General features: G+C 43.0%; 1 protein-coding gene across 1 annotated transcript; it reads left to right on the forward strand.

Annotated features, from left to right (window-relative positions):
• The first annotated feature begins 1,448 nt into the window (after positions 1 to 1,448).
• Positions 1,449 to 59,665, forward strand: LOC140196444 (S-arrestin-like). Its single transcript, XM_072255674.1, has 14 exons — positions 1,449 to 1,514; positions 9,142 to 9,202; positions 9,622 to 9,666; positions 11,577 to 11,773; positions 13,065 to 13,124; positions 17,698 to 17,765; positions 20,762 to 20,897; positions 21,170 to 21,254; positions 22,306 to 22,378; positions 23,172 to 23,309; positions 35,684 to 35,761; positions 42,169 to 42,192; positions 45,473 to 45,519; positions 58,666 to 59,665. The coding sequence occupies exons 1-14, from the start codon at positions 1,449 to 1,451 to the stop codon at positions 58,806 to 58,808; spliced, it is 1,221 nt and encodes a 406-aa protein (XP_072111775.1). The 3' UTR covers positions 58,809 to 59,665.
• The last annotated feature ends 1,283 nt before the right edge of the window (positions 59,666 to 60,948 follow it).

Below are 60,948 nucleotides of genomic sequence, written 5' to 3' on the forward strand. Positions count from 1 at the left end.
TGCCAAACTGGGTAATCAGGTTTGTGTGGATGCTGTGTGATGTACCCCACCACGCCAAATAACAGACAATGCTCCATATGTGATTAAATAATTACACCTTATAGATCTTACTGGAACTATGTAATTAATAGAGAGAAAATATAAAAGGAAAAGTAAAAGGCGCCAAACTTATCAAAGTTCAACCACTTCGTGCACAACAGTTGGAGCTCAATTAACGGAGTCTTCTTTCCACCATTTGATACCCTCCGACCTGCCGCCTGGGACCAACCACGGTGGTCGACCAGATGCTCCACACAAGTCTGTCTTCGTCTCCTCTCCTTGCTGAAGACCCTGGGCCTCGGACTCCCGCTTGGGGTCCGTTCCGTCGGCCAGCTTACAGCATCGTGTCTCCTCTCCCTGTCCCCATCGCGCCTTCTGCCCCAAAGCTCGCAAAAACAATAGCTTGCAGACACACAAGAAAGAATAACGTCTATCCCAATTGGTTAGCAAATGAATACAATTCTCTTAACAGTAATTATAACCCAAACAAGCTGCGAGAGAGAAGCACTTTCTCAGCAGTTAACATAGCAAAGAAGCCATTTTATTAGCCTTAGCAGTAACATAAAAGAAGAAACCCCTTACAGAAGTAAGAAAGAATATAAAATAAGTTATCTATAACAGTCTAACAGGAGGGGATCATGACTTCCCTGGCTATAGATTGACCCATAATAGAACCTAATGGCTGAGAGGTAGACTGACTTCATATAGCTCTCTTAGAGTAGCACAGTTGTCTTAGTCTATTACTAAAAGTGCTCCTCTGTTCAGCCAAGGTCACATGCAGAGGGTGAGAAACATTGTCCAGAATTGCCAGGGTTTTCTGGAGGGTCCTTTGTTCTACCACAGCCTGTAGTGTGTCCAGTTTGACTCCTGTAACAGAGACAGCCTTTCTAATCAGTTTATTGAGCCTGTTGGCATCACCCGTGTTGATGCCATTGCCTCAGCACACCACCGCATAGTAGATTGTACTGGTGACAACAGACTGGTAGAAAATGTGAAGGTTGATGTAGCTGGACCAGTATTGATATGGATTGTGCGTGGCCCATTGTATCCCTCTGTCCTGGAATGTGCAAGAAAATGTATGATCCACTATCCCACTATACCATCCATCTGTGTGTGACAGGATTGTTTGCTATTTTATATCATAGTGCCACAAAATGCCAAGATCGAGCTGCATGTTAACTATGTAACATAATTGCCTGCAAGCAGCATACCCGGATAGCTGGATTTATTAGTCTCTGAAATAATCTTTTTTTTGAATATAATCATTATCTGCTCTGCATTTCCTTTTAAGTTCATTGTTTCATTACTAAATTATTCAGGGAATATTCTTTGGTGCAGTCAATCAAAAACCTCCCTATTTTCTCTTCTCAGCAACCCAGATCCTGCAGTGACCACCCATTGTAGAAAGAATGAGTGCGGATGGAAAGACTTCCAAAAAAAGCATTGTTTACAAGAAAGTGTCTCGTGACAAATCGGTTTGTACTTTATTTTTTTTTCCTTTTTATTGTCCTTCTGTCCTTTTCCAGAAAAAAATAAATGTGCCTGTAATTCCATGATCTACCTAGAGAATGTCCTAAACTTTTCAGGTGCAGTCTGAAATAGAAACGTACAATAGAATGTGGGAAGTATTTGCTCATTAAGCTGATACCTCAGGTGGATAAAGAAGCAGTTGACTTGTTTTTAGTTGATGACAATCAGAACTGTTTAAATTAGAAAAGAAGCAAGTTTTGTGAGAGGGGTTTGGAAAGAGAAAACAAAAGAGAAGATGTCGTAGTTTCATATGGTACCTAACTGGGTCTTCAGTGCACTGTGTCCTCACCAGCCATCAGTCACCCTTCACACTAATCCTACAACAATCTCTTTCTTATCCTTCCCGTGGTATCATCGATGCCCACCCTGATTCAATTGCTCACTCACTCACACACTAGGGTCATATTAACCCAGCGTATCCTTAGCAAGTAGCAGCAAACAGGAGAACATGCAAACTCCACACACCAGCAGTCAGAACTGAACCTGTATCTCTGGCACTGCAAGACAGCAGCTCTACCAGGTGTGCCATTGTTCAGCAGCTCTACCAGGTGTGCCACTGTTCAGCAGCTCTACCAGGTGTGCCACTGTTCAGCAGCTCTACCAGGTGTGCCACTATTCAGCAGCTCTACCAGGTGTGCCATTGTGCTAGCCAGCTGCGCCACTGGACTGCTCTATGGTAGACCTGAGACCATGAGGGATCAAATGATATTATTAGTGCTGGTGGGACCCAGCTGTCTGAAAATGTAATGGGAGAAGAGTGCAGGGATGTGAATGATATCTAATATATGGAATAGGAGAGGAAAATGAATGCTGGAATTGTGAGTTTCAAGACAAGATTAGCTTGTGATCTGTAATGTTTAAATTTATGTCTTACGAAGGAGGGGTTGAGCGAGCTAAAGCTTTTCTCTTTGAGTCGAAGTGGGATGAGATGTGACTTGATAGAGGTGTATAAAATGATGATGTATAGATAAACTGGACAAGCAGCGACTTTCTCCAGGGCAGAAATGGCTAATGCAATAGGGCATAATTGTAAAGTGATTGAAGGGAAGTATTGAAGGGGTGTCAAAGGTAGGTTTTTGTTACATGGAGCACTGTGGATGCATGGACTGTGCTGTCAGGAGTGGTGGTACAGGTGGGTATGTGGAACACAGAACACTACAATACAGTACAGGCCCTTTGGCCCACCATGTTGTGCTAACCTTTTAACCTACTGGTTGGGTTGAGTTGTTCTCCAATCTTGGTAATTCATTTACAAACTTTACATCAGCATAAGAGGAGATATAATCAGTGCACTGCTAATTTGTGGTGTGTCCTCCCAATGCCTGACCTTTATATACTTGTCAATCAACTGATTGGTCGCCATAATGGAAACTCAATTGTGATGTAGTGAGGGCTGAATGGTTGTGTGGCAAACGCTGTGCGATGTGGTCTGGAATTTTGCACACAGTGGCTTATAAATGGGATTGAGGTCCACATGTCCATTTACAGAACTGTACATGGAAAACTATACGTCTAGGAATTCTCTTGCCTGCCGTATATTTGCTTGCAGCATGACTCTCATTGATGCCCAGTTGAATAGGTGCCCCTCTTGATCATCACAAGAGTTGCTCATGTCGGTTAACCTGCTCTGCGATTAATCTAACCCTTCCCTCCTGCATAGCCCTCTATTTTCTATCATCCATGCGCCTATCTAAGAGTTTTTTTACACGTCCCTAAAGTATCTGCCTGTTCCACCATCCCTGGCAGGGTATTCCACTGACTCACTACTCTCTATGTTTAAAAAAAAAGTTCCACTGATATCCCTCCTTCACTTTCCTCCAATCACCTTAAAATTATGCTCCCTCATAGTAACTATTTCTGCCCTGGAAATGTACATTATGAGTCCAAAGATGAAGCGCTTGTCTTTCAACTTGCATTGAGCTTCATAGAAACCAAGTAGGATCCAAGATTTATTTCTAAGATGATGTCAGTGAACTATGGTGACATTCTGCTGTCTACATGCAATACTTCTAAATATACTTCTTTTGAATTACTCTCACTGCAATCTGCAGCATGTAATTTCCCTTTAAACAATGTACTTTTAAATCAACTTAATCATCTACAGATTTCACATTCTTCTGAGGGGCTCAGCAGACCAAGCAGGGACGGCACCTTCAAGTGGATGGAGGTTCATCGCCACAGCCGGAAGCGAGGCAGGAGGGGGGAATATCCAAGCCAGGCTGAAATGCTGAGGGATGAGGCCCCCTCTACCCAGCATCTTGTTAGCAAATGTGCTGTTGTTGGAGGACAACATTGAGGACCAGAGGGCAAGATTGCTGCAACGGAGGGAAATGAGAGATTGTTGCATCCTATGTTTGAATGAGATGTGGCTTTCTCCCAGCATAGCAGATACAGAGATCAGTCCCAATTCACAGAATGGACCGAGCTGCTGATTCAGAAAATGCAAAATGTGGAGGTGTGTGTTTCATGATAAACTCTCGGTGGTGCTCCGATGTGGTGGTTTTGTCAAACTCGTGTTACCTCAACCTTGAACACCTAACAGTCAAATGCCATCCATTTTATTTACCCAGGGAGCTCTCCTCCATAATCCTGACCACAGTTTACATTCCACCAGCAGCCGACTGTAATCAAACGCTTGAGATACTGCATGATGCCATCTCCAAACAAGAAACAGGCCATCCCGACACATTTCAAATCATAGTCGAGGACTTTAACCAGGTTTGTTTGAAGAAAACCCAGCCCTATTACGATCAGCATACAACTTATAGCACCAGGGTTCCCAACACACTAGATGACTGTTATGCTAAGGTAAGGAATGCCTACCATTCCATGCCCAGACCGCATTTCAGTAAATCTGATCATTTGGCTGTCTTTCCTGCATACAGAGGCTAAAGAGCAAAGGTCCCGAGATTAGGACAACAAAGAGGTGGACACGGGAGGCTGAGGAGTGGCTATGGGATTACTTTGAGACAGTGGATTGGGCCGTGTTCGAGGACCTGTCTGTGGACCTGAATGAATAACCACGGTTGTCATGGACTGGATGAGTGTGCCCCACAAAATAATTCAGAGTCTTCCCCAACCAGAAACCCTAGAGGAACCATGAGTTCTGCAATGTGCTGAGAGCCAGATCAGAGACATTCAAGTCTGGTGACCAAGGAAGTTACAAGAGGTCCAGGTACGATCTCCTGAAAGCCATCTCGTGTGAAGTGGCAATTCCGGACTTGAATCAACAAAAGATGCTCGACAGTTGTGGCAGGGCTTGAACACTATCACCTCTTATAAAGTTAAATCTGGCAACATAGACGACAACAGGTTTTCCCTTCCAGATGAGCTCAATGCCTTCTATGCTCATTTTGACTGTGAAAGTGTGGAAGAACCATCACAAACTCCCACAGCCTCTGATGATCCTAGATTTCAGTCTCTGAGGCCAACGTGCGAGCAGCCTTCAGGAGGGTGAACCCACAAAAAGTACCTAGCCAAGTATTAAAGGCCTGTGCTGATCCCCTGGCCGGAGTGTTCACTGAGATCTTTAACCTCTCACTTCAGCAGTCCGAGGTACCCACCAGCTTCGAGCAGGCTTTACGTATACTGGGGCCTAAGAAGTTTGTGGTAACCTGCCTCAATGATTATTGTCCAGTAGCACTTACATGCTCTGTGTTGAAGAGGATGGTTGTGAAACATATCAACTCCTGCCTGAGAAACAACTTGGATCTGCTCCAATTTGCCTACCAGTGCAACAGGTCCATAGCAGACTTCATCTCACTGGCTCTTCACTCAACCCTGGAACTTCTGGACAGCAAAGCCACATCAATCATGATGCTCTTATTTGACTATAGCTCAGCATTCAATACTATCATCCTCTCAAAACTAATCAATAAGCTTCAAGACCTTGGCCTCAATACCTCCTGGAGTAATTGGATCCTAGATTTCCTCACTTTCGGACCCAAGTCAGTTCAGATTGGCAACAACATCTCCTCCATGATCTCCATCAGCACATGTGCACCCACAAGACTGTGTGCTTAGCCCCTTTCTCTACTTCCTTTACATTTGTGACTGAGTGGCTAAGCACAGCTGCAAGGCCATATTCGAGTTTGCTGATGACACCACTGTCCTTGGCCAAATCAAAGGTGGTGATGGATCAGCATATAGGAGGGAGATAGAAAATCTGGCTAAGTGTTGCCATAACAAAAGCCTCTCACTCAATGTCAACAAGTCCAAGGAGCTGATTATTAATTTCAGGAGGAGGAAATCAGAGGTCCATAAGCCAACCCTCAGGGTGGGGAGGGTCAGCAACTTTAAATTCCTCAGTGCTATTATTTCAGAGGACTTGTCCTGGGTCCAGCAGGTAAGTGCAATTATGAAGAAAGCACAGCAATGCTTCCACTTCCTTCAGAGTTTGCAAAGCTTCAGGATGATATCTAAAACTTCGACAAACTTCTATAGATGCGTAGTGCAGAGTGTATCGATTGGCTGCATCACAGTCTAGTATGGAAACACCGATGCCTTTGAACAGAAAATATTACAAAAAGCGGGTAAAGCCATCCCCACCAGTGACGTCTACATGAAGCATTGTCACAGGAAAGCAGCTTCCATCAGCAGGGACACCAACCACCCGGGACATACGTTCTTCTCGCTGCTGCCATCAGGAAGAAGGTACATGAGTCTTAGGACTCACATCACCAGGTTCAGGGAACGATTACTACCCCCTATCATTGAAATATTTCCACAACCTATGGACTCACTTTCAAGGACTCTTCATCTCATGTTCTCAATTTTTATTGTTTATTTATTTATATATTATTTCTCTCTTTTTGTATCTGCACAGTTTTTTTGTCTTTTACACACTGGTTGAACACCCTTGTTGGTGTGATCTTTCATTGATTCTATTATGGTAATCTATTTTGGATTTATTCAGTATGCCCACAAGAAAATGAATCTCAGAGTTGTATATGGTGAGATATATATTCTTTGATGATAAATTTACTGTGAAATTTGAACTTTGAGGTGAAGGCCAGAGGTCAAAAGGGACTGTGCTGGATTAAAGATATGTCAATCATGTTGGGATGCTACCTGCCTACCACAATGAAGCTACTGTAACATGGAGTCTACGTCCTCCATTTCAGATACAGCCATCCCTATCATTGAGAAATGTCTCCATCATTTCTATCTGTCAATAACCCATATAGTGGAAGAGTTGTAATAGGTTTCATCATATTAATTATTTTCATCAGTAATTCATTATGTATGGACACTGAACAGAAAATGCAGCTTTGTATTTGGAAACTCAATATAAGCATTAGCTAGAAATCATGATCAATACCTGCCCAATACCTTCACTGAGTTTCGGCCTGAATGTGGCCCATGTTTCTGCTGATTAATATTTAGTAATCCCCTTTATGTCATGTTGAAGCCACCATACATTTTCTATTTATTAGTGAATTGTAACTTTGATAAAGATGCGAGAAATTGCAGACGCTGGAATCTGGAGCATAAAATCCATCTGCTGGAGGAACTCGATGGTTGAGCAGCATGTGTAGGGGGAAAAGGAATTGTCAATGTCTTGGATTGAAAGCCTACTCCAGCACTGAGAGCAGAGACGGGAGTTGAATCAGTATATAGAGGAGAAGAGGAGCGGTGAGACAGGGGTCTGAAGTGATTGGTGGGACTGGGAGGTGAAAAATAATGGGAAAGTCAAGGCCATGAGGAGAAAGGGAAGGTGGAGCTTGGTGATGGAGGTAAGTGGATGACAGATGGAGGCAGACAAAAATAGAGGGGTGTATAGTGCGAGGTGGTGGAAATGGAGACAGCTGCAGGAGAATGATAAGCAGGAACACAAGCTCTACCAATGCTGGGATCTGGTCATTAAGCTGATAATGGGAATTGTGGAACTTCACCAGACCCGGATTTCCCAATTATGATGATTACGTTCACTCTTGGTGCTGTATTCTCTATTTCACTGCTGTTTTCACCCTTTGATGGTCCTGTCCCTACACCCTAATCAGTAACTTCTAGTTCAATACTCAATAATTTCAGACTCTGTACCCATAGTGCTTCTTTAACCATTTCAGTTTAAAATCAATGCTGACCATTTATATAACTTAACCCATTTTAACCCGACAAACTTCTTATTTGTTGATCAGTTTATACTGTATATTCCTTTCTCTATAACCTGATCAGTTTAAGCATAATATACCTGCCTTGTGGTTTCAATCAGTTCTATATGTTCCTACCTCCAGATGCCAATAAGGTTGTCACCTACCTCTCTCTGTACCCAATTAATCTTAATCTCCAGTTAAGACTGAGATAAGTAAAGATTTCTTTACTTTGGAGTTCTCCATCCCAAGTAACAGATGTTCTGTTAACGAATATACTTAATTCATGATTGATTTTTGTACACAAAGGGTATTACTCCTGTCTCTGAACTCTGCACCACCTCCATGAACACATTCTGATCAGCTTAGCTCCAAGTTGTCTTATTACTGCATTATAAACTCTACATTTTTCCAACCTTTGTATGATGCCTAATTTAAACATTATGCTGGCCCCATCTCCTTGCCCCAATCATCTTCACATCATCCTGGTCTCTATACTATGATCCACACAGTTCTCCAAGTATTCTTCTTGGACTAATCCCTGTTTCACTTCAGCTTTTACATCCAAGTCATTGGAATCATCGTCAAGTACATCAGTATATCTTTCAGATCCTCTTCATTAACCTCTTTTGGATTAACTTCTCTTCTTTATATTACTCCCTGTTTATCATCTGTTTTTTCATACTGTGAATTAAATTGGTTTATTATTGTCACATGTATAGTGAAAAACGTCTTGTGTACTGTTCGTACAGATGAGTTTGTTATATAGTGCGTTCAGGTAACACAACAATAGAAAACAGAATAAAATGCAACAGCTGCAGAGGCTGTTAATGTATTGCAGATGGACAATAAGATGTAAGATCATATGAGCTTCTTAAAATCCATATAAACCTTTCCTCTATAACCTAGTACATTTAAACTCTTAAATAATTATGTATAATTCTTTTAACATGCTTTCCTTTGTTATTTTCAAAACATACTTTCTTTACAATCGGTTACTTGTTGAATTAAATTGGATATAGTATAATCAGGATGGCAAGATGGAGATGTGTCTCTACTAAAGGAGATATAAGATGCTCCTTCTTCCCCCCCCCCCCCCCCACCTGCTAGTCTGCAAGTCACCCTTGGGCAAGGTGCAGCACCTGCTTAACCCCCTGATCAGGGCCACATGAAGCCAGGGGAGCAGGTGGCGGATGATCGTAAGAGCACTGGTGGATATCACAGGTCCTGGTTATGTGACCTCTGACGCCAGGCAGACAATCTCTGAAGTGTATTGATAATGGCTGGGGTCACCCATCTTCTAAAGACTCTGTCCGGAAGAAAGCAATGGCAGACCAGTTCTGCAGAAAAACTCGTCAAGAACAATCTATGGTCTTTCTACGACCATGATCGCCTACGCCGTATGACACAGCACATAACAAACAAATAGTATAATCATTACCCTCTGCTGCCTATGACTTGTGTTTTTGATCTTAAATAGATTGCTGCTTACTTGAGCAGAAGAGATTTTGTGGATCATGGTACCCATATTGACCCTGTGGGTAAGTGAATCATTTGGAATTAACTGCTCGCCCAGTAAATACTACAAAGTGTTGTATGTTGCCCCCTCGCTTCCTGGAATTGTAGAACAAGACCGAGAGGTCGAACCCTTGCTGATGCTTTGTTGAAATTTCATTACCATTTAGCACATTTCTCTGTATCCATGGATATTCCATTGATGACATTTGTAGAATGCCCTCCTCCTTCCTACAGTGCTGTTTTTCTGATGCATATGGATCTTCTTAACTTCCTTCTGTTCAACTTTACTACACAACTTGCAGTGAGCTACTGAGAGTTATGAGCACGAATTGTGTCAGTTAAGACTGATTAGTTCCAAGTGTTTGAGCCTTTCAGTTGCTGTTACGGGATGTGCGGTTTGTATTTAAAGTCCAAGTGATCAATATTTTGCTTCCTTCTGTAGATGGTGTGCTTCTGGTGGACGCTGGTTTTGTAAGGGACCAAAAAGGTGAGCTGGTGAGCCTGCAATATGAAACTATATTGCATTATCAATTATACAACTTCTTAAAGCTTGCTTGAGATTAAATTTTTGATGCAATAATATTTGGCAAATCTACAACAGTGGATTGAATGGGTATGAACATTCTTCCTCAACATTTGAGAATGAGATGGGCAAGATCTGCACCTGATGTTAGGAGGCAAAATTACTCATTCATGCATCTTCCTTTCATTCCTGGTTTCATGGAGGTTAGCTTTACGTTGAAACATACAGTGAAATGTGCAATTTCCATCAAATCAAATCTGCGAGGATTGTCCTGGGGGCAGCCCGTAAGAGTCACTCTGCTTCCAGTACCAACCTAGCATGTCCACAACTTACTAACCCTAACCCTAACCATTTGTCTTTAGAATGTGGGATGAAACAGGAGCACCTGTAAGAAACCCACACGATCATGGGGGCAATGTGTAAACACCATAAAAACAGGGGCTGGAATTGGCAATCGCTGGTGCTGTAAAGCAATTGCTCTGACTGCTACGCTCCTGTGCTATTCTCTCACTCCCCCCACTATATTTAAATTAATTTTATGTCCCTCTCAACATGAAATCTCAGCTTTTATCACTGATCCCTGGTTGCCCTGAAAATCTGGTCCAGCTTGAAAGAGATCGGTGCATTGTACATTATAAATCAAATTAGCCCTTGTGCATTTAATATTTCAATAATATTTGAGTTATCTAGTATAAATATTGTTTGCCTAAGCATTCTAGATCGTTCAAATAATTCATTACGGGTTATATGTATAAATATGTGAATTGTATACATCATTATGCCAAGTGATACATACACTCTTCGCTTAAAGTAAAGACAAAGTTACACCTGAATTGCTGATCGCCACGTGTTCCTTTGAATTAGTTGAATGATTTGAAGTTACAAAACATAACGTTAGCTATGCAGAGATTTTTCTCAATGTTCATTCAATGTTCATTCAAGCATTGCTAGTATTACCTCATGTGAATAATAACAGGCTTGAGTTTATTATATTTGTGGCTTTCATTCACTTGAGCTACAAAACAAATTCTAAGTCCTCACACTTGGTGAGAATTTGGATTTTCCATTGTTATGTAGGTTTTGGCTCAATGCCAGTGAGTTTGTAACTAGGTTATGCCCAGCGTTTGGACTCTACATTTAATTAGGATTTTTTTTACTTTTTAAAAATTTATTAGCTCTTTTGAAAGTTGCTCTTGAATCAAATTCCACCACAGCATCAGGCAAAGCATCATTATCCATAGTGCTGACTACACAGAAACCTCACTTTCCCACCGTTCTTCGAGTTTAAATTTTAAACCTGCTTCTGATAACCAACTTTTCTGGCAGTGGGAATGAAAGATGGTGTTTACATCAAGAAGGAAAGAAGTAGCCACTGACATCTGAAGGTTCATATGAAAAGAGAGTTAATGAATTTGATTATTGAGAATAACTTTAATGTTTATCTCCATGATAATAATAATGCACGGAGAAAGAACACGAATTCAGGAAAATTGTGCTGTCTGCCTAAAATAATTTAAAGAAAATAGGCTGTGCTTGTTTCACAGAAAAGAAAATTGAGCAAAGTTCCACAGCAAAGACAAAGGAGATTCAGGATAAATTATCGAGTAGGCTACATGGTCGGCACAACATTGTGGGCCGAAGGGCCTGTAATGTGCTGTAGATTTCTATGTTCTATGTAAATCCTGAGTAGCATATCAGAACTCTTTAGAAGAATTATGTTGAATCTATAGATTCCTCTGATCAGACCCCTTTATATAAAAGGGCCAGAAAAATGTTGCCACTTTCATTCCTTGTGGAACCAATCAAATTACTGTGCATTTCCAACACCTCACTCATTCGTATCTCTCTAATCTTCGGCTCTTCCGTTTCCTCAGTTTATTGCAGACTGAAATGCACTTTCCACTATGGACCTGAGGACATTGAAATGATTGGACAGGCTTTCCAAAGGGACCTGTATGTATCCACAATCCAAGTCTTCCCTCAAACAGGCGAGGAATCAAAATCGCTGACTAAAATGCAAGAGCACCTGATGAAAAAGATTGGAGACAAAGCTTTGCCTTTCACCTTTCAGGTACATGTTGCTACAAACTGTGATGGTAGAAAATACTGACTGACTGAATATTACTAGTCTGAGGGATGAGATGAGTTTCTGGGGAAAATGAGGAAGGTGCAGGATGGATGTATTCCAAAAATGAAGACATACTCAGATGGCAAAACAGTACAGCCACGGCTGACAAGGGAAGTCAAAGCTAATGTAAAAGCAAAAGAGAGGGCATACAACAAAACAAAAATTAGCAGGAAGATAGAGGATTGGGAAGCTTTTAAAAACCTACCGAAAACAGCTAAAATAATCATTAGGAGGGAAAAGTTGAAATATGAAAGCAAGCCAACAAACAATATCAAAGTGGATAGTAAAGGCTCTCTCAAGTATGTAAAACATAAAAGAGAGATGAGCGTGGATATAGGACTGCTAGAAAATGAGGCCAGAGTGATAATAACAGGGGAAAGGAGATGGCAGATGAACTAAATGAGTATTTTGCATCAGTCTTCACTGTGGAAGACACTAGCAGTGTGCCAGATGTTGAAGGGTGTGAGGGAAGAGAAGTGAGTGCAGTTACTATTACAAGGGAGAAGGTGCTCAAAAAGCTGAAAGACCTAAGGGTACATAAGTCACCTGGACCAGATGAACTGCACCCTAGATGCAGTAGAGCATCCTGGAATCTATTTCTGATCTAGTTCGTCTTCACAGCACGTTGGTTCAGGAGGGCTAACAGTATGGTAAAATATGCCTGCCGTCCGGGGTATTCCTTTATCCTTCTTGTAATTTCCGGGAGAAGATACAGGAGCTTGAAAGCCTGGATATCCAGTCCTAAGAACAGCTTCGTTCCCAGTGCTATCATACTCCTAAACCGATCCCCTCTCTCACTTCCCCTTCCCAGTGGTGCTGCCATGCTTTTGTGCTTTTAATGCTCCGTCACTCAGTTACTCTGCTATTGTTACTTTGGTATTAGTTTTGCACTACTTCAGATTGCACTGCAGTCTTTGCACCTTTTTGCTGTTTTGCACTTGTATCTATTATTGCCATGTATACAGTTTATGCTGTGAGCTTCTTGCGAACAAAATATTTCATTGCACCATAATATATGACAATGATCTAATCTAATCAATGGAGACGTGATCGTTCTACCTGTGGTTAGAGGAACTTATCTATAAGTGTGATGACTGGAGATAATGCAGCAAATACGAGAAATAAAAAGAAATTACTGTATGAAGAATATAGTGGAGCAGAAAACAGACATGCTTTCTGCTTTTTGTTATTTATGATCTGTTCTAATCAACATTTCTGTCCTTTCACTTAATAGTTCCCAAACTATCTCCCATGCTCTGTTTGTCTTCAGCCTGGTGCCAATGACCCAGACAAGGTAAGATCTTCAACACCAATCGTGATACAGGAACGTAAAACTCTGGCTGAAAGATCTACAGTAGTTTTAAACTACTCCTTTTTAATAATATTGAAATTACTTCAAATAAAGTACACAAAATGAAGTTGAAGCTGGTCGAAATTCTAGTACTTATTTTAAACATGGTTTAATCTTAATGATAGTTGACATTTTGTTTTGTGGTTGTTGGTTGTGCAGAATAGATTGAATTTAGCTTGTTAGCATGTAGAATAAGTTACAAACCAGCATCCCAACTGATGTACTGTAATTTTGATAATTAATATACTGAACAATGGAGAGCGAGACTGGGGGGGGGGATCCAAGGCCCAGTCAGATCATGCACTCAGTTAAGGAAGTAAGTGAAGCTACACTTTGCCATTTGCATATTTTGTTCCTTTTAAAGCAATGAATGTTTGATGTTTTCTTTGAATGAGTTCCATGGTGTCTGGGAAGACAAATCTCAGGGTTGTATACTGCATACATATGATAATAAATGTACTTTGACTTTGAATCTTTCTAGCTCGCAATAGAGAAGATGTACTAAGAAAATGGTCATGTTGAAGTTCAATACATCACTGAGGCTGAGCAAAATAAAGATAGAACTAGTAGAATTATCAGACATAATCTTCCTACATTCAATGATTACAGGATTATGCTGGAAGGCAGGAATACTATTATTGTTATACTATTAATAAGTCTGAAGTGTTTTAGTTTGAGAAGGATAATGTTGGAATGCTCTATGGCAGGGGTTCCCTAGCTTTTCTATGCAATGGACCCCTACCATTAACCAAGCGGTTCTTGGACCCCAGTCAGGGAATCCTTGCTTTATGGTATAGAAACATAGAAAATAGGTGCAGGAGTAGGCCATTCGGCCCTTCGAGCCTGCACCGCCATTTATTATGATCATGGCTGATCATCCAACTCAGAACCCCGCCCCAGCCTTCCCTCCATACCCCCTGACCCCCGTAGCCACAAGGGCCATATCTAACTCCCTCTTAAATATAGCCAATGAACTGGCCTCAACTGTTTCCTGTGGCAGAGAATTCCACAGATTCACCACTCTCTGTGTGAAGAAGTTTTTCCTAATCTCGGTCCTAAAAGGCTTCCCCTCTATCTTCAAACCGTGACCCCTCGTTCTGGACTTCCCCAACATCGGGAACAATCTTCCTGCATCTAGCCTGTCCAATCCCTTTAGGATCTTATACGTTTCAATCAGATCCCCCCTCAATCTTCTAAATTCCAACGAGTACAAGCCCAGTTCATCCAGTCTTTCTTCATATGAAAGTCCTGCCATCCCAGGCATCAATCTGGTGAACCTTCTCTGTACTCCCTCTATGGCAAGGATGTCTTTCCTCAGATTAGGGGACCAAAACTGCACACAATACTCCAGGTGTGGTCTCACCAAGGCCTTGTACAACTGCAGTAGTACCTCCCTGCTCCTGTACTCAAATCCTCTCGCTATAAATGCCAGCATACCATTCGCCTTTTTCACCGCCTGCTGTACCTGCATGCCCACTTTCAATGACTGGTGTATAATGACACCCAGGTCTCGTTGCACCTCCCCTTTTCCTAATCGGCCACCATTCAGATAATAATCTGTTTTCCTATTTTTGCCACCAAAGTGGATAACTCCACATTTATCCACATTAAATTGCATCTGCCATGAATTTGCCCACTCACCCAACCTATCCAAGTCACCCTGCATCCTCTTAGCATCCTCCTCACAGCTAACACTGCCACCCAGCTTCGTGTCATCTGCAAACTTGGAGATGCTGCATTTAATTCCCTCATCCAAGTCATTAATATATATTGTAAACAACTGGGGTCCCAGCACTGAGCCTTGTGGTACCCCACTAGTCACCGCCTGCCATTCTGAAAAGGTCCCGTTTATTCCCACTCTTTGCTTCCTGTCTGCTAACCAACTCTCCACCCACACCAATACCTTACCCCCAATACCGTGTGCTTTAAGTTTGCACACTAATCTCCTGTGTGGGACCTTGTCAAAAGCCTTCTGAAAATCCAAATATACCACATCCACTGGTTCTCCCCTATCCACTCTACTAGTTACATCCTCAAAAAATTCTATGAGATTCGTCAGACATGATTTTCCTTTCACAAATCCATGCTGACTTTGTCCGATCATTTCACCGCTTTCCAAATGTGCTGTTATCACATCCTTGATAACTGACTCCAGCAGTTTCCCCACCACCGACGTTAGGCTAACCGGTCTATAATTCCCCGGTTTCTCTCTCCCTCCTTTTTTAAAAAGTGGAGTTACATTAGCCACCCTCCAATCCTCAGGAACTAGTCCAGAATCTAACCAGTTTTGAAAAATTATCACTAATGCATCCACTATTTCTTGGGCTACTTCCTTAAGCACCCTGGGATGCAGACCATCTGGCCCTGGGGATTTATCTGCCTTCAATCCCTTCAATTTACCTAACACCACTTCCCTACTAACATGTATTTCGCTCAGTTCCTCCATCTCACTGGACCCTCTGTCCCCTACTATTTCTGGAAGATTATTTATGTCCTCCTTAGTGAAGACAGAACCAAAGTAATTATTCAATTGGACTGCCATGTCCTTGCTCCCCATAATCAATTCACCTGTTTCTCTCTGCAGGGGACCTACATTTGTCTTTACCAGTCTTTTCCTTTTTACATATCTGTAAAAGCTCATACAGTCCGTTTTGATGTTGCCTGCCAGTTTTCTCTCATAATCTTTTTTCCCCTTCCTAATTAAGCCCTTTGTCCTCCTCTGCTGAACTCTGAATTTCTCCCAGTCCTCAGGTGAGCCACTTTCTCTGGCTAATTTGTATGCTTCTTCTTTGGAATTGATACTATCCCTAATTTCTCTTGTCAGCCACGGGTGCACTACCTTCCTTGATTTATTTTTTTGCCAAACTGGGATGAACATTTGTTGCAGTTCATCCATGCAACCTTTAAATGCTTGCCATTGCATATCCACCGTCAATCCTTTAAGTGTCATTTGCCAGTCTATCTTAGCTAATTCACGTCTCATACCTTCAAAGTTACCCCTCTTTAAGTTCAGAACCTTTGTTTCTGAATTAACTATGTCACTCTCCATCTTAATGAAGAATTCCACAATATTATGGTCACTCTTACCCAAAGGGCCTCTCACGACAAGATTGCTAATTAACCCTTCCTCATTGCTCAAAACCCAGTCCAGAATAGCCTGCTCTCTAGTCGGTTCCTCGGCATGTTGGTTTAAAAAACCATCCCGCATACGTTCCAAGAAATCCTCTTCCTCAGCACCTTTACCAATTTGGTTCACCCAATCTACATGTAGATTGAAGTCACCCATTATAACTGCTGTTCCTTTATTGCACACATTTCTAATTTCCTGTTTAATACCATCTCTGACCTCACTACTACTGTTAGGTGGCCTGTACACAACTCCCACCAGTGTCTTCTGCCCCTTAGTGTTACGCAGCTCTACCCATATCGATTCATAATAATCAATATAAATGCCACCTTTTTGCAAAGTGTAGATAAGCAAAGAACTTGGTGTCCATTCACAGAAATTCTTCAACATGGCAGAGCAGGGTGGTGATTAGATAAGAAACATGGGTTGCTTGCATTTATGGAGGCATAGAATATTAAGCTTAAGGAATCAGTTTAAAAGAAGCTGAGTGTTTAGTTGAAATATTGTAGTTATTCTTGGGACAACGTGTCAAGAAACACGCTGCAAAAAAAAAAAAATAGAGGGGAAATTTGCCAGGAGTGAAGGACTTCAGTTACACAATGAGGTTAGCATTAGGATTGTTCTCCTTTGAACAGAGAAGGTCTGGGAGTGACTTAATAGAGTGTACAAATTAGGAGCAGGAGTTGAGCACTTGACCTTTGGAGCCTGCTCTGCCCTATAATAAGATCATAGCTGATCTGAATGCAAATTCAAGCTTGTGTTTCCATATACCTGTGGTAACTTATAACCTGCTAATCATGAATACAGCCAACCCTATCTTAAAAATAATCAGAGATGCTCTTTCTCAAAGACATGAAAATAAAGTTGCAAAGGTTAGCTGCCACCTGAGAGAAAACAAAATGCCTTTCCTCTGTCTTACATGAATGATATTTTTAAATGGTAGTTTTAAATGAAAGTTGCAGATTCAGTATCATTGGCAAAAGATCTAAGTGAAAGGTGAACAATTCATTGAACACTATGGTGTTGGAATCTGGCATTATTCCACTGACCTGGTAGAAGCTGATTCCATAAGTGATTCTGAAAGACAGTGAACAAGTACCTGCAAATGAGGAATTGTTGCATGACTTTATAATCTAGTAATTCATGATGAATCATGGACCTGTAACCTAGAGTGGGTCAGCTTCTTGGACTATGTGATCTAGAAATTGTCAGTGCCCCATCAACTACCAATCACAATGAAATTTCCTCTGTTTACTTGTAATCTGGGATGTGTCAGTGCCCATGAACCCACATCCAAGAACGGGTCAACGTCCATAGACCCTGAACCTTTTGCTGCTTCCCTTCCCTGCTGGATAATTGCAACTTCTGATATTTCTGATTTCTCCTCAGTTCTGTTCTGTTGGCTTTGAAGTAATAGCCTTCTGCGTGAGCAGTCCAGAGGAAAAGATCCATAAAAGGTAAAAATGAAGAGATGCAAAGAATTGTGAATTGTCGATGGGCCTTTAGTGAATTATAAGCACAAACTACTTGCTACCATCAGTAAAGCTCTGACCTAAAGGTATTGTCTACATTAAAAAACTGGGGGAACCTGGAGCGTCAATAAGGTGAATGGTCACAGTTTTTTTTCCCCAGGAAAGGGAAGTCTAAAACTAGAGGCTTGGGGTTTAAGTTGAGAGGGGAATAATTTAAAGTGGACTTGAGGGGCAAACTTTTCACACAAAGGATGATGAGTATTTGGATTGGTCTACCAGGCAAAAGTGGCAGAGGCAGTACAATTACACCATTTTGACATGTACACAAATAGGAAAAGTTTAGAGAGATATGCAGACATCCCACCTCTCCCGGAAGATCCGGGAGTCTCCTGCATATCGATAGTGGCTCCCTGACATCCGGAAATTATATACAATATCCCGAAAATAGATTTTTTTGAGAGGAAGAGCGAGCATCCTGATTGGTCTCTCTTTGTGCTAAGAGGGGCCCCCAAGCACCGGGCCGTGAGGAAACAACATGATATGGCGATATGAAATGATATGAGTCATTTGCACCTTTCCAAATTCCCTGTCACGCACTGTTGAGCTTGAACACACGCGAGGTCATTACCCGCGCATCATCCATGTCAGCGCGGGAAGAAGATCAACTCCTCGAGCTTGCAAATGACGGCAGGCTGAAAAGTATGTTTGACATAACATCTCTGCCAGCATTCTGGATCAAAGTCAAGGCTAAGTATCCTGAGGTAGCCAGGAAAGCACTGAAAACGTTGCTTCCATTTCCAACATCATATCGCTACGAAGCGGAGTTTTCTGCAATGAATGCAACGAAAACTAAATTGCGGAATAGACTGGACATAAGGAACCCCCTTCGAGTATCGCTGTCTCCCCTCACCCCTCGATGGGACCGTCTTGTTGCAGGAAAACAAGCCCAGGGCTCCCACTGATTCAGTGATATTGGTGTGTTGCAATGATTTTATATGTTCATATGGGGAAAATATGTGCTGTGTGTTTAATATCCAAACGTTACTTAAAATGTTATGATGCTATTGACTTATCACCTATATTTCGGTCGTGATTAACACCCCACCCCCCCCCCCCCCCCGCCGGTCGGCCTGTCCGCAAGAACATTGTCAATATTAAACTGGTCTGTGGTGCAAAAAAGGTTGGGGACCCCTGCTAAGCAGATCTATCAGTTTTCTCTGTGGGCGGGCTTTACAGTCGACCTCAAAAATAATGACAGTGTTGCTCGTTTGCAACAGTGACTTTTCTATTGCCCATGGTGGGTTAAAATGTAAAAGACATGTTGAGGTGAGTTTAACAGGTGTCATTACAGCATAGCTAACGTTATTTAAACTAGCTGGCTAGCCACTAAGTAGCTACGCGATTGATGTCCCACATGATGAGACCAAACTTCCTGTAGACTTGCTTAAAGTTGTAATAGAGTATACATAATAATATAATATAAGTACATATTTTAATGTCACATTTGCTGCATATACCCAATTTGGTTTACAGATTAGACAAAATCACTAAACAAAGTATTACATACATTCTTAGAGGTGGGGGGGGCGGTGGATATGGTGTTTTGGGGGGGGGGGGGAGGTGCTACCTCCCTGAAATGGTGGTGATACCTCCCTGAAATGAGTTTTTGCAGGGTGGAATGTCTGGATATGGGCCAAAAGCAGATAAATGGGATTAGTTCAGGTAATCACCTTAGTCATGGATGAGTTAGGCCAAAGGCCCTTTTTCTGTGCTGTATAATTTTCTGATTTTTTGGAGTCATATGTCAGACACAGATTCTTCCCTGTGCAAGATGTAACCTTTCCTCAGGAGAGATAGATTAACTCGGGTTGGGGAAGTTTTTTAGTTAATGAAAAAAATGATAATTACAACATGAGAACTGTCAGAAGTCCCTTCTCCCTGTCACTCTCATACATCTCCCATTGCTCAGCCTTTGCAACAGACCATATTTGGTTCTTGGTGAGTCCAGTAAACACCTCTAAGGTGGCCTGATATACTTATTACTTTTAACTTCTTTCCCTGTTTTTGCTTATAATTAGAGGTCAATTTGAAGGCATTGGGAACCCTCATCAAATCAGTCATTAATTCACTTACCTCCATCAACCCATTCATTTATTGAATCGAAGACAGACAGCAAGTGCTCCATCCCAAAACATTTTCAATCCCTTCAGGTGCCTGATTTATTTCCAGGACACAGGTAGTTGAAAGAGTGCTCCTAGAATCTTCTCAGGTTATTTCTGGTCTGCCCCATTTATTAAAGCATGGACTCTTTGAGACAATGTTCCAGGCCAGAGTGCATTCAGTTACACATCTTCCTTCAGCTATGAAGTGGGGAATCTTAGTGTTCAACTCCATTACAACTTGAGCATGGCATGTGTGCAGATGCTTCAATACTGCCCAGACTATCTGACCAAAGCATCCAATGTTCCTGTCCACCTCACCACCTCCCCTTCGAGAACCAAGAATGGAGGCTGAGTCTGGGTCTTGAGGCTCCTGTAACAACCCCCCCACCCCACCCCCAATGGTAGTAAGATGAAGAGGGCATATCCTGTGTAGTGAGGGTCTTTAATAACGTCTTCAGAGGTTAGACTTGGGATGGAGATGAGGAAGAACTTGTTTACCTAAAGAATGGTGAATTTGTGGAATTCACTGTCCAGGGATGCAATAGCAGCTACTTTATTAAATATAGTTAAGATGCATTTAAATTTTTGCAGAGCGGTGGAATTAAATGTGAATCAGTCATTGTTTCCATTTAGGAAAATGGAAAATCCTTTTAGGCAGCTAAGATTCGACCAGAATTATTTGTCTGACAATATAAAAGGGTGAAAGTTCCTTTTTTGCTGAACTTTTAAAGACAACTGAACAATTTTAAAAGTTTTGTTTTGTAATCTTACTTCAACTTGTTCCTGTTGAGAAATTGCCTTGCTCGTTTCCTTCTTTAGGAGTTCGGTACGCCTGGCCATCCGCAAAATACAGTATGCTCCCGATCGAGCTGGACCAAATCCAACTGCTCAAATGAGCAAACATTTTCTCATGTCAGACCAACCACTTCATCTGCAGGCATCCCTGAATAAAGAGGTGAGGGGGGGGGGTGGTTGTGCATGATAGGAGGTTCACTAAATAATACTTTGCTACTTGAATGGTGAACAGCAATTTACCAAGTAATGTGTTTGAACAATGGGCAATACGCAGATCCTGAACCCTAGCATTCCTCGGTCATCCCATACATACTCAGTATGGTAGTTGAATGGATGACTAGAAGGGCAAGCCTAGAAAGCGTGAATGGGTTTCATTAGAGACTCGAAGAACTCAGTAGAGACTTCAAGTTGCTCATTATGTTCATTCCTCAGATATATTATCATGAGGAACCTATCAACGTCAGCGTTCAAGTGACAAATAACTCTAGCAAGCATGTGAAGAGTATCAAACTAGCAGGTATGACTAGATCGTTTCTGTGATTGTCTGTTATTAACCTGGAGTTTGCAATTTCACTATGAAATTTTAATTTGTGGCCTTGCACCTGAAGAATCTTCATGAAAGCTGTCAAATTTTCATGATGCCACAATGAGTTCATGAAAGGAATTGAACTTACCAAGTGTACCTGGTGTAGCCAAGATATGGCTTCAACTCTCCATGAAATAGCCTAGCATTGAGTTCTTATATTCATTCAAGAAGGAGGCTTAATGTCACCTCAAAATGGCAACAAGTGGACTTTAATTTCATTATTGTCCATGTCCCATAAATATAACAAAATTATCACAAACCTCTTGAGTTTTCCTAGTGGTATAACCTCCCTTGCTAAGTGAGTCTTACTTGTACTTTCATCTAACACTGCATCCTTTCTGTAAGCTGGAAATGGGAACTTTCATTGAATCGTATTTGTTGTCAAACCTAGTAAAGCATGAAGATGGTGAAAATACTCAGGCCAGGTAGCAGCCCTGGAGAAAGAGACAGAGCCTATTTGTCATGCTGTTGCTCTTCCATCAGTTTTAATTAAATGATGAGACATAATCAAGTTATTCCATTTTGCATGGAATGTAATGACATTTTCATCATTTTCTATTTCCTCCCCCAAGTTTCCAACATCTTCAGTATTTTGAACTTGTAGAATGCTTTATATCTGATTTTTGATATAGATTCCTGTTCTTTGTAAATTCTCTCCCCCCATCACCTCTTTTTAAACCATGTTGATACTGCCAGTAATTTTTGTGCCTTGAAACTCTGATCTGCACTGTGCCATCTGAAGAGGCATATGACCTCAAAATATGCCATCTAATCTCCTCTACACCGAGACTACTTCTGTGTTACTTGTCCATTCTGAAAGAATTTTTCCCCCCTAAATCATCTTAGTTCTCCATGGTGTTAACTATATCTCCTGATTTTTTGTCATGGAAACATTGACGACCTTATCTCAGAAAGCCAAAGATTCTTTCCTTTCTAAGTGCCAAGTGGTCAGCAGATCTAAATCCTTTTTCTTTGTTCTCAGTTGAACAAACAACCAATGTGGTGCTGTACTCAAATGATAAGTACACAGAGGAGGTCGCTGTGGAGGAAGCAAAGTAAGTACAATGTTTTATAACTTCAAGAACCTCAAGGACTATAAAATCCTTGCAAAATTAACAGAGCTCTCTATGACAGCCATAGGCCATTTAGGAGCCCTGTACAACCCCAAGTTGTATTGGTCCACTGTTATTTTTGTTTCTCACTAGCATTCTCATCTCTTTGCTTTTTAACTAATAGGTAGAGATATATAACATGGAACCAGGCCTTTGGCCAAATATGTCAATACCGACTATCCAACATTCACTTTTACTAATTCTCCCCACATTCCTATCTGCTTATATCTTGGAATTGTATCCTGTAGTTTCAGCTTGGTATAATCGGGTTCAAAGCTAATGAGTTAGGAAAGAAACAAACAAGTTCCCATGCTCTGGTGACAATTCAGAAGATCTCAGTTGAATCTTGGCGGCTGGTTTATGGTGAGGCTTAGCACCCAGCCTCTCATTTAAATGCACATATACGGGATGTTTGAGCTTGCCCATTGAGGTCCTATTAAATTCTCATTGGCGTTTGGTTGGATAAGTTTGTGTCATTCAGCTGCGGTTACTGTGCAGGTACCTGTAGGTGTCAATCCTGAGACTTGCAGAATTGGTCAGAAATTAGTTGTATAAGGGACACAATTCATTTATTACATCCCATGTTGGAACAGCACTAGTGTCAGGATATTATTTTGAGTCAGATAGTATCCAGGAAGGTGCTAAATAAATGTGTTGTAATGTGAGCACGAACCGTGCTTCCATCAAATAATGTCACGTTTCTATTTATTAACTTTGTTTTTTTTTAAATATACAGTGACCAGATTGGCCCAGGCTCCACTTTCTCAAAAACCTATGTGCTCTTGCCCTCAATGGCCAGCAACAGAGGCAAGCATGGCATTGCGCTGGATGGAAAAATCAAACAGGAAGGCACAAACCTGGCTTCTTCCACCATGTAAGGGATTTGGACTTGATTAAGTCATGGTGGCCTTAGGGGAACAGTGAGGAATAAATTGATCAAGGATGGATGAGGAGCGAGATTTAGCAAAGAGATGGAGGAGGGTTTGGAGGGAGAGGGGATGTGAGAATGTGAAAATGAGGGAAACAGCCTGCCAGGAGAGGGTAAGATAGGGGTTACTATAAGGAGGAATATGATTTGAGAAGCCTTTGTTACCCAGTTATCAAACTAGGATTCCATCGAATAGCTTGGAGTCGAATTGGTCTGAAAGCTCTGTATGTTTGATGGAGGGATACCTGTAGATTGTATACAGTGCTTCATTTTGAAGGTTCAGTGAATGAAAGCATTGTCTGCTGTTGTGTGAGCTACATAGAACAGGAACATCCCAAGTTCTGTTCTCGGTCTGTGTTCGGTTAATTGTCCTCTCATAGTCACAGGGTGTTAGAATCAGGCAATATGCAAAGTGGATCTTTGAACCTCTAAATCCATGCCAGTGGTCAGACAGTCATTTACACCCATTGGTTTCAAACTGTTACGTACCCCGTAACTGGGTTGCCAAACCAGCAGAAATGGACCACTTAGTTGGAGTCTGGATTACTGGAACTAAAAAAGTTTTACTAAAGAAATAAGTAACACAGTACTCTAAACGTAAGGATATAAATGCAATGTGTTAGCAATGATAAAACACACAGGTACACAGAACTAGGATAATAGGATCAATCAAGCTCTATCGCAGTCTAGGGGTAAAATGATCAGTCTCAAGTGATACAGAGTTCAGTTCAGTTTAGTTCAGTTCGCAGTAATCGCTGTTGTGCCATTGGGGGAAAAGAGAGAGCGAATGATGATATTCAAATCGGATTCAACAGACCTTTGATACTCCTTGCAGTTAGCTTTTGGGCGAGCCCTTTGTAATGTCTTCTGAGGTCACCGACTGTGACCCCTCCGTTCCGGATACGATCGTTCTTCTGCAGTGAACCCGGCACCCAGGCAAGGGCGGACACACACACCAGGTTCCCGCCGATCGTACCTTTTCACCCTATGCGTCTTGGTCCAAACCTCCCACCAACTTGTGGGGGCACACCACACTTCCAGGGTCTCGTTATTTCGTGGTGTCGTGGTGTGTCTTGCCTTAGCGAACCTGTTCCTTTTATCCCCCTGCTGGGGTATCGCCTGTCCATCAAATTTCAAACAGTTCAGGTTCAAAGCAACCCCTCTGACAATACTTGGAACTGTGTCTCCTTTTGTTAATCTCTCTCGTCTCCCATTAACATTTCTGAATGTTCTCCCATTGTCTTTCTTATCGGCCTCAATCTTCTGATAACTTGGTATTTTGTCACATACCCCTATCCTTCAAAGGATTTTTACCGGGGTAAAAATTATAGGCTATTATTATTAGATACACACAAATGTACATGTTCATCAGCTATTTGGCTAATACAGAGAACTTTAAGTTGCCAACACCTTGACAGACAGTCAGCAATCACATTTTGTCTTCCTTTTATATGTGTTATTTTAATAATCCTCTAAATCCAGGCTCCGACTTAACAAACTTCATAGTGGCCAAAAACACTAATGAGTTGTGATCAGTGTAACTTCTCAGTGGTTTTCGTCCCGGACCAAGATAACAAGGGTCATCCCATACCAACTTAGCATTCTTTGGCAAGAGCTTAGTAAGAGGGTGGGTAATATCCGCAAAGTTCTTGCAAAACTTCCTATAGTACCCCACCATCTCCAAAAACCTTCTCAGGGCTCTCTTGTCTGTCGGGGTTGGGACGTCAGAGATAGCCCGCACCTTAACTTGCATCGGTGCCAGCTGCCCCTGTCTTACCACAAATCCCAGATAAGTGATTTTCGCGTGGCCGAATTCACTTTTTGCGAGGTTCACTGTCAGGCTGGCTTCAGACAGCCGTTTAAACAGTGCCACAATGTGTTCCTCCCACGTGTCACTCCAGACCACTACATCGCCAATATACACTTCTGTGTTCTTTAGCCCTTTAGTCACTGAATTAATCATCCTATAGGGGTGTTGCTCACTAGGCTGACCTGATGTGACAACAACACCATGTCCCGGCTCTTTGCATCGCCTCGGGACATTCAGACATACGTGTGCGTGCCGTTTAATTAGCTCTCTTAACGGGTCGCTTTGTTCAGGGATTAAGGGAGAGACCTTATCAGCAAAACTGGCCAAAACAATAGATATCTCCCATCTGGTCGGCACCATACTTATCTTTTCTAAATGGGTTTTCCCCTTATCACGTGGCACCCTAGCCTCATTAATTTGCGCGATAACACCAACTAAGTTTGTTCGCCTATCGTGGCAAGCTGTTAGCATATCAAAAGCCTGTAACTGTGTCAGCTCACGTCTGCAGTAGTCAATATTATCCTTCCTCCTGTGCAGCCAGTAAAACTCTTTCATGATTCTGCCGACTGTTTTCCTCCCCCGAAAATGTCCACCGAGGTGTATCTTGTGGGCCAGGTTAAGAATTTCATCCCCATAAATTTTTGGCACCACCCCCCATTCCTCATCTGCGGGCACGGTACTTGGTCTCCCTTTCTTCCTTAGCACTCACTCCTCCACAGAATAGCCCACTGGCTCCCTTTTTAATTCTGCGTCAGAGAGAGCTGTCTCCGCCGAAACCATCAGCTCCTCGTCTCGCTCCTGTGCCTGTACAAATTCCTTCCTGGCTAATTCTAAGTCTGCCTCAGCTCCCTCACTTCCTCCTGTTTCACTACGCTCCTTCTTTTCACTTTCTACCTCCCCCTGGTACAAGGCTGGTAGAAACGTCTCAGCTAACTCTATATCAGCTTCGGCAGCCTTTCTGGACATACGCCGAGTCACTGCGCAAACGGGATAAACCTGTGAGTCCATGGGCGGGACCTCAATGCTGGCAGGCTGGCTTGTCAATCTTACTGCTGGGTACCCCTCTCCGCCGGCAAGGTCATTACCGAGTAAGACCTCCATGTCTTTCATCGGTAGTTAGGGACTCACCCAATCGTGACCGGTCCAGAGACCAAGTCGCTTTTTAGGTGTATCTGGTGCAAAGGTACTGCCTCAGTCCCTTTCCCAATGCCTTTTATGACCCTGACTTTCCCAGTCTCGGTCTCTGAACTACACTCTTTAGTATCAATGACTGACAAGCTCCAATGTCTCTCCAGATCCGTACTGGAACTGGGTATAACCCCTCCTTCACTGACACCAATCCAGCCAAGGTAAACCTCTCGCGCCCTTCCTGAACTTTATCAGACCTCTTCTCTCCTAGCGGTTTGCTTACCAGCTCAATACAGCCAGTCGGAACCACCGTTTTTCCTTTCCTCGTCTCCTTCTTTGGGGCAAAGCACCTGGACGCAAAGTGTCCGACTTTCCCACAATTATAGCATACGACCCCAGGAGACTTCCTACCAAACTGCTTCCGGTCTACCTTATCCTTCTCACTAGTCCCTGGCCTACTTTCTGACTTTGCTGGCAGACTCTCCCCGCCGTCCTGACTACCCTTCTGGTAGCCTTTACTGGAGGCAAACTTCATTTTATGTGTCAACGCGTACTCATCCACTAACTTAGCAGTTGCGGCTAAAGTGTCTGCCTCTTTCTCATCTAGGTAGGGTCTCATACCTTCAGGGACACAACCTTTAAACTGCTCGATCAGGATTAGCTGTAGCAGTCTGTCATAATCCCCCTCTACCCCCTTCGAGGCGCGCAATATGTCTGCATCTCACGGGCAAACTCTAAATACTGCTTCCTCGCATTCCGGAACCTCTGCCGGTATGCCTCCGGGACCAACTCATAAATCCTGAGGATGGTCTCTTTCACCACCTCATACCTCTGGGCATCTTCTGCGGACAAAGCCGAGTAAGCTTGTTGGGCTTTTCCTTTAAGTACACTCTGAAGCAAAACAACCCACTTATCCCTCGGCCAGTCCTGACTTACAGCAACTTTTTCAAAATGGAGAAAGTACCGATCCACATCAGTATCGTCAAATGGGGGAACCAGCCTAACCTCCTGGGTCGCCCTGAACCCTCCACCTTGGTTCGGCATGGGCCCCTGCGCTGCCATCATCTTTAACCTCTCCAGCTCAAATTCCCTTTCCCTCTGTTTCTCCAACTGCCTCTCTTTTCGCTCCAACTGTTTGTCCCTCTCTTCTCGCTCCAACTGCCTCTCTCTCTCTTCTCATTGTCGTTCTAACTGTTTCTCTTCGTGTTCTAGCTGTCTTACCCGGAACTCATGCTCGAGTCTCAATTTTTCAAGCTGCACCTGTACTGCGTCTCCACCAGGTTTTCCCATAGATATCACCTCCAGCTCCCCTTGGGGAAACACACCTTTAGACACATAATGCTCTATGATAGCTCTGTGCATCTCCTCTCTCCTCATTGTCGACTTCCCCTTAAAAAGATTCAACCGTTTGGCCACAGCTGCCAATTCTACTTTCCTGGCATCCTCTAATGCCTCCAAGGTCGGCGCCTTTAGAAATTCCTCAATCTCTATTTCTGCTGTTTGCCTTTTCTTTCTTTCGGGAATTTTAACCCAATCAATTTACCCCGTCCCAAATTTAGCGTTCAAAATCGCGGAAGAGAACCCCACTTATGTTACGTACCCCGTAACTGGGTTGCCAAACTAGCAGAAATGGACCACTTAGTTGGAGTCTGGATTACTGAAACTAAGGAAGTTTTATTAAAGAAATAAGTAACACAGTACTCTAAACGTAAGGATATAAATGCAATGGGTTAGCAATGATAAGACACACATGTACACAGAACTAGGATAATAGGATCAATCAAGCTCTATCGCAGTCTAGGGGTAAAATGATCAGTCTCAAGTGACACAGAGTTCAGTTCAGTTTAGTTCAGTTCGCAGTAATCGCTGTTGTGCCGTTGGGGGGAGAGAGAGAGCGAATGATAATATTCAAATCGGATTCAACAGACTTTTGATATTCCTCGCAGTTAGCTTTCGGGCGAGCCCTTTGTAATGTCTTCTGAGGTCACCGACTGTGACCCCTCCGTTCCAGATACGATCGTTCTTCTGCAGTGAACCCGGCACCCAGGCAAGGGCGGACACACACACCAGGTTCCCGCCAATCGTACCTTTCCACCCTGTGCGTCTATGGTCGGTCCCGCGACCAAACCTCCAAACCTCCCAACCTCCCACCAACTTGTGGGGGCACACCGCTTTTCCAGGGTCTCGTTATATCGTGGTGTCGTGGTGTGTCTTGCCTTAGCGAATCTGTTCCTTTTATGCACCTGCTGGGGTATCGCCTGTCCATCATACTTCAAACAGTTCGGTTCAAAGCAACCCCTCTGACAATACTCGGGACTGTGTCTCCTTTCGTTAATCTCTCTCGTCTCCCATTAACATTTCTGAATGTTCCCCCATTGTCTTTCTTATCGGCCTCAATCTTCTGATAACTTGGTATTTTGTCACAAAACATATTGCTTCCCACATTCCCATCAGCTAACCCCAGACTGGACCACATACTGGCTCAATACACCCTAACCCTAACCCTGACTCTGACCTTGACCGAATGACCAATTAGCCTACAACTTGCACATCTTTGCAGTTTGAGAGGAAACTGGTGCACTGCGAAGATACCCCCATGACCACAGAGAGAATGTGCAAATTTCACCCAGACAACACCTAACCCCAAGGATTGAATCTGTGCCATTGGAACCATGACGAAGCAGCTCTATTACTTACATCACTGTTAATGTTCCTGGGATGGCCACATGATAAACTCAGCCAGGATTCTCACTCCAGACCATGAATAGATCTTGACGGAAAATACTCATTTTTTTTCCTCTTGAAATCTATCTTGGTGTCTTGCTCTTCCAGTCAACTTCCCTCCTGATCTCAAGGTTATCTCCTTTCCTCTACCCAGCCCATCTTCCTCCTCACCTGTTCTTTCGCATCTCCCTTTCTCCAAGTGTAGGCACAATGGGGTTTGGTTTTGATGCCACTGTGGTTGATGGCCTTACTGATGCTCATGTGCTTACCTGGTGTTACCAGCATGGAGGAGACCTCAAGGGAGAGGTGATGTTGGGGAGAGAGAGAGAGTTTTACCATGATGGTTTGGATCAATGAACTTGCCTTATTCAAAAGAGTAGATAACAATGACTACAAATTCATAATTTCCTTTGTGTTGCTATGAAGCACTATTCATCAGGTTTGAAGCCAACTGATGGAGCGGGAGCATAATGGATCATGAATGCAAGCCATCAGTAGGTAACAGTACTTGATGTTGCATTTTGGACGGAGACTCTGATATTGTCTGGCATAGTGGCGAAGTATCAGCCAGAGAATTTGACACCACTGTAGACAGTGATATGCTTCTCATGTGAGATGTGGCAGTCTTGGGGGAACGCCTGTCTCCTGCAGAGTCACATCTGCCAGAAGTGCATACGACTGGGTGATCTGGAAGACCATGAAAGGAATCTGGAGCAGCAGCTGGATGACCTTTGACTCGTAAGGGAGAATGAGGCAGTCATAGATGAGAGCTACAGGGAGGTAGTCACACCTAGACTGTCAGAAGCAGGTCGTTGGGTGACAGTCAGAGGGCGGAGAGCGAAGGTGAGCAGACAGGTAGTGCAGAGCACCCCTGTAGCCATTCCCCTGAATAGTAAGTTTACCGTCCTGGATACTGTTGGCGGGGGCGACCGACCAGGTGTGAGCCACGGTGGCAGGGCCTCCGACACTGAGTCTGACCCTGTGGTGCAGAAGGGTGGGACGGAGAAGAGGAGAGCTGTCATCATTGGAGACTCTATAGTCAGGGGAGCAGACAGGAGATTTTGTGGGTGCCTCCTGGGTGCCAGGGTCCAGGATGTCTCTGACCGGGTACGAGAGGGAAAGCAACCAGAAGTCGTGATACATGTTGGCACCAACGACATAGGCAGGAAGAGGGATGAGGTCCTGAAGTGTGAATTTCGGGAACCAGGCAGGAGGCTGAAAAACAGGACCTCAAGGGTGGCGTTCTCAGGATTGCTGCCAGTGCTACGTGACAGTGATGGTAAGAATTGGAGGAGATGGCAGTTGAATGCGTGGCTGAGGAGTTGGTGCATGGAGGAGGGTTTTAGATTTTTGGATCATTGGGATCTCTTCTGGGGAAGGTGGGACCTGTACAGATTGGATGGGTTGCACCTGAACTCGAGGGGGGAGCAATATCCTTGCAGGTAGGTTTGCTAGCATGGTTCAGAAGGGTTTAAACTAATTTGCAAGGGGGATGGGACCCAGAGCGATAGAGCAGTGAAAGAAGTGCATGGAGTAAAGCCAGATCTAACATATAGAGAGGCTTTGAAGAAAGAGAATAAACGGTGTAAAGGTAGTAAGGTAGAAGGGCTAACGTGTGTGTACCTCAATGCAAGAAGCATCAGAAACAAAGGTGATGAACTGAGAGCTTGGATACATACATGGAATTATGATTACAGAGACTTGGCTGGCACCAGGACAGGAATGGATTCTCAATATTCTTGGATTTTAGTGCTTTAAAAGGGATGGGGGGGGGGGGGAAGGGGAGGAGGGGTGGCATTTCTGGTCAGAGATACTATTACAGCTACAGAAAGAGTAGGTAATGTAGCAGGATCCTCTTTTGAGTCAGTATGGGTGGAAGTCAGGAACAGGAAGGGAGCAGTTACTCTTTTGGGGGTATTCTGTAGGCCCCCTGGTAGCAGCAGAGATACAGAGGAGCAGATTGGGAGGCAATTTTGGAAAGGTGCAAAAATAACAGGGTTGTTATCATGGGTGACTTTAACTTCCCTAATATTGATTGGCACCTGATTAGTTCCAAGGGTTTAGATGGGCAAAGTTTGTTAAGTGTGTCCAGGACGGATTCCTGTCACAGTATGTGGACAGGCCGACTAGGGGGAATGCCATACTAGATCTAGTACTAGGTAATGAACTGGGTCAGGTCACAGATCTCTCACTGGGTGAGCATCTGGGGGACAGTGACCACCACTCCCTGGCCTTTAGCATTATCATGGAAAAGGATAGAATCAGAGAGGACAGGAAAATTTTTAATTGGGGAAGGACAAATTATGAGGCTATAAGGTTAGGACTTGCGGGTGTGAATTGGGATGATGTTTTTGCAGGGAAATGTATTATGGACATGTGGTCGATGTTTAGAGATCTGTTGCAGGATGTTAGAGATAAATTTGTCTGGTGAGGAAGATAAAGAATGGTCGGGTGAAGGAACCATGGGTGACAAGTGAGGTGGAAAATCTAGTCAGGTGGAAGAAGGCAGCATACATGAGGTTTAGGAAGCAAGGATCAGATGGGTCTATTGAGGAATATAGGGAAGCAAGAAAGGAGCTTAAGAAGGGGCTGAGAAGAACAAGAAGGGGGCATGAGAAGGCCTTGGCGAGTAGGGTAAAGGAAAACCCCAAGGCATTCTTCAATTATGTGAAGAAAAAAAGGATGACAGGAGTGAAGGTAGGACCAATTAGAGATAAAGGTGGGAAGATGTGCCTGGAGGCTGTGGAAGTGAGCGAGGTCCTCAATGAATACTTCTCATCAGTATTCACCAATGAGAGGGAACTTGATGATGGTGAGGACAATATGAGTGAGGTTGATGTTCTGAAGCATGTTGATATTAAGGGAGAGGAGGTGTTGGGAGTTGTTAAAATACATTAGGACGGATAAGTCCCCGGGGCCTGACGGAATATTCCCCAGGCTGCTCCATGAGGCGAGGGAAGAGATTGCTGAGCCTCTGCCTAGGATCTTTATGTCCTCGTTGTCCACGGGAATGGTACCGGAGAATTGGAGGGAGGCGAATGTTGTCTCCTTGTTCAAAAAAGGTAGTAGGGATAGTCCGGGTAATTATAGACCAGTGAGCCTTACGTCTGTGGTGGGAAAGCTGTTGGAAAAGTTTCTTAGAGATAGGATCTATGGGCATTTAGAGAATCATGGTCTGATCAGGGACAGTCAGCATGGCTTTGTGAAGGGCAGATCGTGTCTAACAAGCCTGATAGAGTTCTCTGAGGAGGTGACCAGGCATATAGATGAGGATAGTGCAGTGGATGTGATCTATATGGATTTTAGTAAGGCATTTGACAAGGTTCCACATGGTAGGCTTATTCGGAAAGTCAGAAGGCATGGGATCCAGGGAAGTTTGGCCAGGTGAATTCAGAATTGGCTTGCCTGCAGAAGGCAGAGGGTCATGGTGGAGTGAGTACATTCAGATTGGAGGCCTGTGAGTAGTGGTGTCCCACAAGGATCTGTTCTGGGACCTCTACTTTTCGTGATTTTTATTAACGACCTGGATGTGGGGGTAGAAGGGTGGGTTGGCAAGTTTGGAGACGACACAAAGGTTGGTGGTGTTGTAGATAGTGTAGAGGATTGTCAAAGATTGCAGAGAGACATTGATAGGATGCAGAAGTGGGCTGAGAAGTGGCAGATGGATTTCAACCCAGAGAAGTGTGAGGTGGTACACTTTGGTAGGACAAACTCCAAGGCAGAGTACAAAGTAAATGGCAGGATACTTGGTAGTGTAGAGGAGCAGAGGGATCTCGGGGTACATGTCCACAGATCCCTGAAAGTTGCCTCACAGGTGGATAGGGTAGTTAAGAAAGCTTATGGGGTGTTAGCTTTCATAAGTCGAGGGATAGAGTTTGAGAGTCATGATGTAATGATGCAGCTCTATAAAACTCTGGTTAGGCCACACTTGGAGTACTGTGTCCAGTTCTGGTCGCCTCACTATAGGAAGGATGTGGAAGCATTGGAAAGGGTACAGAGGAGATTTACAAGGATGCTGCCTGGTTTAGAGAGTATGCATTATGATCAGAGATTAAGGGAGCGAGGGCTTTACTCTTTGGAGAGAAGGAGGATGAGAGGAGACATGATAGAGGTGTACAAGATAATAAGAGAAATAGATAGTGGATAGCCAGCACCTCTTCCCCAGGGCACCACTGCTCAATACAAGAGGACATGGCTTTAAAGTAAGGGGTGGGAAGTTCAAGGGGGATATTAGAGGAAGGTTTTTTACTCAGAGAGTGGTTGGTGCGTGGAATGCACTGCCTGAGTCAGTGGTGGAGGCAGATACACTAGTGAAGTTTAAGAGACTACTAGACAGGTATATGGAGGAATTTAAGGTGGGGGGTTATATGGGAGGCAGGGTTTGAGGGTCGGCACAACATTGTGGGCCGAAGGGCCTGTACTGTGCTGTACTGTTCTATGTTCTATGTTTGCAATGCACAATCTGTAGTATAAGCAATGATCTTTCAGAATCTTGTTTCTTTAGAAAGTTAAGTGGCATTACCACCCAAACTTGAAAATTAATTGCAGGAGTCAGCAGATGCTGCTAGATTTATGGCAAAGAGAAGCCCCCAAGTACTCTCATAGCACTGAGAAACAAAGGCATATGTTGATATTGAGCAAATTGTGGATCAAAATAGAATGAGGTGATATCCGTGTTGAAGATGTATGCTCTTCTGTACAATTCAGTATAGCTTAAAGTTTCAAAACCATTTAAAGGAGAATAAAATAAATTGTTACTGTGGATTTGGGTGCAGTGCAAAAAACAGAGTAAGATAAAGAGCACAATAAATATAAACATGTAAAGTAGCTTATATACATATGTGGATTGATTGTATGTACATAAAGTGCAGGAGTGTCTGTACATAAGGTGACTATACGTAAGGCATAGGGACAAAACAAGAATGTCTGGACAGAAATGATAATTATTAAATAAAAAAAATTATGCTCCAGGAACAGCATTATTGAGAGAGGATAGGCTGATATCTAAAGATTAAAGCCGTTTCATATGGATCATTAAGTATAAGGGATATAAAAATAAACCAGGAAATTATAGGCCAGTGAGCCTGACATCAGCAGTGGGAAAGCTATTGGAAGGTATTCTAAGGAACTATATACAGTATATGAATATCTGGATAGACAGGACTGATTAGGGATAGTCAGCATAGCTTTGTGCGTGGTAGGTCATGTCTAACTAAGCTTGCAGAGATTCTTGAGGAAGGTACAAGAAAGTTGATGAAGGCAAGGCAGTGGATGTTGTCTACATGGACTCGTATGGAAAGTTGGTCACTTGGCATTCAGGATGAGGTGGTAAATTGGATTAGACATTGGCTTTGTGGGAGAAGCCAGAGAGAGTGGTAGTAGATGGTTGTCTCTCTGACTAGAGGCATGTGATTAGTGGAGTGCCACGGATGATGCTGGGTCCGTTGTTGTTTGTCATCCATATCAATGATCTGGATGCTAATGTGGTTAACTGGATCAGCAAATCGGTGGATGACACAAAGATTGGGAGTGCAGTGGACAACGAGGAATACTATCAGAGCTTGCAGAGGGATCTGGACCAGCTAGAAAAGTAGGTTGAAAAAAGGCAGATGGAATTTAATGCAGACAAGTGTGAGGTGTTACACTTTGGGAGGACCAGCCAAGGTAGGCCTTACGCAATGAATAGTAAGAATACAGGTCCATAATTAATTGAAAATGGTGGCACAGGTAGATGGGGTTGTCAAGAAAGCCTTGGGCACATTGGCCTCTTTAAATCAGAGTATTGAGTACAGGGGTTGGGATGTTATGTTGAAGTTGTATAAGACGTTTACGAGGCCTAACTCGGGGTACTGTGTGCAGTTTTGATCAACTACCTACAGGAAAGATGTAAATAAGATTGAAAGAGTGCAGAGAAAATTTACAAGGACGTTGCTGGGGCTGGAGGACCTGAGTTATAAGTAAAGACTGAATAGGTTAGGACTTTATTCCTTGGAACTTAGAAAATTGAGAGTACATTTGATAGAGGTGTACAAAACTATGAAGGGTATAGGCAGTGTAAATGCCTGTATGGTTTTCCAATGAGGTTGGGCGGGACTACAACTAGAGGTCATGGGTTAAGGGCGAAAGGTAAAAAGTTTAAGGGGAACATGAGGGGAAATTTCTTCATTCAGAGGTTTCTGAGAGTGCGAAATGAGCTTCCAGCACAAGTGGTGCACAATTTCAATGTTTAAGAGAAGTTTTGATAGTTACATGGATAGGAGGGCATGGAGGGCAGTGGTCTGGGTGCAGGTTGGAGGGACTAGGCAGTTTAAATGGTTCAGCACGGACTAGATGGCCCAAAGGGCCTGTTTCTGTGCTGTACTTTTCTATGACTCTGCTGAAGATGCTGTGAGTTTCTTTGCAGTATTTTTCAAGAATTAGTTGTGTAAGGGAAGGAGATACAATGGTGAGTTAGCACAGTTCTGCATTAAGGTCTAGATTAGTGACTGGTTTAGCAAAGCTCCATCAGCTTTGTTTTAAAGAGAGGTGACAGGAAGCTTGTTTTAAAAGATTGGAGCAGAAGGGGAAGACAGAATGAAGGCACTGATGATCCAATATGCTTGAGGACCTGTGGGAAAGGTACAATTCAGTATAATCACCAGTCACTCCTTTGTTGCAGTTTAAAGGAAGGAACTGATCGAGAAGTTCAGGGGATGTTGGTGTCCTATACCGTAAAAATCAGCTTGTTGATTCCTGGGTGAGTATTTGCCTTCAAATTAGTTTCATTTTTGTAGCAGATATTCACATTTTACACCTAAGAATCAGCTTTGCAACTTCACATAATCCTATGCTGAGTTTTATTTTTATATTCACTGTGAGTGATCAGAAGATACCTTACTCACCCACACAATCAGAACCTGAAAATTATAGATTTTACCATCAAGGGCTACAAGTTGTATTGCACTTGGAAGCGCATGGTCAATTGATAATGTTTAGAGTGTTCACATCTCCTCTGAAATAGTAGGGGAGTTATCTTCATAGGAATCATCTCTACCAATAACAGGGTGGGTTCACCTCAGTTTTTGTTAGGAAGGTTAATTCAGTCACTGGAGTGGACTTCCTGAATTCTCCATTTCTCCATTAGATGCTTTGGCACTGAGGAAGTAGAAACAGCCCCCACATACCCTACAAGCAAGTTGTCCCTTCCTACAAAATTAGTTGTTGGGTAGAGCAGAAGGAGTTCCAGCCTCATCCTCTGATGGGTTGCACACTCACCTTTCCCAAAAATCCCCCCTACCCCATTTTGTGGCACCCAGCCATCTACCCTCCTGCTGCTAAACCTCACTTTCCTATACAGTTGTGCATGGACACTCCAGTATTGCAGTAGCAACACTAAACATGCTTGGCATGCAGATAGGCATTACTGATGCATTTTTGAGTGCCTACATATTGGTACATCAGGAACACAGAAGCACATAGCTCAATTTCATGCTTTGCACCTTGTCCAGTTGGAAATGCTGCTGGAGTTTAGTTGTCTTCTGCTGTATAATTGATTTTCTAAGCCAGGAAGCCATGGTATTCATCTAAATATGAATTCTGTAACAGAAGGAGTCTTCAAAGATTTTCTGCAGGAATCCTAGAACTGCAGTTCCAGAAAGAAACCTTAAATTCTAAGCATTAATTTATTGCAGGTTTGGTCCCTGCCTCATTAACTCTTAACTCTGGCTTGGAAGTTCATGTTCTGGTTTGGGGACCTGAGCACGAAGTCATAGAAATATAGAAACTTAGAAGACCTACAGCACAATACAGGCCCTTTGGCCCACAAAGCTGTGCCAAACATGTCCTGACCTTAGAAATTACCTGGGGTTACGCAAGGCCATTTATTTTTCTGAGCTCCATGTATCTGTCCAGGAGTCTCTTAGAAGACCCTATCGTATTCGCCTCCACGACTGTCACCGGCAGCCCATTCCACTCATTCATCAACTCTCTGCGTAAAAAAGAAACTTAGCCCTGATAACTCCTCTGTACCTACTTCCAAGCACCTTAAAACTGTGCTGTCTTGTGCTAGCCATTTCACCCCCAGGAAAAAGCCTCTGATTATCCACACGATCAATGCCTCTCATAATCTTATTCACATCTATCAGGTCACCTCTCATCCTCCGTCGCTCCAAGGAGAAAAAGCTGAGTTCACTCAACCTATTCTCATAAGGCATGCTCCCCAATCCAGGTAACATCCTTGTAAATCTCCTCTGCACCCTTTCTATGGTTTCCACATCCTACAGTGAGGCAACTGGAACTGAGCTCAGAACTCCAAGTGGGGTCTGACCAGGGTCCTATATAGCTACAACATTACCTCTAGGTTCTTAAACTCAATCCCACAGTTGATGAAGGCCAGTGCACCATATGCCCTCTTAACCACAGAGTCAACCTGTGTAGCAGCTTCGAGTGTCCTAAGGACTCAGACTCCAAGATCCCTCTGATCTTCCACACTGCCAAGAGTCTTACTGTATTCTGTACTATATTCTGTCATCATATTTGACCTACCAAAATGAACTACCTCACACTTATTTGGGTTGAATTCCATCTGCCACTTCTCAGCCCAGTTTTACATCCTATCAATATCCCGTTGTAACCTCTGACAGCCCTCCACACTATCCACAACACCTCCAACATTTGTGTCATCAGCAAAGTTACTAACCCATCCCTCCACTTCTTCATCCTGGTCATTTATAAAAATCACAAATAGCAGGGATCCCAGAACAGATCCCTGAGGCATACCACTGATGACCAACCTCCATGCAGAATATGACCCATCTACAATCACTCTTTGCCTTCCGTGGGCAAGCCAGTTCTGGATCCACAAAGCGATGTCCCCTTGGATCCCATGCCTCCTTACTTTCTCAATAAGCCTTGCATGGGGTATCTTGTCAAATGCCTTGCTGAAATCCATATACATTACATCTACTGCTCTACCTTCATCAATGTGTTTAGTCACATCCTCAAAAACTTCAAAGCAACATTTTCAGTACGCTGGATGAACTCAGCAGGTCGGGCAGCATCAGTCAGAAACGATGAGTCGATGTTTCGGGCCGGAAGCCTTCGTCAGGACTGAAGAGTGAAAGATGGGGAAGGATTTGAAGAATGCTTGTAGCGTCAGTTGATAGACCAGTAATTTGAAAGACAAAGGGGTGGGGGAGGGGAAGCATTGACGTCATAGCCCTGAAAACAATGGGTGGTAGAAGAAGGAGGCGGAACCATGAGGGAGCTGGGGGAGGGGGTAGAGTGAAATAGGGATAGAGGAAGGGAGGGGGAGGGAATTACCGGAAGTTAGAGAATTCTATGTTCATACCAAAGGGCTGGAGACTACCTAGATAGTATATGAGGTGTTGCTCCTCCAACCTGAGTTTAGCCTCATCATGGCAGTAGAGGAGGCCATGTATGGACGTATCTGAATGGGAATGTGAAGCAGAGTTGAAGTGGGTGGCTACCAGGAGATCCTGTCTGTTGTGGCGGACGGAGTGGAGGTGCTCGACGAAGCGGTTCCCCAATCTGCGTCGGGTTTCACCGATGTAGAGGAGACTGCACCGGGAGCACCGGATGCGATAGATGACCCCAACAGACTCACAAGTGAAGTGTTGTCTCACCTGGAAGGACTGTTTGGGGCCCTGAATGGTTGCAAGAGATGAGGTGTAGGGACAGGTGTAGCACTTACGCTTACAGGGATAAGTGCCGGGTGGGAGATCAGTGGGGATGGACGTGTGGATAAGGGTGTCGCGGAGGGACCGATCCCATGCTAAGCTCGCAAATTTCATCGACTTTACCTCAAACTTCTACCCAGCCCTCAAATTCACTTACTCTATCTCGGACACTTCTCTCCCCTTTCTCGATGTCTTGGTCTCCATATCTGGAGACAGACTGTCCACTGATATCTTCTACAAGCCCACTGACTCTCATAACTACCTCGACTATACCTCTTCCCACCCCGCCACATGCAAAAATGCCATTCCCTATTCCCAGTTCCTCCGTCTCCGCCGCATCTGCTCCCAGGATGAGGCTTTCCGTTCCAGGACATCTCAAATGTCGTCTTTCTTTAAGGATCGTGGTTTCCCTTCTACCGTCATCAATGATGCCCTCACCCGCATCTCCCCCATTTCCCGCACTTCGGCCCTCACCCCATCCTCCCGCCACCACAACAGGGACAGAGTTCCCTTTGTCCTCACCTACCACCCCACCAGCCTCCAGATCCAGCACATTATCCTCCGCAACTTCCGCCACCTTCAACAGGACCCCACCACTAAGCACATCTTTCCTTCTCCACCCCTCTCCGCTTTCCACAGGGATCAGTCCCTCCGCGACTCCCTTATCCACACGTCCATCCCCACTGATCTCCCACCCGGCACTTATCCCTGTAAGCGTAAGTGCTACACCTGTCCCTACACCTCATCTCTTGCAACCATTCAGGGCCCCAAACAGTCCTTCCAGATGAGACAACACTTCACTTGTGAGTCTGTTGGGGTCATCTATTGCATCCGGTGCTCCCGGTGTGGCCTCCTCTACATCGGTGAAACCCGACGCAGGTTGGGGGATCGCTTCGTCGAGCACCTCCGCTCTGTCCACCACAACAGACAGGATCTCCTGGTAGCCACCCACTTCAACTTTGCTTCCCATTCCCATTCCAATATGTCCATACATGGCCTCCGTTACTGCCATGATGAGGCTAAGCTCAGGTTGGAGGAGCAACACCTCATATACAGTCTAGGTAGTCTCCAGCCCTTTGGTATGAACATAGAATTCTCTAACTTCCGGTAATTCCCTCCCCCTCCCTTCCTCTATCCCTATTTCACTCTACCCCCTCCCCCAGCTGCCTCATGGTTCCGCCTCCTTCATCTACCACCCATTGTTTTCAGGGCTATGACGTCAATGCTTCCCCTCCCCCACCCCTTTGTCTTTCAAATTACTGGTCTATCAACTGACGCTACAAGCATTCTTCAAATCCTTCCCCATCTTTCACTCTTCAGTCCTGACGAAGGGTTCCAGCCCGAAACATCGACTCATCGTTTCTGACTGATGCTGCCCGACCTGCTGAGTTCATCCAGCGTACTGAAAGTGTTGCTTTGATCTTTTACAGCATCTGCAGATTATTTTGTGTTCTCAAAAAATTCAATCAGGCTGGTAAGGCACGATCTGTCTTACACAAAGCCATTCTGACTATTCCTAATCATATTATACCTCTCCAAATGTTCATAAATCCTGCCTCTCAGGACCTTTTCCATCAACTTACCAACCACTAAAGTAAGACTCACTGGTCTATAATTTCCTGGGCTATCTCTACTCCCTTTCTAGAATAACAGAACAACATCCGCAACCCTCCAATCCTCCGTAACCACTCCTGTGCCATTGATGATACAAAGATCATCGCCAGAGGCTCAGCAATCTCCACCCTCGCCTCCCACAGTAGCCTGGGGTACAACTCGTCCAGTCCCGGTGACTTATCCAACTTGATACTTTCCAAAAGCTCCAGCACATCCTCTTTCTTAATATCTACATGCTCAAGCTTTTCAGTCCGCTCTAAGTCATCCCTACAATCGCCAAGAATCTTTTCTGTAGTGAATACTGAAGCAAAGTACACATTAAGTACCTCAGCTATCTCTTCCGGTTCCATACACACTTTTCCACTGTCACACTTGATTGGTCCTATTCTCTCACATCTCATCCTCTTGCTCTTCACATACTTGTAGAATGCATTGGGGTTTTCCTTAATCCTGTTTGCCAAGGCCTTCTCATGACCCCTTCTGGCTCTCCTAATTTCCTTCTTGAGCTCCTTCCTGCTAGCATAATCTACTAGATCTCTATCATTGCCTAGATTTTTGAACTTTTTGTAAGTTCTTCTTTTCTTCTTGACTAGATTTACAACAGCCTTTGTACACCACAGTTCCTGTACCCTACCATCCTTTCCCTGTCTCATTGGAATGTACCTATGCAGAACTCCACGCAAATATCCCCTGAAATTTGCCACATTTCTTCTGTACATTTCCCTGAGAACACCTGTTCCCAATTTATGCTTCCAAGTTCCTGCCTGATAGCTTCATATTTCCCCTTACTTCAGTTAAATGCTTTCCTGACTTGTCTGTTCCTATCCCTCTCCAATGCTATGGTAAAGGAGATAGAACTGTGATCACTATCTCCAAAATGCTCTCCCACTGAGAGCTCTGACACCTGACCAGGTTCATTTCCCAATACCAGATCAAGTACAGCCTCTCCTCTTGTAGGCTTATCTACATATTGTGTCAAGAAACCTTCTTGAACACACCTAACAAACTCCACCCCATCTAAACCCCTCGGTCTAGGGACATGCCAATCGATATTTGGGAAATTAAAATCTCCCACCATGACAACCCTGTTATTATCACACCTATCCAGAATCTTTCTCCCTATCTGCTCCTCGATGTCCCTGTTACTATTGGGTGGTCTATAGAAAAACATCCAGTAAAGTTATTGACCCCTTCCTGTACTTAACTTCCACCCACAGAGACTCCATAGACAATCACTCCATGTCTGCCACACCTCCACCTCTTTTGCCTCCCTCCCTGTCCTTTCTGAAACATCTAAAGTCTGGCACTCGAAGTAACCATTCCTGCCCCTGAGCCATCCAAGTCTCTGTAATGGCCACAACATCATAGCTCCAAGTACTGATCCATGCTGTAAGCTCATCTTTAGTGCATGAGCGTGTGTTAAACAGATGCTCCATCTTTCCTCTGTAGTGGATGCAAAATGCCTCTGATATCTTTTAAAGAACAGGTAGATTTTAATATCTTGGATACTATTTCACCTTCAAACCATATCACTGATATTGTTTTAGTGAGTCATCGTTGTTGCTGACATCTTGCTGTGTGCAAACTAGCTGAAATTAGGTGTAGTACATGCGCCTGTCTCTTCCACAGTTTAATAAATACCGTGCTCTGCTCTATCTCACATCTGCTTCAGCTATTTCTATATTCAAACAACTCCTCAGACACTCTTGGCACCTTACACCCTTCAGTGTGTCTCTGACCAGTGTACTCTCTGCATTTCTCACTTTCTGTGAAGTTATTTAAATGTAGGTGTCTGCAATGAATTGAGCTACTTATGCATAACATTAATTTTGTTGTTCATGCTTTCTTGCAGCTTGCTGGGTGACATTACCACCAGGTGAAGTAATATTACATTAAATTATCAATATCTTAATTTATAGGTTCTTACTAATTTTCAACAGTATGTAAAAAGAAATTTACTTAACACGTGGAAAGATTATTCTTCCTAAGCTAACATCTGGACTGGGCCAGTCAATATATTGGTTCAGATTTGTTTTAATAATTACTATTTTGACTTGGAATCATAGGATGGAGTGTGTCAATATGCTAATTTTGTGATTTAAGAAAATGAGGTAATATTGCGTCTCAAAGGACGCTTGGGTGGATAAGTCCCCAGGGCCTGATAGGATATTCCCAAAATTGTTAAGAGAGTCAAGAGATGAGATTCCCGGGGCCTTGACCAAGATCTTTGTGTCCTCTATTGCCAGAAGCAAGGTCAAAGAGGACTGGCAAGTAGCTAATGTTGTTCCATTATCCAAGAAAGGAAACATTGATAATTCTGGAAACGGACCAGTGTGCCTTATGTCAGTGAATGGGAGGCTGCTGGAGACAATTTTTAAGGATAGGATTTATGAGCATTTAGAAAACCATGGACTAAATTAGAGACAGCATAGCTTTGTGCAGGGTGAGTCATGTCTTACTTCCTTGATTGAGTTTTTTGGGGAGATGACAAAGATGATTAATGAAGGTAGAGCTGCCTACATGGATTTCGGCAAGGAATTTGTCAAGGTTTCTCATAGTAGACTCATCCAGAAAATTATGATCTTTGGGGTCCTTGATTACTTTTCCATTTGGATTGGCAATTGGCTTACCCATAGAAAAGAGACAGTAGTGGTTGATGACACTTATTCTGTTTGGAGGTCTTGGATGAAAATGTTGGTCGTGTTGTGAATAAATTACCCAAGGATACCCAATAATATGTAGAGAAATGGCTGATGGAGTTTAATTTGGCTAAGTGTGCAGTGGTGTACTTTGAAAGATCAAATATAAAGGGACAGTATACCTTTAACAGTGTTGATGTACAAAGAGATCTTGGATTCCAAGTGGCTACATAGCTTGAGGTTTTAAAGAAGGTGTATGGCATGCTTGCCTTTATTAGTTGAGCCACTGAGATCAAGAGCTGAAAAATTATGTTACAGCTTTAGAATACTTTAGATAGACAGTATCTGGATATTGCATTCAATTCTAGTCGGCCCATTATAGGAGGGATGTAGAGGCTTTGGAGAAGGCAGAGAAGAGTCTTTCCAGGATGTTCCCTAGATTAGAAGGTATGTGTTGGGTTGTTTTTTCTGTTGTAGCAGAGGATGAGGAAAAACCTGATAGAAGTTTAAAAGATTATGAAAGATATGGATAGCCTTTCAAGATGTCAGGCAACTCTTTTCACAAACGTCTAATGCCAGAGGGCATGCATTTAAGGTTTGGGGCAGTTTTTTACACAGTGAGTAATATTTTGCCAGGGTGGTAGTAGGGACAAGTACAACAGAAACTTTTAAGAGGCTCTTCGACACATGGATGTGCAGAGAATAGAGAGGCATGGACATTGTGTATGCAGAAGGGATTAATTAAGTTAGGAATTTAATTACTAAATTAGTCTGGTGCAACATTGTGAGTAAAAGGATCTATTTCTGTATTGTACTGTTCTATCTTCATCATTGCATAAAATTAGGCATTTTCCTGAATCAGTGATAAATCCTAAACGGGAGAATTTCCTCTCATTCCGCACGTAACAGTTGTAAAGAATGCAGGTTTACTTATAGTCATAGTCATGCTTTGTTGATCCCGGGGGAAATTGGTTTTCGTTACAGTTGCACCATAAATAATAAATAGTAACAGAACCATAAATAGTTAAATAGTAATATGTAATTTATGCCAGTAAATTATGAAATAAGTCCAGGACCAGCTTATTGGCTCAGGGTGTCTGACCCTCCAAGGGAGGAGTTGTAAAGTTTGATGGCCACAGGCAGGAATGACTTCCTATGATGCTCTGTGTTGCATCTCGGTGGAATGAGTCTCTGGCTGAATGTACTCCTGTACCCAACCAGTACATTATGTAGTGGATGGGAGACATTGTCCAAGATGGCATGCAACTTAGACAGCATCCTCTTTTCAGACACCACCATCAGAGAGTCCAGTTCCATCCCCACAACATCGCTGGCCTTACAAATGAGTCTGTTGATTCTCTTGGTGTCTGCTACCCTCAGCCTGCTGCCCCAGCACACAACAGCAGACATGATCGCACTGGCCACCACAGACTCGTAGAACAAGCACTGGCCACCACAGACTCGTAGAACACAGCAGATTATCTGATGTGTTGTGAGGTGGGGGCACGTGGCTGATGATGAACAAATAATGGAAATAATGTGTGATTTATGCTGTCAGTCATTTCTCAGTTTCAAATCATCATTAGCAGATGCCTTGTACAGAGAATGATTAAGCCACATAAGCCGCTGAATGCTTTCTTGTCTCGGAATCAAGAGGGTAGATTTTACTCAGAATTCCAATGGCACCCCATTCCACAGGCAGAGTAATTCACATCTTAGCCACTCAGGGTCATGCACTATCTGCTGGACCTGCCTAGTTTTCATTCTGTGCTCTGTCCGGACAGTGAAGATAAAGATTCCCCTCCCACCACACTGAGAATGCAAACGAGTCAGGCGCTAGGACTGCGCCACGTTCTGAGCAATCATTAAACTTGGAAATAGGCATAAAAGATCCCAAGGCATTAGCTGAAGATCAGGGGAGATCAGTTGATGTCATAGCCAATGCTTTACCTGATCTCCATCAATAAGTAGAGATAATTGCAGAAAATACAAAAGCCTGAAAGTAGCTACCACCAGGCTCAAGAACAGCTTTTATCCCACTGTTATGAGACTACTGAAGGGTTTCTTAGTACAATAAGGTGAACTCTTGATCTCACACTCTACCTCGTTATGGCTGTGCACCTTAATGTCTGCCTGCACTGCACTCTGTCTGCCACTTTATTCTGCCTTGTTCCGTTACTGCTTTGCCTTGTACTACCTCAGTGCACCATTGTAATGAAATGGTTGGTCTGGATGACCTGACAAACCAAGCTTTTCACCGTGCCTGACAATAATGAACCAATTGATTAATTTAATTTACCAATTTGATCTTGTCTTTTATCTTACTCTCCTTAGTGGGAGCTTGCTGTGCAGAAAGCAGCAGACATTCCCATCTGCAAAACTGAAAGACATCAGCACAGTGCTGTCATTTTGGTAGCTAGAGATCAAGAAATCTGATTGGATTTGATGCAAAGTGTGTCATTCATGCAACAGCAGCATTCTTGTTCTGTCTCACTCTGATTCTTTCTCTTTCTGTAGTGATGCGACTGTGGAAATACCCTTCCTGCTCATGCACCCCAATCCTGGTGGGTATGAACTATCCATAAGATCCTGTGGAATCTACTTTGGGCAGATGTGTGTGTAGTAATAGTGGTGGTGTAGAGCTGCCCGTTTGGCATTTGAAAAGACATTGCACTGGGAAAAGAGACAGCAAGGTAACACAAGAACTCCCCACCCTGATGGATACTGTGCAACGTTAGCCTAAAGTACCTGGGGCTGGATAATGGTAAAGATGTGTGGGCAGCTCTGGAAGTGAGGGAGAGGTATTCACTTGCAGCCAACTAACCCCTTTGTTTTGGCATTTTGGCAGATCAGTCTGAGGGGAGACCTCAACACTAAAAAAAACTCATTCACTCCATCATTTGAGTCTAGTCCTAGATGAAGAAAAAAAATTGAAAATCTATCCTTGGTCCTTCAGGCATTGAAACAGAAGAAGATTGAGAATTAAGTGTGAGACTTCTATGGCAATGATCTATCTGTTATTGAATGACAAGGCCTATTTTAATAGATTAATTGGAATAACATTGCAATGTCCTTAAATCACTTCATAGGAGTCAGCAGATTAAGGGCTTTCTTTGGTCACACAGCTCAGAAGCACCCTGTTCACATGACCATCAAATACCCATCTGTACTAATCCTATTTACCAACACTAACATCCATAGTATAATAATCAATAAATAGTCCAATTAAACAAAAAAACTTAAAGCAGAGCAACAAAATAAACATAACTTGAACAAAATTAATACATTGCCAAACGATGTTCTTGTGTTCTTTGGCAGCCTCAAGCATTCTACTAGTCAGTCTTGAAATAAAAGGGGAGTGGGTAGATCATAATTGTATAATGAGAGTGAGATAGAGTTTTAAACATTTTGTTATCTACTTAGCTGGAATTTCTGAGTGGCGCTGCAATCTCTCATTCCTGTTTAGGATGGTGTGCTTGCAGAATTCACTGGCCTTAATACTATTGTAAGTCCTGCCCTCCAATGCATTACTTCCACAAGTGCAGCTGTCATCAGTGTGGCAGAATGGAATCCCAGAATGATCCACCTTGATTGATGCTGGACTGTTACAATGTTAATGAAACGAGGCACTCCTTTGATGGCTTAGCATTTAAAAGTTGCTGGGGACCACGCAGGCAAGGAAGATGTGTGAGCAGCTAACTGGTCATGAACGAATTCATGCCAGCCAGAGCTGTACATTCTGATTGTTCAAAAGGAGGTCATTCAGATGTGACTGGGCAGACACAGTGGTGACATTGATCAGAGAGGTGTATGAACCACACAGATGGAGGTGTTACGGCAGGTGGTCAAGTAGCTGTTATTGATCAAGGAGATAAGTATTGGATATCAAGAGGGAAGAGAGCAAATTGGAGAGACACAGCATTCTCAGAAGGAGTTTAGGTTTTAGCTGCCACAGGTAGGGTTGTCACAGATGGATGATTAAAGCAGGCACTATTCACTGATTGGAGAAACCAGCAAAGGGAACTGAAGTTCCATGGAACCAGTTCCTGGCTTTAGTCATTATCTTCTTGAAATACTTTACAGAAAGAAGCCAAGAGAAAAGTCAGCGAAGGGTTTTATCTGTGGGTATCATGTCTTCGGTTTTCATCTGCAAAGCAGGTAGTAAATACACATTCACCTAGAGCTAACTACAGATTTAACTGTCCACGAGTAGCAACCCTACATTTCCCAGTTAAAGCCAATTGGAAATTCCTTCCTAGAGCATTATTAAAGATGCTTCATAATATTTACCTCGTTAATCAACTGACAACTATATTGTTTACCTGCTCTGAATTTTCCTGTTTGCTGATACCAGCTTTCTTACACATTCACCGAAAGCCGCTCACCAGTGCTAGCTATAGGTTGGCCAGTTTAAGGAGCACTGTAGCCCTTCCATTGGCTGAAGTTTGGCACTAAGGCGCCGGCTGATGACATCACAGCACTGGAAGAATATAAATCTAGCACGTTGAAATCACTTGGTTTCTTGCTTCAGGGGCTGACTGGAGGTCATGACCATTGCCAAGGGAACAGAGAAAAGTGTGCTGCTGTGAGAGAGCATCTGAGCACAGGCTTTAGATAAGCATTTGCATCTGGGCGTAACTGGAAGAGTTTACTTGAATGTTTAGTGTCTGTCTTGTCTTGTAAATAGTTAACCTATCTACCAGTTGTGAGTGTCTCCTCTTCTCTCTCACTGTTACCACAAATCTGATTTCACACACATCTGCTAAAATGATTCCTGCAATGAAATAAGTCATTTTGTTTCTATAAAGATTTACACCTGAATATCCAACTTGCACAGTTGGTTTGAAAGTCTTTGTTTCTGTATGTGAAGTACATTTGTCTTTTTTCTGCCTTGTCCTTATCTGGATGAGTTTGTTATACCTACGTCTGTCTGTCTTTCCATTTGTCTCTGCCTATATGCTCTGAATACTGAATGTGTGCATTAAGCTAATATATAACTAATTCTATTTTTCTCCAATTTTTGTCTCTTTGCCTCTCTCACCATGGAACATCTGACAGAAAATAACAAGTAAGAATAAATAAAAACACACTACAGAATGGAATGTTGTTTTGCCTGACAAGGAATAAGATTTAAAAAAAATTAAACATTTTATTTCAGATGGTTTTAATTATCATTTTATGATAATTGTGCGGGCACATGGCCAGGTGGTTAAGGCATTGGACTAGCTGCCTGAAGGTCGTGAGTTCGAGCCCCAGCCAAGGGAACGTGTTGTATCCTTGAGCAAGGCACTTAACCACACATTGCCCTGCCACGACACAGCTGCCAAGCTGTATCGGCCCTAGTGCCCTTCCCTTGGACAACATTGGTGTCGTGGAGAGGGGAGACTTGCAGCATGGGCAACTGCTGGTCTTCCATACAAACTTGCCCAGGCCTGCGCCCTGGAGAGTGAAGACTTTCCAGGTGCAGATCCATGGTCTCGCAAGGCTAATGGACGCCTTTATTTATTTATTATGATAATTAGACCACACAGTACCTGTGATCTACATTCACCTTTTATTTCATAGGATTTAATCTTTATTGAATCCTATTTATCTTTTATTATTGGCCTTGCAGTGACATTTACTTTTCAAAGGTTGGATGTCGGTTTCATTGTTTGGGAATTTATTGACTCTTGAATTAAGGTTAAGTCTTTATTGAATTATTCAGCAGGTTTTTATTGACTGGGATTTAGCCACAAATGGAAATTAATTTTTATCTGATAATATTCGGCTATGCATTTGGATTTTAATTAGTTGCTTAAAATAGATTCACACTTCTATTATTCATTTGATGGGATAAAAAGGAGCAGTGCATTTGATGTAGTCTGCCCGGGTCATAACAAGGTTTTGAATTGGCCTCATCTGGCAGACAATAAAATAAAAAGTAAAAGCCCAAGAATCCTGGGAAGAGCAACAAATTACATTTAGAATTCTCTCAATGTGCAGGAAGTAACAAAATGTCTGATGGGTGTTTTTGTGACTGAAAGATTGTTACAGTTGTCATTCCACGGGATTTGATGCTCAGCACCTTGCTTTCTGTAAAGCATATTAATAATTTAAATCTTGATATGGGAGAGAGAATGGTAAGGAAGTCTGAAGATGATACAAAAATTGGCTGTGTGGTTGAATATTAACAGAGTCTTCCCCAGCCAGAAGCCCTGAATGAACCATGAGATCCGCAGTCTGCTGGGGGACAGATCAGTGGTGGTCAGGTCTGGTGACCAAGTAAAAATACAAGACATCCAGGTACAATCTCCGGAGGGCCATCTCACATATGATGTGGCGATTCTGGACCAGACTTGGATCACTGCAGAATGTTCAGCAGCTGTGGCAGGCTTGAATGCTATCATCTCCTACAAAGTGAAACCGAGCAACTTCGCTGACAAAAGGGTTACACTCCCATATCAGCTCAATGCCTTTAATGTTGGCTTTGACCATCTAAACATGGAGGAACCTTCACAAGTTCCCACAGCTCCCGATGACCCTGTGGTTTGAGTCTCTGGGGCTGACGTGAGAGCATCTTCCAGGAGGGTGAGCCCACAGAAAGCATCTAGCAGTCTGAGGTACTCCCCACTGCTTCAAGCAGGCTTTGATTATACCGGTGCCTAAGCAGAATGCAGAAGCCTGCATTGTCCGGTAGCACTTACATCCACTGTGTTGAAGTGCTTTGAGAGGTTGGTGATGAAACATATCAACCTCTCTGAAGTGGCTTTTGAAGTGGCTGGAATCCACTCCAGTTTGCCTACCGCCACATCAGGTCGACAGCAGAAGCCTTTTCACTGGTGCTACACTCAACCCTGGAACATCTGGACGATGAAGATGTATACATCAGGATGCTCTTTATTGGCTACAGATCAACATTCAAAACTAATCAATAAGCTTCAAGACCTTGGCCTCTTTGTGCAATTGGATCCTCGATTTTCTCACTTGCAGACACCAGTCAGTTCGGATTGGCAACAACTTCTCTACAATCTCCATCAGCACAGGTGCACCACGGGGCTGTGTGGTCAGCCCCCTGCTCTAATCACTTTACACTTATGACTGTGTGGCTAAGCACAGCTCCAGTGCCATTTTTAAGTTTGCCAATGACACCACTGTCATAGGCCAAATCGAAGGTGATGACAAATCAGCATATAGGAGGGAGAGTGAAAATCTGGCTGAGTGATGCCATAACAACAACATCTTACTCAACGTCAGCAAGACCAGGGAGCTGATTATTGATGTCACGAGAAAGAAACTGAAGGTCCATGAGCCAGTCCTCAGTGGGAGATGTGGAGAGAGTCACCAACTTTAAATTCCTTCGTGTTATTATTTCAGAGGACCTGTGCTGGGTCCTGCACTTAAGCTCCATTACGAAGAAAGCACAGCAATGCCTCTACTTTCTTCAAAGTTTGAGAAGAGTCAGCATGTGATCTAAAACTTTGACAAACTCCTACAGATGAGTAGTGGAAAGTATATTAACTGGCTGCATCACGGCCTTGAATGGAAATACCAATGCCTATGTAAAGAAAAGCCTACAAAGAGTAGTGGATACAGCCCAGACCGAGACGGGTAAAGCACTCCCCATCGTTGAGCACATTTACATAGAGCACTATTGCAGAAAAGCAGCATCCATTATCAAAGGCCCCCACCATCCAGGATATGCTCGCTTCTTGCTGCTGCCTTCATGAAAGATATACAGGTGCCTCAGAACCCACAACACCGGGTTCAGGCACAAACAAGAGAAAATCTGTAGATGCTGGAAATTCGAGCAACACACACAATATGCTGGAGAGACTCAGCAGGCCAGGCAGTATCTATGGAGAATAGTACAGTTGACGTACTCTTGCCAAAGGGTCTCACCCTGAAACATTGACCGTACTCTTTTACATAGATGCTGTCTGGCCTGCTGAGTTCCTCCAGCATTTTGTGTGTGCCAACAGGTTCAGGAATAGTTATTACCTCTCAACCATCAGGCTCTTGAAGTGGAGGGGATAACTTCACTCACCCCATCACTGAACTGCTCCCACAACCATTGGACTCACTTTGAAGTACTCTTCATCTCATGTTATCAATATTTTTCTCTTTCTCTTTGTCTCTGCCGTTCCACAGCTTGTTGTCTTTTGCACATTTTTTGTTTGTCCTGTTGGGGGCAGTATTTTGTTGCTTCTGTCATGTTTCTTGTACTGTATTTGCTATGAATGTGCACAAGATAATGAATATCAGGGTTGTATGTATATGGTGACATATACAGCATGTACTTTGATAACAGATTTACTTTGAACTCTGAAGTTTGAACTTTGATATTGGAGGAAGAAAACACTAGCCAGCAAGAAAACAAGAGAAAATCTGCAGATGCTGGAAATCCAAGCAACACACACAAAATGCTGAATTTTAATTCCACTTCCCCTTCCCATTCCAAAATGTCAATATATGGTCTCCTCCACTTCCTATTCCCATTCCGATATGTCAATGTATGGCCTCCACTACTGTTGCGATGAAGCCACAATCAAGTTGGAGGAACAACACCTTATATTCTGTCTGGGTAGCCTCCAACCTGATGGCATGAATATTGATTTCTCAAATTTATGGTAATGGCCCCCCTTCACCATTCCCCATCTCCTTTTCCCTCTCTCATCTTACCTCCTTGCCTGCCCATTGCATCCCTCTGGTGTTCCTCTCCCTCCTCCCTTTTCTTTCTCCCATGGCCTTCTGTCCTCTCCTATTAGAAACATAGAAACATAGAAAATAGGTGCAGGAGTAGGCCATTCGGCCCTTTGAGCCTGCACCGCCATTTATTATGATCATGGCTGATCATCCAACTCAGAACACCGCCCCAGCCTTCCCTCCATACCCCCTGACCCCCGTAGCCACAAGGGCCATATCTAACTCCCTCTTAAATATAGCCAATGAACTGGCCTCAACTGTTTCCTGTAGCGAAGAATTCCACAGATTCACCACTTTCTGTGTGAAGAAGTTTTTCCTAATCTCGGTCCTAAAAGGCTTCCCCTCTATCCTCAAACTGTGACCCCTCGTTCTGGACTTCCCCAACATTGGGAACAATCTTCCTGCATCTAGCCTGTCCAATCCCTTTAGGATCTGATACGTTTCAATCAGATCCCCCCTCAATCTTCTAAATTCCAACGAGTACAAGCTCAGTTCATCCATTCTTTCTTCATATGAAAGTCCTGCCATCCCAGGAATCAATCTGGTGAACCTTCTCTGTACTCCCTCTATGGCAAGGATGTCTTTTCTCAGATTAGGGGACCAAAACTGCACACAATACTCCAGGTGCGGTCTCACCAAGGCCTTGTACAACTGCAGTAGTACCTCCCTGCTCCTGTACTCAAATCCTCTTGCTATAAATGCCAGCATACCATTCGCCTTTTTCACCGCCTGCTGTACCTGCATGCCCACTTTCAATGACTGGTGTATAATGACACCCAGGTCACGTTGCACCTCCCCTTTTCCTAATCGGCTACCATTCAGATAATAATCTGTTTTCCTATTTTTGCCACCAAAGTGGATAACTTCACATTTATCCACATTAAATTGCATCTGCCATGAATTTGCCCACTCACCCAACCTATCCAAGTCACCCTGCATCCTCTTAGCATCCTCCTCACAGCTAACACTGCCACCCAGCTTCGTGTCATCCGCAAACTTGGAGATGCTGCATTTAATTCCCTCATCCAAGTCATTAATATATATTGTAAACAACTGGAGTCCCAGCACTGAGCCTTGCGGTACCTCACTAGACACCGCCTGCCATTCTGAAAAGGTCCCGTTTATTCCCACTCTTTGCTTCCTGTCTGCTAACCAACTCTCCACCCACACCAATACCTTACCCCCAATACCGTGTGCTTTAAGTTTGCACACTAATCTCCTGTGTGGGACCTTGTCAAAAGCCTTCTGAAAATCCCCAAATATACCACATTCACTGGTTCTCCCCTATCCACTCTACTAGTTACATCCTCAAAAAATTCTATGAGATTCGTCAGACATGATTTTCCTTTCACAAATCCATGCTGACTTTGTCCGATCATTTCACCACTTTCCAAATGTGCTGTTATCACATCCTTGATAACTGACTCCAGCAGTTTCCCCACCACCGATGTTAGGCTAACCGGTCTATAATTCCCCGGTTTCTCTCTCCCTCCTTTTTTAAAAAGGGGAGTTACATTAGCCACCCTCCAATCCTCAGGAACTAGTCCAGAATCTAACGAGTTTTGAAAAATTATCACAAATGCATCCACTATTTCTTGGGCTACTTCCTTAAGCACCCTGGGATGCAGACCATCTGGCCCTGGGGATTTATCTGCCTTCAATCCCTTTCTCCAGCCCTGTATGTCTTTCATCAATCAACTTCCTGGCTCTTTACTTCAGCCCTCCAGCTCCCAATTTCACCTGGTGTTTCTCCCTCCCCTCCCTCCCTCCACTTTTCATATCAACTCCTCATCTTTTTTTTTCTCCAGTCCTGCTGAAGGGTCTCAGCCTGAAACATCAACTGTAGTCTTTTCCATAGACAGGAAGAAAATATAGGCAGTCAGGTTGGGGAAGTGGGGAGTTATGCATTTAGGGAGGTGCAAAAAGGCAAGAGAATATACAATAATCAGCAGAATTTTGAATAATGTGGAATGTTGTGACTGTGACTAAACCACCAGAGACAGGTAGTTGTAAGAAGTCTTTCTTCAATGCAAGAAGATCCACGGAAGCTATTTCTCCCCTCTGACACTCCCAACAGTCCAATGATGGTTTACACATTTTATACAGATAGGCAACAGAAGATTCAATGCCTGTAATTACCTATTTGAACATTTTTAATGTAGACAGATAACTTTGCAGAATTACTGATTTACAACAGGAGCAAATCCTCTCTGACCTGACAGAATCTCTGGATCTTCAGACACGGTGGCTGGTCCAATAGGTTCCGTGCACAGAGTTCGGTAACAGAGTTGAGAAATCAGTCCCTAAGTATACAAACAACTAGAATATTAAATGACAAAACAGACCTGCCCTGAACTATGTGTTACGAGGCAAGGATATGCCTTTAATGTTGTGTTAACAGGGAATGATAACTTAATATCTTCCCTAGTCTTATAACGCTTTCAGTTAGAAATGATTAGCAGGAGTATTTAATTATTACCTTCAGTAGTTACAATGGTAGAGAATCAGAATACCTTACACCCAATGGTTGGCTTTAAGATACCAGTGTACCTTACATGGTGAACAGTTTTTTGTTTGAAAACTGGTTCTAGCTGCTCCCCACTATTTCATAACTTCTGAAGATGTCCCAAAAAAGCCCTAGAATGGAGGAGCAGTGGGACCTTTAAAAATATGTTACAGATAGCAGGAGAAGACATTAAGGTGTTTGAGGTACTGTATGTAGGATGCTACCGTTACTAGCCAAGGCACAGGATACAAGGACAAAGATGTTACACTGCAACTGCTTACAGCACTAGTTAGGCTACAGCTTGAGTACGCATTACATTTTAGTCACCACTTTAGACTTACAAGATTGAGGAGCAGAATTAGGCCATTTGGCCCATTGAGTTTGTTCTGCCATTTCATCATGGCTGATCCATTTTCCTCTCACCCCCAATCTCCAACCTTTACGCATAACCCTTCATGCCCTGATTAATCAAGAACCAATCAACCCCTGCCTTAAATATACCCAATGACCTGGCCTCCACAGCTGCCTGTGGGGCAATGAATTCTGCAGATTCACCACTCTCTGGTTAATGAAATTCCTCCTCATCGCTGTTCTTGAAGGACATCCCTCTTTTCTGAGGCTGTGTCCTCTGGTCTCAGACTTTCCCCACCATAGGAAGCATCCTCTCCACATCCACTCTACTGAGGCCTTTCAACATTTGATAGGTGCCAATGAGATTCCCCCTCATTCTTCTTAATTCCAGTGAGTACAGGTCCAGAGCCATCAATTAGTCCACCTCTAGTAACCCTTTCATTTCCGCAATCATTTTCATGAACCTCCTCCGAACCTTTCCAATGTCAGCGTGTCAGCTCATCCTTTCCTGAATAAGGGGCCCAACACTGCTCACAATACTCCAAGTGAGGCCGTACCAATGCCTTATAAAGCATCAATATTACATCCTTGCTTTTATTTTCTAGTCCTCTTGAAATTAATGCTATCATTGCATTTGCCTTCCTCACCACAGACTGAACCTGAAAATTCACCTTTAGTGAACCCTGCTCGAGGACTCCCAAGTCCCTTGCCACCCCGGATTTTTGAATTTTCTCTCCATTTGGAAAATAGTCTATGCTTTCATTTCTTCTACATAGTGTATGATTATACACTTCCTGACACTATATTCCATCTGCCACTTCTTTGTCCATTCTCCTAATCTGTCCAAGTCAATCTGCAATCTCCCTGCTTCCTCAGCACTACCTACCCCTCCACCTGTCTTCATATCATCTGCAACCTTGGCCATAAAATCATCAATTCTTTCATCCAAATCATTGGCATATAACTTAAAATGAAGCCGTCCCAACACAGATCCCTATGGGCCACCACTAGTCACTGGCAACCAACCAGAAAAGGCTCCCTTATTCCCACTCTTTGCCTTCTGCCAATCAGCTAATGTTCTATCCATGCTAGTGTCTTTCCTGTAAGAAGCCTCATGTGTGGCACCTTCTCAAAGGACTTCTGAAAATCCAGGTACACAACATCCACTTGTTCTCTTTTGTCTATCCTGCTTGTTATTTCTTAAAAGAATTCCAACAGGTTTGTCAAGTAAGATTTTTCCTTAAGTAAATCATGCTGAATACAGCCTACTTAGTCATGTGGCTCCAGATACCCTGAATCCACATCTTTAACAATTGGCTCCAACATCTTCCCAGACTAATTGGCCTATGATTTCCTTTCTTCTTCCTCTCTCCCTTCCAATTTACCAATCTTCCAGAATCCACTGATACTTGAAAGTTCATTGCTAATGTCTCTGTAATCTCTTCAGCCAACTCTGTCAGAACTCTGGGGTGTAGGCCGACTAGCCCAGTGATTTATCTACCTTCAGACCTTTGTTCCTCAAGTACCTTCTCTGTAGTAATGTAAATTCCACTCACTTCTGCCCCCTGACACTCTTGAACTTTAAGCATACTGCTAGAGTGTTTCCCAGTGAATACTAATGTAAAATACTTATTCAGTTCATCCGCCATCCCCCATTACTTCCCCTCCAGTATCATTTTCCAGTGTCTGATATCTATTATGCCTCTCTTTTACTCTTTATATATTTGAAAGAACTATTGATAATCACTTTAATATTATTGGTTATCTTAGCTTCATATTCCACCTTTTCCCTCTTTATGACTTTTTTTAGTTGTCTTCAGTTGGTTTTCTAAAGGCTTCCCAATCCTCTAACTTCCCACTAATTTTTGCTCTATTATATACTCTCTCTTTGGCTTTTATGTTGGCTTTGACTTCTCTTGTCAGCCTCAGTTTCATCATCCTGCCTTTTGAATACTACTTCTCTGGGATTATTGCTGCCAGAAATTCTAGCCATTGCAGTTCTGCCGTCATCCCAATGAATTGTGGCTAGTTCCTCACTCATGCCTCTATAATTCCCTTTAATACTGTAATACTGGTACATCTGACTTCAGTTTCTCCCTCTCCTACTTCAGGGTGCATTCTATCATATTATGATCACTGTCTCCAAAGTGTTGCTTTACTTTAAGCTCCTTCATCAAATCCAGTTTGTCACACAATACCCAGTCCAGAATAGCTGATTCCCTATTGGGCTCAACCATAAACTGCTCTAAAAAGCCATCTTGTAGGCATTTTACAACTTCCCTCTCTTTGGATCCAGCACCAACCTGATTTTCCCTATCTACCTGCATGTTGAAATCCCCCATTTGACATTACCCTTTTGACATGAATTTTCTACCTCCTGTTGTAACTTGCAGCCCACATCTTTGCTACTGTTCGAAAGCCTGTATGTAACTCCCATCAGTGTATTTTTACCCTTGCAGTTTCTTAGCTCTACCCACAAGGATTCTACACCCTCCAATCCAATGTCACCTCTTTCTATGGATTTGATTTTATTTTTTACCAACAGAGCCAAACCACCCCACCTTCCTACCTGCCTGTCCTTTCGATACAAAGTGTATCCTCGGGTGTTAAACCCCCAACTATAATCTTCTTTCAGCCACGGCTCAGTGATGCCCACAGCGTCATACCCGTTAATCTCTAGCATGTTCATCTACCTTATTCTGTATACAGCGTGCATTCTAATATAGTCCTGTATTCACCCTTTTCAATTTTGACTTCCTCTTACATTGCAACTGTAATTGCAATTTGACTGCCTCTTACAGTCATCCTGTTGACTGCAATTCTGCCCTATCGTCAGCCTGTCCCGGCAAGCATTTTCACTACGCATTGCCTCTGTATGTAAACCAGCAGCCCCATTCTCAGCCCGACCACTCCATTTCTCATCCCTCCACCAGATGAGTTTAAACCCTCCTCACAGTTCTAGCAAGCCTGCCCACAAGGATATTGTTCCCCTCTGGTGCAGGTGTAACCCATCCCTTTTGTACATGTCATATCATCCCTAGAACAGATCCTAATGATCTAGTCATCTGAACCCCTCCTCCCTGCACCAGTTCCTCAGCCACACATTTATCTACCAAATGCTCCATTTTTTACCCTCACTGGTGCGTGGCACAGGCTGCAATCCAGAGATTGCTACCCTGGCGGTTCGGCTTTTCAGCTTTCTACCTCACTTCCTCAAATCTCTCTTCAGGATCCCCTGGCCTTTCCCATGTCATTGGCGCCAATGTGTACCAAGACTTCTGGCTGCTCACCCTTGCCCTTTAGAGTGCTGTGAATCTGATCTGAGACATCCCTGACCCTGGCATCTGGGAGGCAACATACCATCTAGGTGTCTTCATCCCGACAATAGAATATCATCTCTATTCCTCTAACTATGGAATCTCCTATCACTACTGCAGTCCTCTTCACCTCTCCTCTCTTCTCTCCTGAGCCGCAGCACCAAACTCACTGTGGCTCCCCACCCCCAGCAGGTCATTCCCCTCAACAGTATCCAAAACGTATTATTGAGAGCGATGGTTACAGGGGAGAGGAGATTATATTGGAAAGGAGAGTTATAAAAATGTTTCCCGGTCAGGGAAATAGATTTCTTTGAAGCAGAGGAGTCAGAAAGAGAGAGTTAATTAAGGGTTTTATGCACAGGAAATAACAAGGATCTATTTCCATTAGTTGAATGTTCAAAGCCTAGGGGGCATAGACAATTAATAGTAATTGGCAGAAAGATCAGAGGGGAGAGGAGAAAAGAGTGATAGGCTTCTTGAATTCATTGCCTAAGAGAATCTCATCTCACTTTAAATAGATTTTGGACATTAAATTGAAAAACCAAGATCCAGGACTGGAGGGTGGGATTAGAATGATTCAGCAGGTACAGCCACAGGGAACCTGACAACCGTCTCCTGTGACATTCTGCTTTATACTTTTATAGTTAGGATTTTCATGCTTTTGGTATTGGATAGTAATTGCATGTTCCATTCACTCTATTTGGGTGTTGGTTTACCCTCGGCATGATTTACTCAGTATGGATTAGAATTCATTGGATAGTTGGGGTCAGCTGTCTGTGTCTGTCTTGTTCTGTCGTTATGTGGAAGTAGGTTGTGAACATGGCTTTAAACTCTGCTGCCTTTATCCTCAGAAATCCAGAAGATGATGACTTTGCCATTGAGGAAGCTAGTGGACTGTCACCTCAGGAAACAGCGGATGCGGAAGATGATGACTGACATCAATCGCAGTCTGGCGAGCCAAGAAGACTTTAGTAGCTCAGTGAAATGTGACTGAGAATTGTTTATCTATTTAGTGAGTAGAATTCCAATTTCTTCTTCAGACTCTGGAAGAATTCAGAAAAGTTCAGAATATGGGGCAGGCAGATCAAGGGAGTATTTTATCAAGTGAAAGCCAATTGGCTTTGGACTGGTTTCATTATTGGAGATGTTAGATTGTGAGGGGAAAAAAAAAATTATGAGAGGGCTGTGTATGCAACCATGAATAAAATCTTTTGAGAAAGGGTCATTGACTTAGATTGAGGATGATAATTATTTACTGTTAGTTCATGATATTCGACTGTGAAGTATCATTTAATAAATTAGCATATGTTGCACTTGGATCAAAACACTTTCAGAAAGAAGGACAGGAAGTGTACATGTTGAAGAGTGTACATGTTGAAGGTCATGAAACCTGCCAATTTGACAGTAAACTATGGGGGAAAGCACTCTCACAAATTAATGGAGCGTATATTGTAAAAATAAGAGGTGTGCTTGCGAAAATCAAGTTAGTGCAAAGCTTCAGAGAATTAGTTGCAAACCATTCACTCATTTTACAGTATTATTTGAGTTTATAGTATAATTTGCTTCATAAAGAAACCTAAAGTCATGTGGTATATTCTGATCTGTAACTCAAACTAAAAGACATAGATGAATAGATATAAGCCATGTATGCTCATTAATTACGTACATTCCTTCCTCCAGCTAGTTCTGAGGTATTGACTGTATATTAGATCAACTACCAGAACCCTGTCAAATTCTAACCTGCCCTGCCCCTTGAATAAAATATTACAGTGAAAGATTGAGTTCCTCTTCAGGAGGCCTGATTAATACTTCTCCATCTAATCCTTGGCTATCTCACCCGTTACTGTGAACTACACACTTTTATCATTCTGATTTGTGAGTGAGATGAATAATTTGGTAGAATTGTTTTTTATATATATATATATATATATATGTGACAATTTAGTTTAAATTAAAATGCATTCAAAACCCTTGTCTATTCTTTTGAGTCCATTTGAAAAATTGCAACTGTTTATACACTGTATATGTTCTGAATGATGCAAATGATACACTCAGTGGCCATTTTATTACATATAATTCAGCACCTACACATTCATGCAAATATCTAATCAGCTAATCGTATGGCAGCAACTCAATGCATAAAGGTTGTGGTCAGTTGTTGTTCAGGCCAAACATTACAATGGAGAGGAAGTTTGACTAGAATGATCATTGCAGCAACTCAATGCATAAAAGCAAGCAGATGTGGACAAGAGGTTCAGTTGTTGTCAGACCAAACATCAGACTGGGGAAGGAATTGATCATAGAGTGATTGTTGGTGCTGGTCGGAGTGGTCTGTGTATCTCAAAAACTACTGCTCTCCTAGGATTTTCACACACGTTAGTCTCTAGAGTTTACAGAGAATGGTTCAGAAAACAAACAAAAAGTCCAGTGAGTGGCTGTTCTATGGGTGAAAATACCTTGTTATTGAGGAAGATCAAAGGAGAATAGCCAGACTGGTTCGAGCCAAGAGGAGAGTGACAATAACACAAATAACCATGCGTTACAACAGTGCAGTGCGAGACAGCATCTATGAACACACAACACATTGAACCTTCAAGTGGATGGGTTACAGCAGCTGAAGACCACACTAGGGTCCACTCCTGTATTCCACTGAGTGTATTAAATTACCACCAAGCAAGGAAGAGTGTTATTGCACCAACTCTTACAAAAGGAACACCACTTAAGATTAATTTGTCATCTACTAGGATACAATGAAATTCCTAGTTTACATTAAGCTCTCAGAATAATTATGTCACTTAGAGAGATACCAGGAATGGCACAGTATCAGATTTTTCTTAGCAAGCCCCTTGGGATTGAGAATAATTTCCTTCCACATCTTTTCCACAGATGGGGCAGGCAGTGACTGAGAGGGTAAGTGGCTGGGTTAGTTAGTGATAACTGCATACCTTCTGCCACCTATGCGGGGCTTTTGTGTGCTCCTGGTGCATGCGCTTGAAATTCTCAAGTTTTCCAATGTTCTTTCTCCACTTTGACTGGTCATGGGCCAGAGATTCCCAGGAGTTGGTGGGGCTGCTTGCATTTTTGCAGGAATATCATGAACATACTTTTGATTGTTTTGTTTGGTCCAGCTTGTA

This window comes from Mobula birostris, chromosome 4 (assembly GCF_030028105.1).
Source record: "Mobula birostris isolate sMobBir1 chromosome 4, sMobBir1.hap1, whole genome shotgun sequence".
Taxonomy (NCBI): Eukaryota; Metazoa; Chordata; class Chondrichthyes; order Myliobatiformes; family Myliobatidae; genus Mobula; species Mobula birostris.

What these genes read in the sequence shown, in the direction of transcription:
- LOC140196444 (XM_072255674.1), top strand. Translation starts at nt 1,449, where the DNA reads ATGAGTGCGGATGGAAAGACTTCCAAAAAAAGCATTGTTTACAAGAAA. An exon ending in AAGTGTCTCGTGACAAATCG is followed by an intron (nt 1,515 to 9,141) that starts GTTTGTACTTTA and finishes GATCTTAAATAG; the next exon opens with ATTGCTGCTTACTTGAGCAG. An exon ending in CTTTGCCTTTCACCTTTCAG is followed by an intron (nt 11,774 to 13,064) that starts GTACATGTTGCT and finishes TTCACTTAATAG; the next exon opens with TTCCCAAACTATCTCCCATG.